This window comes from Panthera tigris, chromosome B3 (genome assembly GCF_018350195.1).
Source record: "Panthera tigris isolate Pti1 chromosome B3, P.tigris_Pti1_mat1.1, whole genome shotgun sequence".
NCBI lineage: Eukaryota > Metazoa > Chordata > Mammalia > Carnivora > Felidae > Panthera > Panthera tigris.
In genome coordinates, this window is record NC_056665.1 from 92,695,969 (window position 1) to 92,768,057 (window position 72,089).

The 72,089-nt window shown below is 37.2% G+C and overlaps 1 long non-coding RNA gene across 1 annotated transcript; it reads left to right on the plus strand.

Moving 5' to 3' along the window:
• Positions 1-639: 639 nt before the first annotated feature.
• LOC122239263 lies at positions 640-55,643 on the plus strand. Its single transcript, XR_006218212.1, has 4 exons — positions 640-791; positions 13,355-13,472; positions 53,407-53,536; positions 54,488-55,643. It is a non-coding gene; the product is annotated as an uncharacterized LOC122239263 (long non-coding RNA).
• Positions 55,644-72,089: the final 16,446 nt, after the last annotated feature.

The window sequence follows — 72,089 nt, forward strand, 5'->3', positions numbered from 1 at the left end:
TATATATGTACATATAATCCCTATACAGAGAGAAAATTAAGAAAATACATTACTGACATGTGTGATAGTTTCTTCATTCAGAAAATTCCTAAGAAGTTTAAATTTTCATCTTAATGGGAAAAAGAGGACTATAGTCACAATTAAATTCATGTGCCTAATTACATTAGATAAGAAGAGTTTAAAATGTGTTTACCTGATGCAAAAATTGTTACCATGAACATGGAAAGGATAACAGACACACTTAGAGGCCACCCAAGAGATGTGCCATCCTACTTTTAATTGATTAACTTATAGATTATTTCTAAATTATTAAGGAAAGAAACTAACATTTATTGAAGAGCCACCTAGCCAGTCATTGGATTATATGTACTTTACCTAATTTAATCATTTCAATTTACTCTATTATTAGCCTCACTTCATAAAAGAGAAAAAGAAGCTTATACAAAGGCCCTGTGGTGATTTTCAAATATATTCAAAAATTCTTTCCAAAATTGGAGTCTAATTCTCTTCCCCTTGAGTATGGGCTGGATTTAGTGACTTAGAATATGGCATAAGTATTGCTTTGTGATTTCTGATGAGATCATAAAAGACATTGAGACTTCCTCTTGGATGGTTCATTCTGAGGCACACTAGCGGCCATGTCATGAAGATTCCAAGCAGCCTGTACTAGTCAGGGCAGGTTTTCATAACAAAATACCACAGACCAGGTTGTTTAAACAACAGAAATTTATTTTCCAGAGTTCTGCAGGATGAGAACTACAAGGCCAAGGTGCCATCTGATCCAGTTCCTGGTGAGAACTCTCTTTCTGGCTTGTGGACAGCTGCCTTCTTACTGTGTCCTCACATACTGGAGGCAGAGAGCTCTGGTGTTTCTTCTTCTTATAAGGGCACCAGCTTTTATCAGATTAGAGCCCCATCCTTATGACCTTTTATTTAACGTTTATTACTTCAGCACAGGCTCTGTCTCCAAAAACAGTCACACTGGAGGTTAAAGCTTCAATGTATGAATTTTGGGAAGACACAAATATTTAGTCCATAGCACAACCCAGTGGAAAAATTCACATGGCTAGGAACTAAAGCCCCCAGCTAACAGCCATGTGAATTAGCCAGCTTGGAAACAGTTCTTCCAGGTATGGTCAAGCCTTCAGATAACTGTAGCCTGGGTCAATATCTTAAATGTACCTCAACAAAGACCCTAAGCTACAGCCACCCAGCTAAGCCTGCCCTAAATTCCTTACTCTCAGGAACTATATGAAAACACAAATATTTGTTGTTTAAGCCACTAAATGTTGGAGTAACTTGTAACAGAAATGGATAACTAATATATGTAGGTATCAGTCAGTAAGCAATAAAACAGGGATAAGAAACCAGGTTTTACTGATTGCTGAAGTATGAGCTCTTTCTACTACCCACACTACCTACATAGCCTCTCCAATATTTAAAAACTCATTCATTTATTGTGAGACTTTACATATATTACTTCAGTTCATCTTAATAACATTGAGAGGTTGGTTTTATAATAAAAAATATACAAAAGTATGTTTTTGTAATTAAAATTGTTTACATCAAATAAAAGATAAGGCTTTGACATTATAAAGCTCTACCTCTAAAGATCACTTCAATCTGGACAAATTCAGTGACATATCTGGTTCCTTGCTTCCACAGTTTTCCTCCCTAACCTGTATTACACACATCAGGGGGATTGAAATTTTAAAATGTAAATCAAACCATGTTCCTCTTTTACTTAAAATCCATTCCATGACTTTGTGACTTCTTATTGGTTACACTTAAAATAGCTACATACGAGGACTAATCCTAATCAGATGGTAAAGCAGTTGGTGGCAACCCATTGCAAATACAGTCAATACACTCTGTACAATTGCCTTCATTTCTTTTCACTTCCCCACACAGGTCTGTTTCTGTCCCATGAATCCATGAACCCATCCTCAATCTGGTCTCAGAGTCTTTTCAACTTACAAGCCAAGAAAGAATATGATCTTAAGGGAATTAAAGATGAGTTCATCAGTTTAAAAGGTTATGGGGTAGCTAACGAGTACAAGCACTAGGAAGTAAAGACAGGACACTGAAAACTTCAGAACATAGACAAGAATAGAAATAAAGTTTATTGAATGCTTTAATAAAACATTCCACACACTAGTTATAAAAATAGAAACATCTATTTCTATAAGGAACCTAAATAAGTTGGAATTTACTTGTACCCCTAATTTCTCTGGCCAAATTCCATTAACCACGATATCTAGGTCAATAGGTTAATTCACCTGTCTGTTCTGCCTTTGCTCTCTGTCACACAATGTCTCAAATTCTCTCTCCTACTGAGTGGGTACCAACCTTAAGTACACACAGTTGCATACTTAAAGGGACCATGCGCTCACATTGGACCAAGGTCCGTGTTCAGACTGCAATTGTAATAACCATTGGTTCTGCCTCTCCTGGCAACTACCTCTTATGTCTTACCAAGAATCCATGCTCTCTTTTGTCTCTTCTTTTTTTCTGCTTCTCTTTAGATTTTTTTTAAGCTTATTTCTCAATCTTACACGTTATGCATTCCTAATACTCCACTAAATCCTGGGGCTCTCTATTCTCTCTCTGATTCCTTTTTCCCTACTTTTGCTCAACATGGAAAAAACAATTTATTTCTCTCAGAAATCCTACTGTTTTTCTGACAGTAGCACCAAAAAGATAATTCCCCTAAGAAATCTTATGTATCTACGATTCTTGACACTAGAATTGTCTTTATTTTTAAGTGTCCTCACTCTTGCTAGGTATGTAGTAAAAAGGAAAATCATAACTACAGTGGACTTGTAACCTCCTAGTTAGGTTTTAGGTTTTATAACTCATAAGACAGAAAAGCAAATATGGTCAAAATTGTACTTCTAAGTCTCCTAGGAGACCCACAGTGGAGACTAATATACGATCACTCAATAAATTGATCACAGTTTTCCTTTCAGGGTGACTGCGTTACTCTTTTTGGTTTAACACCAGATGAAAGAATAGGTTTCTGTTTGGAGCCCAAATTGTACTAAAAAATAATTATCATTAAACATTGGAATCACGGTCTCACGCTAAGATTTCATGCTATGAGAGGCAGGAAAGAACTGAGGAACTCCTGAGGGAGAACAGCAGACTAACATCTCCCTTCTCACTCTTACTTGGGTCAGACACCCTAAGTAGAATGGTGAAATCATCCGTGTGATTTAAATTTCTCTCTCCTCTCACTGTCTCTCCCTGTTACCTCTTGCTAAATTTGCCTTAAATCCATGGGGGATGTGACTACAGAACATATGTATAAGGCCATTAGCTGTCCCAACTGAATGACAGCGACAAGACAATTTAACCAAAATAACTGTTGTATGAAACACATAACTAAAAATTTTAATGTGAAAATCTATGTATCCAGTTTCCCTTTGGATACTAAGAGAGAGTCTATCTGCATGATGTGGAATTTTGTCTTAGTTTCTATCCTTAAAATCAATTAATTATACTTGCCCATCCAATCAAGAAATGTGTAATACACATTTACACCATTTACTCATTATTTAGTAGATTTTCAGGTACAAGTTTTTCTTTACAACTCCAAGCCTAGGCCTAAAAAGTAAAAGTTAGGTAAACTTCCTACCTGGTAATTTTAGCCACCTTCACCTTCTCCTTGGAAGAAAAGCAATTAGGTGTTAATTGGATGGTTGTAAGGAGAGCCTGCAGAGTTCCAGACAAACTGGATATGTCGGGTTAGAAAGAGAATGATTGTTCTCATCGATTTAGATTGGACACCTGGTAGGCCCCTTAGAGGACCTCGTACCAATTCTCAAAAAAGAGCAATATGGACTCAAAATGACCAACCAGATATAAAGAATCATGATCATTTTATTATCTGCCAATAGTTTTGTAAAAACTACCAGCATAGAAAATTAAAGGTTTTATTGCTGGACAGATGGGCATGCATGCTGGGAAGCCATATAGCTGGCCCACACAAAACGGATGAACAATTCCTGATTTTCATAACACTGCACTTGAAGACACAGCAATTTTCAGCCTAAGCAATAAGGCCAATGGAATAGGAAAAATTTCTTTTTAATATTTTTCTGGATAGTTAAATGTGAGTATCTAGAGAATTTCTATTTATAGTTAGCTTGGCTGCACTTGGCATGCCTCCTACCAGGATTCATTATCCCACTCAGCTTCAGGTGCTTCAGGGAGGTGGGAGAGAAGGCCATGCCCACATTGCCTTGATCTCTGCTATCTGTTAATCCTGTCTAACTATGGCAGCAGCTGAGTTACATTATTGCTCCTCTGGGGCTATTTATATTTAACACAAGATGCAAGCAATGGTTCCCAAATCCTGGTCTAGGAAACATTAAAAATATAGTTTCTTTGGACCATAATATCTATGATTATGGTTTAACAGGTCTGGGGGCGGGGGGTAGAGAGTGGAGGAACTTGCCAGAAAACTATATTTTAGCTAGTATTTCCAATAAACATACTCCCATTTAGGGCCTTAAAGGTCAAAAAGCATCAGAACCCAGGGTAATAAATCTCTAATAGTACAACTTAACTCATGGGCAATGGGTATAAAAATTTTGGAACAGAAATCACGCATTAGTAGCTGCCTATCCACCTTGCTTGAACACTAACCAGGTTGAGCTGTTGTAAATTTCCATCTAGCCAACATCTGAATGCAGAAAGTTTGAACAAAATGACTTTTCCAACTTCACTTTAAGAATTATATGCAGTGATGAGCTAGTAAACGTTTAGTAACTGGATCCTGGGGGAAAAGTGTGTGTGTGTGTTTATTACACATTTTCCTAATATAAAAGATATGTAGCCTACATATAATAATAAAATACACAATATTCTTTGTTGTGAATTCCACATACCTCTAATTTCAGTGTGAGTTATTTTTAGAAAATCTATGAGTTTTTCTAATTTTATTGCCAATAATGGTGTTCCAAAATAAGGCTATGACTATGCACTTGATTACTATCCAATTCAGCCAAGATGTCACTCATATCATTAACAAATGAGTGTGGTTGTGACACAAAAGCTGGCTGATAATTTTGTGTACATTAAAACATTAATATTAAAGTGGAACACAAAAGGCCTATGCAAGAACGTTACTCTTCAATGATGCAAGTGATTGCCTGACTAAATTTGATAATAGTCTATGAATACTGGAAGCACATTTCTTCATGTTGTCTATGCTATTCACAATTTAACAACTACAGACATGAAAGACTTAAATTTAATCAGCATTCAACATTTTCTCTATCATTTTAAAAACTTAAACAATCAAGACACTAAATCAAGTCCTCAATTTGCACCATTTTCTGATTGCTATGATGTAAAGATTCCCACCTGGCTAATTTGAAGCTACTGACATGATATCGCAGAGGGCTAAGTTTGGAGAGATGTATGGCAGTGTCTCTTCCACCAGACAATTGATGTATATAACCTTAAGAGCAGAGATAATGGTTAAAAGTAATTTAAAAATTAGGAAGTTATGAATTTTGCATATTGAGTACTTTTGTTTTAATATAAATTATAAGTTTCTATAATTTGATTTTTAATAATGGTATATTTAACATCTGGTTCTCAAAGTGCCTGTAAATTTAACATTTGACTCTCACAAGCTAGTTAGAACCACTGTTCCATGGATGTCTACAATGTAGAGGTGAGAAGAGGTGAGGCAACATAGGTTAGACAGCTCATGTAGTGGAGGAGAGGAGGAGAAGACAGACTATGTGAAGAAAAATATAGAAAAAACTTTATCTGCAACCTTCACTCTCAGATATTCCCATTTCTTAATTATATAGGTGGCAACTCACCAGCAGACTTCAACAGAAGGATGAAATTCGATTAACTGAGAGTGGGCCATGGTCACTCAACAGGGCACCTTCTCTAAAAGCAGTGGGCCAGTGGTTTTCAACCCTGTTGACCATCAAATCAGCCACAATTTGTTTTATTTATAAACACACACACACACACACACACACACACACACACACACACACACACACATACACACACATATCAGGACCACCTAAACCAAAACTTCCTAAGATGATTCTACACTGGAAACTACTTTGAAGTTTTAACCTGGAGTGTTCAACATTTAATTGTGTCTATTGATTCACATTAAAGAGTCCATAAACTCATCTTGACACTAGGTAACTACCATATCAATTTCAACAAGTATACAAAAAAATCCATTCTTGTGTTTAAATAGGAAACTGTATGCTACATATTCTTTTTGGAATAAGCTATAATAAAGAAGAATCCCATTTACAAAATTTCTTACCATTTTTTTCTAGTATCCAGTCATAAATTCCTCAGGTGTGAAAAATTCATATTTACAATATTCTATTGCTTTGCTGTATTTTCAAAATTGAAAGACGAAGAAACAAACTTTGATCTGAGAATATAATGACAGGGATAGGAAGAATACTTTTTAGGACCTATTTTCAAAATTTTGTGTAGGGAATGATATTTCAGATTTGGAAAATCCCATTACTTTAAATGGGATTTACATGGTTACATTCCAAACTACTTTGAAATTTTAACCTAGAATGTCCAACTTTGATGGTGTCTATTTGACTTACACTCAGATAACTTACTTTTATAAGTCACTCTTTTCAACACTCAAGTTCTTTGAAGTTAAGAAGTAGCCAACTAACATTTTTAAGCTTTCAATCAATTTTACCGTAATTATCAAGCTAAGTAAAGATTATTTTAATAACAAAACACAAAACTATTTCTGAAAAACCTTTATGTAATCAAAATAGTTTAAATAGATTTAAAAGGATTCCAATCTGAACTTTAACTTAGAAATATTAGTAATCATCTGATGTTTCAATGCTTGGCATTATAGTGAAAGCATCATATCAGAACATTTCTATTTATTAGTTAAATTGCTAATCTTGAATGTTTTCACATTTTAACCATTTTTTTAGTTGTTAGTCTCTCATTAGGGAGAGCATTCTCCTGATAACATATAAGCAGTTTTGCTGGACACCCTCTCAGTCACCGTTGTCTCCATTTACGTACGACTTCCCCCTCCATTCCCACACCTCACAGTGATGGTGTGTCAATATCGGTGACAGTGCCTGGAAGAGCATGAATCATTTTGGATGACAATCACCTAAATAATGTTAGTAGCACAACCATAAGGCCATCAGTTGCCCAGTCTAGGGTTCAGTTATCTATTTTCCCCCAAGTTAACTAACACTCAGTTTTATAGACACAATGATTAATTGTACCCTAGGACCTAGGCAGATAACTGGGGCGCAAACCATAAAACGTTACTATCTGTCCACAGTGCTAACTTTCCATTTATCATTTCATTTTTGTTCACTTATTTCCATCTGTTTATTGCTTACAAACCCTTCTAGTTAATATATTAGTCAGATACCACCTAATGTTCTTTGGCACTTATTACTGTTCCCATTAAGCTAAAATTCTAAAATAGCTTTTTGAATACTGGATTTTTATCCTTGCCAATGTGAAATTGTAAAACCTTCTTTATCCATTCATTGCATCAAAAACTTGATTTCCCCAGATGCTAAATCATTAATCTTGTCTGGATGTATTTCAAGATCAAAGCTCCCATTTTAATAAATTTACATGACAACCAACAATAAATCCTCAGATGCCCACCTTTTTGGATCACAACCTGACTAAATTCTTCAGCTGAAGCTGATCCTACACTACTTCTGGATTTGGAAACAAAGAACATATTTAGGGGATTAGATTTAGACAGAGACAGCAAGAAATCTTCCTTTTACATATTTTTTCCTTTTTCTGAGCCCATGCAATAAATTTAGCTCTGCAGGTTAACGGAAAACATGGATGTTATTATACATGCTGCTTTGTTCCCTCTGGCTCTCTTCAAAATATCTAAGACTTGGGCCTCAAAGAATTTTCTGTAACAGAACTTTGCTGCCACCAACTGAACACATTCACCCAATGCAAGTGGACTTTTTTACAAATTTGTCTGGAAAGAAAGACGAAGGAAAGATCAAATATTCTCTTGGACCAGATCCCAAACCTTAACCAGGACTCCATTTCTAATCCATTTCTAATCAGTAATACCATCAGAGCAATGGCAGTCCTCTCATCCCTCCTAGACCAATTTATATTCATATAAAACTCCTCCCTTATATGTAAGCAAAGAGCACTTGTTTTATTCATATCAACAAGCATAAATCAAAGGCTTTGTGTCAGGAGTATCATGTCATGAAATAGTGACATTGAACTGGTCAGTGAGCTGGGCTAAACGGGTCACCAGGTCAGAAAAGCAAACTTCTAATCAATCGCATTCTCACTGGTGAATTCTTATCTTTTAAAAATGCAGCAAAGTCTCTACAGGTGATTCTAATTTCTTCTCTCTGGGCCAGATCCATAGCCCTCCCTTAAAGAAATGGATGTCATTTAGTCAACTGGTCCAAGATCTTAGCAACACACAGTATCACCAGGTAAGATACACATTCTAGGGGCGCACGGGTGGATCAGTCAGTTAAGCATTCGACTTGCCTCAGGTCATGATCTTACATTTGGTGAGTTCAAGCCATGCACTGGGCTCTGTGCTGACAGCTCAGAGCCTGATGTCTGCTTCAGAATCTGTGTCTCCCTCTCTCTGTCCCTGTCCCACTTTGTTCTGTCTCTCTTTCTCTCAAAAATAAACATTTTAAAAACTTTTTAAGTAAAAATAAAATAAAATACAAATTCTAAGACCCCTCCCCAGACCTACCAATCAGAACCTCCCAGAAGAGGGTTTGGGCAACAGAAGATCCCAATTCACAACCAGAGTTGAGGATCACCAGCTTAGTCCTATTCCCTCATTTTCTTGTTGGGGGAACAGTCTCAGAAAAGTAAAAGCAATCCACCAAACTATGCACAGGACCTCCAGGAAAACCCTGAGAAGGCCGGGAGCCCTGGGTTTAGAGAGTGTAGTAGCTGAGTTCACTAGTGAAGCTTAATCTATATGGAAACACTTCCAACATGTTGACCTTTGCCATATGCTTTGTTCTCTTGAACAGTTGAGCACAAACGAGATGAAAATGCTGTTTTGGAAAAGAAAATAGTCCTACAAAGATAATAAGGAGAATAGCTTTAGTTTATTTTCATTTCATACTTGCCCCATTTAGTCTGAAATTTTTGCCTTGAACCTATGGAAGCTGAAAATATGACACTAATATTTTCTCCTGATATAGACAGCCCACATATAAAATGTTTTATGGTAAATTAACATACATGTGAAGATTTTCACGTATTTGACCTTATATCTATAGTATACAAAAGGAAATAAAAGATGGTATAATGTTTATTCCTACAATTTTATAATTTATTTTTTACCTTCCTCTTGGGAGGATTCATTTCAAGTTTCTTTTAGTGTCTTATAAAAAAGATTTATCCACCATCACTAATGAAACAGAGTTAATGTTTTACTCCTCCTACTTCTTGGACTCCCAACTCTACCAGCCCTGTCCCCATCCATCCCTAGCCTTAGATCACCCAGACATAACTTTGCTTCAAGGCTCACCCTGGTTCATCTACCTTCTTGCTTAGCGGTAACCTTCCCTTGCTCTCCTAGTGAGCACCCAAGCATCCTTGGAATTAAATGGACACTGCTGCCCCCACCTGATTAAGATGGCATCATTCTTGACAGTAAGAAGCTGGTTTTACACAACACACTTTCTCTTTTTGGAAATGCAATTTGTGCTGATTTATGGGGACTAAGGAAGAAGCAAGCAAGAAAGAGGTTAGTGGTGGCTTGACACCACCATGAGTGACAGCTATATATCTATACAAGGCAAGACTCCTCACCAGAAATCTGATAGGATCAAGGAATGGGACATCTTTGGGTGAGGAGGCAGGTCAAACAGAAGGAATGAAATGGTCAAGCAGACAAGCTGCTTTCAGTTAACAAAGACTCAGTCATTAGAGCGGTATAAGTGTATAAGAAACTCTACCCTCATACTCCTGTGGAAAAGTGCAAAACTAAAAGCAAAAGCACTTTTTATTCCTGCTTTTTCTTTTTCATTTTATTTTGAGAGAGAGAGAGTGTGTGCACATGGGGTGGGAGGGGCAGAGAGAGAGAGGAAGAGAAAGAATCCCAAGCAAGCTCTGTGCTATCAGCATGGAGCCTGACGTGGGACTCAATCCCACAAACCGTGAAATCATGGCCTGAGCCAAAATTGAGAGTCCTATGCTTAACTGACTGAGCCACCAAGGCGCCCCTTTACTCCTGCTTCTTAACAGAATACAGAATGGATTCAGGAATTCTGAGGACGGTGGAGTGCACTAATATGATTCTGCCCCTGTAAGGACTTCAGAATATCATTGGAAGACAGAGAAATCCAACAGATTTGGTGCCAGAAGACAGATCAAAAGAAAAGCCAAACCAAAAAGAGAGAGGAAAAAATAAGTCATCCAGTCACTGGAAGGACTAGCTTAGAAGTACACAGATTCCCATTATTAACTTAGAAGCCATTCTACAGTAGATGAAGGTGCTGAAATTACAGATAAAACTATTGAGTACCAACTAGGTTTCAGGCACTAGTGATAGAAATGAGTGAGTTCCACCTCCAAGATGTTTCAGTTCTCCTCCCATTTCTGAACATATTATATGTCTTGGAAATATAACATTATGTCTTCCCCTCAGTCCTGATATGCCCTTATTATCAAAACTAAAAGTTTCCATAAGAAGTTACTAGTTGGGGGAAGGGAGGGGAGAGGTAATATCTTGGCTAATTATTATCATAAAGAATAATGTTAAATCTAAATCCATTATATTTATCAGATATTGTCCTCTAATTAAATAAACAACACGAAAATAATCCCATTCAATAATCCCACTCCTGTAAGAGTATATTTTACAGCCAACTCATTCGGGTAGAGCCAATTATATAGATTTTTATAAAAACTCAGTATTCTGCAGAGATCATACTGCAGTTCTATTATAGCAAGGTAAAACTTGGCCTTGACTATTTTCAGACTGAAGTAATATCTTTGATACTTTAAGATATAAAAATTCAAAGTTAGCAACCAAAAACATGTTCTAAGCTCTTGAAGTTGTAAAACTCCTTTTTTTACAGAAAAAAAAATGTGGTTCTTCCCACTAGTGTCTTTGAGCTGACACTGCCAGGGTTAGAATTGTATTTGACCAAAAAAAGCACAGAGAAACATATTTAGTTGTGTTCATCTGGACAGTAAATGACCGTATACAACATCTGCACTGACTCCTAAGTCTCTCGAGTCCCATGGAGATGTACTTGGCCAACAGCAGGCTGCTTCAAGTGTGCTTTCACAGGTCTGTGGGGCCTCCCATTGTTAATTCACCTATCCCAGCTATTATAGTCAGCTGCTGTTTGGTATCATATGGGAAAGTCTGCCAGCCACAGACTGCTATAGCATTTTACCTGGACGCTTTGCTGCTAGAAAAATTCTCATGCACATTTGATCTTGAGAGAAAGTTTATTGGAAGTTTATTAGAAGTGCATCTCCAAGAGTTCCATTATATATCCCTATGACCAACCTTTATGGTCCCTATGACCCACCCTTATAGTATAGTGGGAAAGCCCACAGAAGAAGAAAATTTTCAAATTTTCAAAATAAAATTGTTAGTATTGTTATATAAAATATTTTAATTAATCAATTCATCATCAAGGTTTCAAGAATTTGTGAAAACTTCTAACATGATTTGATTATAATCTAATACTGCCACGCACATTGGTGGTAAAGGAATACAGTTCCACACAGATAACTCAATACATCTCCATTTCAGTGATTATCAATAGTTCACTGTGACATAAAGTCTATATTAAGTCACTTGAGGCATATACCAAGTACCTAAGAAATATGGCTACAGAGGATGAAGTGTCTCTCAATGATATTCATTCATACTCTCATTGATGTATTTCTATCATTGTAAAGTGTATCATGTAGTCCCAACAATCCCATCTGTATGCTTATACCCCAATGTAAAACCAGTAACCTCAAACATTTACCTGAATCATTCAGATCCTTATAGATATATAATCACCCTGCTCATAATTGCTGAGTAACGAGTTAGCCTTTTGTTTAAAAAGAGTGGCACTCATCTATCTCACTTGAGATGTTTGAGCACTCCAAGAAATCCTTGGTACCCAAAACTGTCTCCCTAATTTAAAAAACTTCAATCTCTGAAATTTCACATCTAGGAACTTATACTGGATTCCATTTCTAAATGGAAAATATCTCCCAAACTTTACATATTTTACTATCCTACACTAAAAATCATTTACTAGAACTGAATTCTTCAGTTGGGAATTGAAGCACCATGACCTGAAAGGAGAGAGACAGTTATAAAAGAAGGAATGACAAGGGCGCCAGGGTGGCTCAGTCAGTTAAGCACCTGACTCTTGATTTCAGCTCAGGTCATGATATCGCGATTTGTGGGATCAAGCCCCAGGTTCTGCCCCTACATTGTGGAGCCTGCTTAGGATACTCTCACTCCCTCTCTCTCTCTCCCCCTCCCCTCCTAATGCTCTCGCTTTCTCTAAATAAATAAACTTAAGAAGGAAGAGGAAGAGGAGGAGGAGGAGGAGTAATGACCAAAGAAATGGCGATTCAGAGCCAGAGCGCTGAGAACTTCCCTACTTTCCCAGTTAGTTAGTAGCCAAGCAGCCCACTGAGACATCCTGGCACACCAATATATTCCTTCTATCACAATGGTATCAGAAAAAGAAAAATGGCACAGGAGACAAGATGGAATCATGGGAATATCTGGCCATGGCAGATATTTTTCACAAGAATTTTCCATTATGGAAAACAGAAAACCATAGTAGAAAGAGGACCAAGTCATATCACATCTCTGAGCTACATTTTCTTATATATATAATGTTGGAAATATATCAACAACAGCCCACCTTGATCCTAGTGACCATCAAATAAGAAACTGTATGTGAAAGCATTTTGAAAATCATTAAGTATCATTTATCAAAGGTAAAATATATCACACACAACAGACTCTTTACCAACAATAAAGACATGTTCCTGAATTCCTGTTTGGTTGCCAAAATATAAGCCCCTGATGAGTTGGTTGTTTTGTTTTGTTTTGTTTTTCTGATGTGTCTTTATGACCCAAGATTGCCTTGAATAAATCCATAGAGCTTAGTCTGCCATTTTCATTGCTTTCTCTTCTTCCCTTTGTGGGTGGTGTAAAAACTTGGAAGTAAGAATGGTAGCTGTTTCTGATTTCCTAGCTTCTCTGCACTGCCACTGTCGAGATTCATTTTGGGTTTTTTGCTTGTTTTTTTCTTTTTTGTCTCTTCTATTGGTCCATCTTTAACTGAATCTGCAGAAGCTCTAAGCATCAAAGATCTGTGTGAAGAAAATGAATCCAGAGAGGAAGAAATCATAGAAAAAGAATGGTTGAGATGGAAGCTGATAGAAGTTGCATTTGGGAAACAACCTTCAAGGTCAGAGCAACTGTTAACCATTCATTTAACACAGTTACATACTATGTTGAATAGACTAGTAAATACAGATAACAAACAGCACTATTAATATGCAAAGACACTGAGGAACTTATCCTGGAAAGTGGCTGATAAAATGAAGCAAAATGAGAAGACAGAATTTTAAAGTGTAAGGTAGACCAAAAAGCTTTTGAATCCATACCACTTCCTCTAGGAACGTGAGTGGCCAAAAAAGTCACTAAATTTATTCTGTGGTCCAAGTTCTACAAGTGAGCAATGATCATGGTTTTTAAATTTTCAAAAGGAGAACAAGTGGAAATCAAAGTAACTATTCTAATCTATCTAATAATGGACATACCTCCTGATAATCACCACTGCATTAGTCAATCATAATAGTGAAACTGAAATATGTCTCCAAGTTTATATAATACAGCATAAATTTTAAAGCAACTTAAAATAAGGCAATGAGAAAAAGAAAGACAAAGCAAAATACACCAGGAAAAAGAATAATTTATTTGGTCAAAACCTAATCAAATAATACTTGCTGAACATTTACTATATGTGAAAGCTACATTTTATTTTATTTTTTTTAATTTTTTTTTAATGTTTATTTATTTCTGAGGCAGAGAGAGACAGAGCATGAGTGGGGGAGGGTCAGAGAGAGAGGGAGACACAGAATCAGAAGCAGGCTCCAGGCTCTGAGCTGGCAGCACAGAGCCTGACGCCGGGCTCGAACTCACGGACCGTGAGATCATGACCTGAGCCGAAGTCGGACACTCAACCGACTGAGCCACCCAGGCGCCCCTGAAAGCTACATTTTAACTTGAGTATCATTTTGCTAATTCCTCTTACTAACACTATAAAATAAAGGATATTAGCCCTATCTTGAAGATAAAGAAATTGAGACTCAGAGACATTTTTCTATGGTTACATAGCTACAAAGTTAGGTAATAAGCATTCGGACTGACTCCAAATCCTAAGTTCTTTCAGTATAATAACTTACTCTTAATGTAACAGGTTTCTTAAAGGAACAGTAGATTCAACAATTATGAAATGGGTCCCCAGTCTGACTTTGGCTCAGGTCATGATCTCATGGTTCATGACTTTGAGCCCCATGTTGGGCTCTGCTCAGAGCCTGGAACCTGCTTTGCATTCTGTGTCTCCCTCTCCCTCTCTCTCTCTCTGCTCCTCCTCCGCTTGTGCATACTATCTCTCCCTCTCTTTCTCTCTCCCTCTCTCTCAAAAATAAATAAAACATTTTTAAAAAACAAAATGGGTGTCCAAAGCCACAGATGCTAGGCTGTATTTACAACAAATGCTGAGTGATCTTCCTAACAACTTTAGAGAGCATGAATAATATGGTTATTTTAGGGATAAAGAAAAGACTAAAGTGGGGGTAAGTTGGTACCTTTACTGAACACTTTCCGTGAAGCAAGGAAAGAGAATCACCATGAACCATTGATGTCCAGACACATGGGAAAATAAAACAGATTATAAACAATTACTAGGTAACATAAGGGTTGAAATGCCCTAAGCCAACATGAAGAAGTACCAACATACAATTGAAAAAAGAGAAATATATTTTCACTACAGAAGCCAGTGGTCCCTATTTAAAACATTTTTCATTTTCTAAGATTTCAATCATACTCTTTTCTTACTTAAAAACAATTTGGACATTTTTAAGGACAACAATGCAGTGCTCAAAAGCAACTGAAAGGCTAGAGCAGAAAAGAGTTCTTATTCTCTTCTTCTGTTATAATTCTCCACAGTGTCTTAGTTTGGTATCATTTCTTCCCACCTCACCTCAGTACATCACTCTGGCAAATGATAAGGAAGTCAGATAAATGAATATATAAAAAAATTTTTAAACCTTAAAGATTTTCCATTACAAGAAAAGAGCTAAATTTAAAAATTTAGAGTTAAAATTAATCAAAGGGAAATTCATAAACATACTTAATGTATGACAGGAAAATGCTTCAGCGTTTTTAATAGCAAAGTAACAATCACTTTCCTCAGAGATTAATCATGTTAAGTACACATAGAAATGAACTAGAAAATGAGATGCAATGAAAAAGACAACCCCAAAGCCAAAAAAAAATCTATTTTGAACACTCACATAATTTGTATATAAGATATAATTTGTAAAAGTTTACATGATCTACACAATTATCTTTCAATAAGTCTGAATTGTAACTGATACATATAAAAAAAAAATGAAACTGGAAATCAGCCCAATTGTCTGTCCTGCTTTGAGAACAAAAGAACTGATACTATGTGGATGTTGAACATGAAGTATATGGTACAAGATCAATGAACCTCAAAAACACTGTGCTAAAGGAAAAAAAAAAGCCAGATTCAAAAGACCATACATTTGACAATTTAATTTCTATGAAACGTCCACGATAAGTAAATCTATAAAGAAAGAAGGTAGATTAGTGGTTGCCCTGGGCTGGGAGAGCGACTGCAAATGGACAAGAGGTTTCTTCTGGGGATAATGGAAATATTCTAAAATTGGATTATGATAGTTGCACAACTCTGTAAATTTACTAAAAATCATGGAATTATACACGTCAACAGAGTGAATGTTATGGTACGTAAATTATACCTCAATAAAACTGTTACAAAAATTGTTTTTAATTACAGTCCTACCAAATGCCAGTTTAAAATCTGAAAGGGTTCCTTTCCCCTTTGTTAATGTGAAACATTAATAGTTCTCCAACAAAAATCCTCTCCTGTCATTTCTCATGAGCCGAAGGGTCCAACAGAATGGTATTTATATTTCGTTTTTCTCTGAAGCCCTCCCTATACAAATTAAGATAAATCTCAATGGAAACCATGAGCCTCTGAAACCACCAGGTCCACTTTTCTATATCACTAATAAAAGCCTACAAAGGGTCAAATTTAGGGATGGATAAACTGGACTAGGAGAATACTTATTTCTATGCATGTCTGACCACATTCAGAATACATTATTTGAATAAAATATAATTGCTCTCTCTTAAAGTACTTTATATTTTGGACTATAAGTACTCTTAAGAATAAGATTTTTGAGACTATTATTCATAAAGTTACTTTCTTAAGTTTTCAAAATTAGTGGTAATGTTTTCTGGACCTGAAAAGGGCTTTTTAAGGTCTCACTTTTGTATTATAGGCCACGTCAGGTTGGGTTAGTCGTGCTCATTAATGAGAAATCTCCTGGATTTAATGGAGCAGTTACAAAGCCAATTTGAGTAGAAATAAGTTTGATAGTAACAGAAAGGGCTCATCTTCCGTTTGCTGTTTTAGGAGATATACAGATACTACTCCTAACAGCCAAACTAGTTTATGCAAAGACATTGTGCTTTTTTACAACAAACAATCTCAACAGAAGTAAATATCTTCAAATCTTGAGGGAAGAATAAATTTCTTTGAATACAAATATAGCTGCTCTGTAACTGTAACATAAGCATATACTACTAAATAAAAGATGTAACAGCAGTCATTAAATTTACCATTTAGTTCATAAGTAGAGTAACAAAAAATAACATACAATAAAGGAATAAACCAGAGATAAAGGTGAGGCAAACATCACCAAGAGGTAATGGTCTGTGGGGCTGAGAAGAGGCTTTGAATGTTAGCAGGGATTTGCTTTGAGGTGAAGCTGTTGAATATCATTTGACCTTTACCATATTCTTTACTGAAAAATATTTGCTTTCTTTTTAAATACAAACCTTCTTCCTAAACCACCATTCCACTTGAAGTAATTGCTTTCCAAGCCTATGGACAACGGACTCCCTAAGATTTCTTTCCATTGACATCCTGGATTAGGTTCACTGTTTCTTTAGATTTCATAGTTCTATCTTTCTCGAACTGTGTTTTTCTTTAGATAAAACTCATGCTCACATAATTTTTTAAATAACAGGTATTTAAGAGGTAAACTTGCAAAGCTCATTCTAACCCAAGAAATATCTCTAGATGCCTCATACTTAATAGTCTGGCATTAAAGCTTCAGTCATTTCCTCTCAGGACCATCCAGCACCGCTTTGCTGTCATCTAGCATCCAGGTTGCTGGATAAGCATCTGACACCACTCTCATTGTCCCTCCTTTGTAGGTAACCTGTTTTCTCTCACAATCGTATTGTTTTCTTTGGTGTCTTACAAGTGAACCAAACTGTGACTCATCAGATTTCAGTAAACCCTGCTTTCTAGTCTGAAGGCTTACATCATCTTTCATAGCCTCAAGACTTTTATTTTTATTTAATTTCTTCTGTTCTCTTTCTCTGAAAACCCCACTAGATAGATATGATGAACCTTTCATGCTGATTTTTTACGCCTCATAATTTTTCAACTCCTATGTTACTTCTTTTTGACTTTTAGCTCATATTTTCAGATGTTCCCTTGATGTTTTTCCTCCAGCCCTTCTATTAAACAATTGTTTTTATTTCAGCAAGCATATTTAAAATTTTCAATTCCTCTTTGTTTTCTAATTGCCCTCTTTTAAAGCAGTATTTTCAGTATTTAAGAATATCATATCAGGGTGCCTGGGTGGCTCAGTCTGTTAAGCATCCTACTTCAGCTCAGGTCATGACCTCACTGTTCATGGGTTCAAGCCCCACATCAGGCTCTGTACTGACAGCTCAGATTCTGTGTCTCCCTGTCTCTCTGTCCCTCCCCCACTCGTGCTCGCTTGCTCTCGCACTCTCTCTCTCAAAAATAAACATTAAAAAAATTTTAATAAAAAAAGAATATATCAATCCAAATCCCTCTGAGAAATGAGTTACAACTTTTTAAATTATCCTATTTCCTAGATTATCCTGATAGTTACATTTGTTGGATCCTCTTTCTGTCATTGGCTTGAACAGGTTGGAAAGATTTTTGATTGCCTGTTAATATTTATGAGTAATGACTAAGTTAATTATCAGTTACATCTCTGCCATGATATAGTCCAATGTTTTCCCACAAGTCTTTCTGCTGCATGAAAAAGCTGACTCTAAATTCTGTGATTGTAGCCAGGGTATTGCCACTGGGATATTCAGATGAATAAATGGGGATCCAGCAAACCAAATGGATATGTTCTCCATGCTAACATAAGGAGGGCTCCATCCTGTAGTACAAATACTCAAACCAGGAAACTTCTGCCTCCGTAGACGGCTCAATTGCTGTAGTGGAGAGAAGCTCTGAGTTGTGGCTACCACTCAGGTAGGTGGGGGTGCACAATTACGTGCTCCAGCAGGAGGTACTCTGTGGCAGGAGGGAAGGAGAGTGGGCAGTAAATAAAGGATCTGTCCCACCTTTCAGCATAGAGTCCTTTAATTCACTGCTTGTGAAGTGCCCCCAGCATGATCTTGCTCTTGCACTTATTGACTTGGAGCCTGTCCAGGACTCCTGAGAAAGGCTACTCTATTGGCTATAGCCTTTTGAGGACATAGAAAAGTAGTTCTCAGCAGCTACTTTCCCCTTTATGCTTTATGCACCATTTCTAGTTCCAATTTACCAGAAATCTAAGTCTGTAGTCCACTGGTTCCAGCCCCACTCCATTCTCATAACTACACCTCATTGTTTGCATTTACTTTTTTAAATCTATCTATACATTTATGAATTTGTAAATTTATAAATATATATATAAATTTATAAATATATATATATTCAGTATCATTTGGGTAATTAAGGAAGGGAAAGAAAGAAAGAAAGAAAGAAAGAAAGAAAGAAAGAAAGAAAGAAAGAAAGAAAAAATTTTTCTTCAGTATCCACCATATTGAATTATATATTCAAATGTATTGACTTAATAAGATTTGGGGAGCTTTTTATTTCTCTTTCTTTCTTTAATATAAGAACTGAGGATGTGAACACCTACCTCAGAAAAGATTTTTCCTTAAGTTTATTTATGTATTTTGAGAGAGAGAGAATGCCAGCAGGGGAGGATCAGAGAGAGAATTCCAAGCACTGACAGTGAGAAGTCCCATGCAGAGCTCGAACCCACAAACTGCGAGCTCATAACCTAAGCTGAAACCAAGACTCAGACGCTCAGTTGACTGAGCCACCCAGCCGCCCATACCCCAGGAAAGATTTTAAAGAGGGCATAATGTTAAGTAGAATTTGTATCAGTTTTTTATTTATTTATATTCTTGTTATTCTGCTATGTCCCAAAGATGTTATAGTATATTTAATACAAAATAGAATGAAATTTAAAAGAGGAAAAGGTAGGAAAATTGGGATGAAGTGAAGATCACTGCTGAGCAGATAGAATAAGACTGGATGAAGCTAGAAATAACTTTAGAACACCAAATGCATTCTTTAAGATAGAAACCAAATTTAACAAAAAGTTTTCTAGCAACCAACGCAAATAAAAACTGTCTGTTACATATATCACTGCTTTCACAAGATAGAAATAAAGCAGCTAAGAAAATATATTTATGATAGATTTTTATCACAAGCAATGTAGTGAATAGCCTCAACAATAAATATAACAATAATTTTCATAGAGGAAAGGCTCAGAGGGATAGAATAACCACGAAAAGGAGCAGTTAACCACGTGCTTGGGAAAGTAATAAAGGTTGCCTTATTAGAAATGAGATGGTGATTCTAAAGAAACTGATATCCTCTTCCACTTATCACCTTATGTTTTCTCTATAAAGAATTATATAATATTGGAATCCATGTATCATTGAGGACCTCTAGTCCTACTCTCTATTATTTCATGTTTGAATAAGCAATTAATCAACTTCTAATGGACACTTGCAGTATTGAGAAATTTATTATTTTCCAAGGTAATCCATCCCACTTTTTGATAATTCTACTCATTAAATACTAATTCCATATACTGAATCAATGTAGGCTCCCACCTGTTGGTCCTATACCTGGTTTCTGGAGTCATAAATAAGCCTCACTGCTTGTCATGTGATACATAGCACACTGAATTCTTATAGGAAGCTAGCAGGATACACTGCCTCTCTGTGCTATATAGTTTCAGATCTCCTGTAAAGACACTCTGAGGGCATTTATTATGTGCACATGCTCATTGTCTCTGAGTCAGCTAATACAATAAAAGAAAATTGGGTTCAACAGAAAAGGAAAACATGGCATTGGTAAATAAGAGAGAGCCAATGCACGTTTTATAAATATCAGATTCCTGAAAGCCTAAATTCTTGGGTCTTCATTGATAAGAGGATTTTTTAGTGAATAAAACTTATTATTATAAGTAACAGTTGTTTTGAATTATTTTAAAAGTAAATTATTGTATAATCATATGGTACTTCTGTTTTTAATGTTTTGAGGAATCCCCATGCTATTTTCCACAGTGGCTGCACCAATTTACCTTCCAACCCACAGTGGACAAGTTTTCCTTTTCCTCCACATCCTCACCAACACCTGTTATTTCTTGTCTTTTTTATTTTAGCCGTTCTGACAGGTGGAAGGTGGTATCTCTTGTGATTTTATTTGCATTTCCCCGATGATTAGTGATGTGTATTTTTTCATTTATCATATATTTCTGGGCTCTATTCTGTTCTACTAATCTATGTTTATTTTTGTGCCAGTTCCATAGTGTTTTGATTACTACAACTTTGTAGTATATTTTGAAATCTGCAATTGTTATACTTTCAGCTTTGTTTTCATTTCTCAAAATAGCTTTGGCTATTCAGGATCTTTTTTTGGTTCCAAGAAAATGAAGACACTAATTCAAAAAGATATGTACACCCCTATGTTTATTGCAGCATTATTTACAATAGCCAAGATATACATGCAACCTAAGTGTCCACTGACTGACAAATGGATAAGGAAGATGTGGTATTATATATAATGAAATACTACACAGCCATAAAAAAGGATGAAATTGTGCCATTTGCAACAACAGAGACAGACCTAGAGGGTATTATTTGAAATACATCAGACTGAGAAAGACATATCATATGATTTCATTCATATGAGGAATCTAGAAAAACAAATGAATAAACGAAAAGAATAATCAGACCTATAAATACAGAGAACAAACTCCTGGTTGCCAGAGGATAGGAGGGTACAGGGATGGGCAAAATGGGTGAGGCGAATGGGAGATACAGACTTCCAGTAATAGAGTGAATAGGTCATGGGAATAAAAGACATAGCATAAGGAATATAGTCAATGATATAAAAAAGTTGTATGGGGACAGATGGTAGCTACACTTGTGGTGAGTATAGCATAATATATAAACTTATAAAATCTCTCTGTTGTGCACCTGAAACTAATGTAACATTGCCTGTCAACTATACTCAAAAAATTTTTTTAATAAAGATGTTAGAACTCCCCAAAAAAGTGAATTATTAAAGAATCCATTTTCTTCTTTATTTTCTGAAAAGTTAGTAGGAGTAATTTAGTGCTAAATATTTTTAAAAGAAAAGGGAAAAGCATTTATTTAAAGCCTTTTCTAAATTAGGATCAAGTTTGGAGTAGAATAGCTAAACTATTGTTGAACTCTATTTTTTTTTTGAAACATCAGACTTTATTGTACAAACATAAATTATGACATACACAGCTGTATCCTGAGAATGAAAACTACTAATTTGGACATTGATAAAAGCACATGATATTAGGATAAAAACTGTGACATTTTGTAGATTAAATATATGCATTCCCTTTTTATAATATTAGGGAGCTAATAGTAACAACTAGCTAAAACTAATGTTTTTTTTATTTTATTTTTTAAATTTACATCCAAATTAGTTAGTATATAGTGGAACAATGATTTCAGGAGTAGATTCCTGAATGCCCCTTACCCATTTAGCCCATCTCCCCTCCCACAACCCTTCCAGTAACCCTCAGTTTGTTCTCCATATTTAAGAGTCTCTTATGTTTTGTCCCCCTCCCTGTTTTTATATTATTTTTGCTTCCCTTCCCTTATGTTCATCTGTTTTGTAGCTTAAAGTCCTCATATGAGGAAAGTCATATGATTTTTGTCTTTCTCTGACTAATTTCACTTAGTTCCTTCCACGTAGTTGCAAATGGCAATATTTCATTCTTTTTGATTGCTGAGTAATACTCCATTGTATATATATACCACATCTTCTTTTTCCATTCATCTGTCGATGGACATTTGGGCTCTTTCCATACTTTGGCTATTGTTGATAGTGCTGCTATAAAAACTGGGGTGCATGTGCCCCTTCGAAACAGCATACCTGTATCACTTGGATAAATACCTCGTAGTGCAATTGCTGGGTCATAGGGTAGTTCTATTTTTAATTTTTTGAGGAACCTCCATACTGTTTTCCAGAGTGGCTGCACCAGTTTGCATTCCCACCAACAATGCAAAAGAGATCCTCTTTCTCCGCATCCTCGCCAACATCTGTTGTTGCCCGAGTTGTTAATGTTAGCCATCCTGACAGGTGTGAGGTGGCATCTCCTTGTGGTTTTGATTTGTATTTCCCTGATGATGAGTGATGTTGAGCATTTTTTCATGTGTCAGTTGGCCATCTGGATGTCTTCTTTGAAGAAGTGTCTATTCATGTCTTTTGCCCATTTCTTCACTGGATTATTTGTTTTTGAGTGTTGAGTTTGATAAGTTCTCTATAGATTTTGGATACTAATCCTTTGTCTGATATGTCATTTGCAAATACCTTCTCCCATTCTGTTGGTTGCCTTTTAGTTTTGTTGATTGTTTCCTTCGCTGTGCAGAAGCTTTCTATTTTGATGAGGTCCCACTAGTTCATTTTTGCTTTTGTTTCCCTTGCCTCCAGAGACATGTTGAGTAAGAAGCTGCTGCAGCCAAGGTCAAAGAGGTTTTTGCCTGCTTTCTCCTCGAGGATTTTGATGGCTTTCTGTCTTACATTGAAGTCTTTCATCCATTTTGAGTTTATTTTTGTGAAGGGTGTAAGAAAGTGGTCCAGGTTAGTTTTTCTACATGTCGCTGTCCAGTTCTCCCAGCACCACTTGCTGAAGAGACTGTCTTTATTCCATTGGATATTCTTTCCTGCTTTGTCAAAGATTAGTTGGCCATACATTTGTGGGTGCATTTCTGGGTTCTCTATTCTGTTCCACCGATCTGAGTGTCTGTTCTTGTGCCATGAACTCTACTTTTTAAGATATATCTGTTCCTATATAGAAAGTATATTCTTTGAATCCAAAATGAAATTCTCTTATTTGAAGAAAAATATGTTAATGGAACCACTATTTTAGATTTTACTTACAAAAAAAGCATGGCTTTTAGATACATATACCTCCCCTACCACAAATCCAAGATATCAAATTTATTTCCACTTTTTTAGTCACATTTCATAATAATACACTGTATTTAAAAAAAAGAGTAAATAGTATGTACCATCAAAATATTCCAAGATGTACACAGGTGGCATCATTCACCCTACAATCTCTGGGATGTGGTGCTGGGCAAAGCAGGGCAGCCAACTGTATGATGGCTATAGGTCTCTACCATTCACACTCTGAGCACACAATCTAAGGACCACGGGATAAAGACCATCCTTTAGTCCTCACACCCTCCTCCCTTCTCCTTGTCCCTTGATGAATCACTGAGGCTTATAATATCCTTATCTAATTCTCTCTGGAATATGACATAAGGGTATTATTTTAAAAATCCAAAAGAGGAATCAATGTTAACGCTATCATGGAGAAAATTGGAAACTATTTAAAGTGTCAAGGAGCAGAGCTGAATTTAAGTGTCTATGATCCTTGACATTTACAAAAGCAGTCAGAGATCCATGGCTTTCTTTTTTAATATAAAACTATTTTCTTTAATAGTAACATTCACTTAGACACTGACAATCAGGAGCATTTAGTGAAAAATAAATTATCCCATCCTTTTATAATGAACAGATATTTGTGTCCATCCAGTTTGGAGTCACCCAGTTTCACAGTTTCCCAAAACTATATACTTACAGTGTTACTCCCATACTTCCCACAAAAAGCATGCCTTGGTGCATCTAATGAAGAGATGGGAAGAGATTAAACAAGCTAAGGATAGGCATTCTGGAATGAAACTTATGTGTCTCTAACACATTTTAGAAAAAAAAAAAAAAGTAGGGTGAGTTTTGATTCATATTCATTTTATTTAAAGTAATAATTTTCCTTTTGACAATTCCCAGTGGTATTTACCCTATTGAAATCTAACTTGTCCCCTCACCAATGACTTAGGAGATGCAAATGCTTAAATTGGTCAACATTCTACAATATTATGCTTTGAAAAGCAAAATTTTGACATCAGGGAAGATTTCACATTATTGACTCTTTAACAGGACTGTCAATTCTTCTTCTTCCTTTCTCATATTTCGCTCTAGCTGCTCACTCACAGTTCCCAAATCAATAAAATTATAATGGAATTGATTTTCAATTGTAATTCTGAAGTAGTTCTGTAAGAAATCCTCCTATAACTTAAAAATAAAATTAACTGCTCTTACGGGTATAACTGATGAAAACAGACTATTTCACAAATGGTACTTGTACATAAAAGACATAATAGTTCATAAAGCCTGGTAAAAGAGTAATTTTTAATCTCATAGTATTGAACTTTTCAGGGAAACCCCATTCATCTGTTTTCATCACCCTGTTTTCTTTCTTGTTTTCTTTATTATGTACCATCTGTCTAATTATTCAATTCCACTTTTTCCCCAAAAGCCCTGATGACATTAGTTGTTATTACTACCTGTTGGTTGTGTTTAATAAAGATTATAGACAAAAGGTATAATAAAGGAGAAAATAAATTTGCATTATCTCATTTGATCCCAACAACAGAACTCTGAGGAAGGGAGGGAGGGCGGGGGGGGGGGGAAGGAACAGAGAGCATTAAAATTATGGCCCTTTCACATGAAAAAGAAAGCTCAGAGATCAAAAAACTTGCCCAGAATTAGAAACTGCTGTCAGAAACTGAACTAGATTCCCTATCTAGTTTAGTTCTCTTTCCACATCACTATGAGTCTCCTCTATAAATGTTCAAGATAGATAATGTCCATTACTAAATTTCTTATCCTCAGTCTTTCATAAAGAAAAGGGAAACTCTGATTTGAATCAAAGTACACAGAATCTGAAGTATTTCAGGTAATTTGAGGACACATACTTTCTGTAAGTTTCCAAAATCAGACGTGTAAGGGCAATTTCTATAGGCGAGAGAAATCAATTAATCTACTTTCACTGGTATTACTTAAATTTGTGCCAAATGGTTTTCTTTCTGCTCAGATATTATTTAAAGTACTAGAGCTTGTGATATTTCAGTAGTTATATTTCTGTTCTTCTTCCAAAACTGGTCATTTCTAACACACCACCATGCAGTATTATGTATCTTTATAATCTACCTCAAGATGGTGAGCATGTACCATGAACCAAACATGGGTATAAAGTTGTCTTCCGTGTTCTACCCACAGCAGCACACATTTGTAAAGCATGCTTCACCTATGCAACATCATTCAATAATGCCAAGAGGAAACATGTTTATGTATACATGTATGTCTTCATTCTGGTTCATTTCAAGCATTGGAAGTTTTGGCATTTCCTGTGCTTTAACAAAAAGTGATCTGCATGAGTAACCTTACACTATGAAATGCTTGAAAATTTTAACTGCAGCACCCACATGGTACCAGAGCTGGCACTACCAATAAGCAGAATCACAAGCCCACAACATCAAATCTTTCTTCTTTTTATTATAATTCACAGCTTGATCATCCAGAGAAATGAGACTCGCACATTATTATTCAGCACAATCTCATCAACTTTATCCTTTAGCAATGACCTTATGATAAGAAATTAAGCCCTTTGAAATAGCATTTGTAATTAATCCGTTTCCATAAGATTAACATGTCAAATATCACAAGAATACATGTAACAGTCTTCTGAAGCCTAAAAATCCCTCGGTCACATTTCACTTCAAACCATAAAAAGTCTTATCACAATGTATCAGCAGAATATAAACTGCTAGGTGCCCCCTGTGTTTTATGTTCATTCATTTATTCATTCTTCAACAAATATTTATTAAAATGTCAATGTCCCAGGCACCACACTTAGTGTCTAAAGAAACAGAAAGAAGGCCAAGTCCTCATTCTGAAAAATACTTGCAATCTAGGGATAAGACAGGCTTTTTAAAAATAAAAAAAAAAAGTAGTAAATTATTCCAATGAGCTATAAGATATATAAATAGAGTCATAAGTCTTGGAAGCATAGAGTCAGGAACATCTCCACACAGAGAAGAAGGACTCCAAGTAGAAGAAATAATATGCTACACACAGAGGCAAGGAAAACTATGGCATGGTCTGAGAATAACATGAATTCAAATGAAACACATGACAAACTACCCAACATCCCATCCCTCTTTCTTCTAAAGCAATGGCAAAGGTTAAAGTTGTACATCCAGAAGAGTGACAGAAAACAAAGTTAGAAAAGCAGATCTGGCACAGATTTTGTGTGGCCTTCTACCCTGTGCTGAGTAGAGAGAAGATTTAGGCTTTATCCAGGTGATAGGAAGCCACTTGAAGTTTCTAGCAGGGAAACCACATGATGAGATGTACTTTAGAAAGATGATATTGTGACTGGTGTACAGAATGGATTGTGTCAGAAGAAACTAGAGATAGAGAAACTGATTAAGAGATTATTGAATTAGCCTCAGCAAAGGTTTGAATAAAAACAGCAGCTGTCACTAAGACAACGGGGAGGAGAGGAGCAGGGACAAATTAAAAATACAGTTAAGATATAGTCTTCAAAGGAAAGTAACAGTGAGTTAGCAACTGAGTGGGTACAGATAATGAGGGAGAGAATGACCCCAAGTTTTCTGACTTAAGTGGCCAAGTGACTTAACTACCTCTGATATGAGCATGCCATAACCAAGACTAGAAAAGAAGTGCATTTTGAGGAGAAAAGGAATGTCATGACTTTCGTTGAGAAAATAACAGGGTATTCATGAGAGAATTGTAAGTTCAGGAGAGAGAGGTGAAGGGCCAGGAGAATAAAGGGAGTATGGTTTAGGAATGAAAATTGTGGCGCCCTTGGCAAATAAAAAGCACTTGCAATCATGTTGCTGAATAAAATTGTCTAGGGGGATCATGTAAAGTATAAATAAAATATTAAATAATCTTCTTTAGTTCTTTTTAACATACAATCCCTACAATGTGAAAAGTGCAAACAGGAAAGTATCCAATAGATAATATCATTACCTTTCTAAACCAAGGGAAAAATTAAGTAGAAATATATACAATGTTGCCAACATTAGCCAGCTTACTATTTAATTCATGTATCGCTGCAGCAGGGAGCTAGGAATAGGTGACCAAAAGTAGAATGTTAATAATGATCTAATGATCTAAATAAGTCATCAGAAGTCCCAGGACAGGGTTGAAAAGAAGATAATGTAGGTAAATATAGAAAGATATAGTATTAATAATTATTATTTTAAGAAGTTATATAGTTGTAAAATAATGATAATAATGGGTTACATTTATCTAATGATACTAGAAGTAATGTTGGGCATTCGGCTCAATACTTTATATGCATTAGTTTACTTAACCCTCATAACAAAACTATGAGTTAGATTTACAATCCCCTTATTATACACTCAATAACTAAAGTTTATAGAGATTAATCACCTTGCTCAAAGTTACAAAAAATATAAATGAAAAACCTGAGATCTGAATCTAGGACTTTCTAATTCCAAAGCACTTTTCTTAACCCTCATACTATGCTTCCTAATGGTGTCCATATCAAATACCTCCTCCTTATTAGGTTCACTTCTCCTCCCTGAGCAAAACCTAAGCCTGCTATTACCACTTCTATTCAACATTGCACTGTGCTTCAAGCCAGGACAATTAGGTAAGTAAAAGAAATAAAAGCCATCCAGATTGTGAAGCCACTCTGGAAAACAGTATGCAAGTTCCTTAAAAGGTTACAACTACCCCACCACCCAGCAATTGCACTACTAGGAATTTATACAAAGGATACGAAAACACTGATTTTAAGGAATACTTGCACCCCAGTGTTTATAGCAGCATTATCAACAACAGCCAAATTGTGGAAAGAGCCCAAATGCCCATATGATGAATGGATAAAGAAGATATGGTATATATATACACAATAGAATATTAGTCATCAAAAACAATGAAATCTTGCTATTTGCAGTGATGTGGATGGAGCTAGAATGTATTATGCTGAGCAAAATAAGTCAGTCAGAGAAAGACAAATATCATATGATTTTACTCATACGTGAAACTTAAGAAACGAACCGATGAACATAGCAGGGGGGAAAAAAGACAGGCAAACCAGGAAAGAGACTCTTAACTACAGAGAATAAACTGAGGATTAAATGGGAGGTGGGGGTTAAATGGGTGACAGGTATTAAGGGGATCACTTGTTGTGATGAGCACTGGGTGTTGTATGGAAGTGATGACTCACTAAATTCTACACCTGAAACTAATACTACACTGTATGTTAACTAACTGCAATTTAAATAAAAACTTGAGGAAGAAAAAAAAAAAGCCATCCAGATTGGAAAGGAAGAAGTAAAACTCTCTTTCGAAGACAACATGATCTTATACAGAGAAAATCCTAACAAATCCACTAAAAGAAAAAAATACTAAAACTAATAAATGAGTTCAGCAGGGTCACAGGATACAAAAGAAACATACAAAATTCAACTCTATTTTTATACATTGGCAAGGAATAGTCTGAAAATGAAATTAAGGAGGGAAAAGTCATTCTTAATAGCATCAAAAGGAAGAAAATGCTTAGTAGTAAATTTAACCAAAGAAGTGCAAGACCTGTACAGTGGAAACAGACTGAAACACAGCCCATGTTCATGGCTCGGGAGAAGCATATTGTTAAAATAGCAATACTCCCCAAACTGATCTACAGAGTCCATGCAATTGCTATCAAAGTCCATACTGGCTAATATGCAGAAATTGGCAAACTAATCCAACAACTCAAGTGGAAATACAGAAGACCCAAAGAAAACAATCTTTAAAGAAGAACAAAGTTGGAGCACTGATACTCCCTGATTTCAAAACTTTATACAAAGCTAGCATAGCCAAGAAGGTGTGCCACTGGCATAAAGACAGACTCATAAGTCAATGTGGTAAAACTGAGAACCCAGAAATAAACTATTTTTATCATCCACTGATTTTTAACTAAGGCGCCAAGAAAATTCAATGAGAAAAAGACAGTCTTTACAATACATAATGCTGAAACAATTGGATATGCATATGTAGATGAATGAATGAACCCCTAAGTCAAAATGGATTGCAGACCTAAATATCAGAGCTAAAACTATAAAGCTCTTAGAAGGAAACATTGGCATAAAGCTTTGTGACCTTGGATTAGGCAATAGTTTCTTAGATATGACAAGTGAAAAAGAAAAATAGATAAACTACACCAAAATTTAAAACTTTTTTTACTTCAAAAGATACCATCAACAAAGCTAAAAGACAATCCACAGAATGGGATAAAGTGTTTGCAAGTTATAAATTCAGTAAGAGTCTTATTATAGAAAATATGAAGAACTCTTCTAGGTCAATAAGAAAAAGACAACCCTAAGAAGGGCCAAGGATTTGAATAACATTTCTCCAAAGAAAATATACAAATGACCAATAAATACACACACAAAGATGCTCAATGTCATTAGTCATTAAGAAAACGCATATCCAATTCACAATGACGTACCACTTTACATATACTAGGATGGCTATAATCAAAAAGACAGACTGTAACAGTGTTGGTGGGGACGTGGAGAAACTAGAATGCCCATACACTGCCAGTGGGAATAATTTTAAATGGTGCAGCGACTTTGGAAAACAGTTTGATGGTTCCTCAAAATGTTAAATATAGAATTACTTGATGACCCAATAATTCCATGTCTTGGTATCTACCAAGAAGAAATGAAAACACATGTCCACACAAAGTCTTGCACACAGATGTTCACAGCAGCATTAGTCACAAAGGCCAAAAAGTGGAACAATAAAAATGTCCATTAACTGATGAAAGGATGAAGAAAATGTGGTATATATGTATCATAGAATATCATTTGATCACAAAAAAAGAATGAAATACTGATTCACACTACAACATGAGTGAATATTAAAAATATAATTCTCAGTGAAAGAAGCAAAACACAAAAGGCCACATATTATATGAATGACTCTATTTATATTAAATGCCCAGAATAGGCAATCTTATAGAAACAGAAAGTAGATTAGTGGTTGCCAGGGACTGGGGGAGGGGAGAACGGGAAGTGACTGATAATGGATAAGAGAGAGTTTCTTTTGTTTAATTGTGGTAAAAAACACATACATAATCTATCTTTAAGAGCCAATGGCATTAAGTATACTCACATTGTTGCGCAACCACAACCATCATCCATCTCCAGAACACTTTCCATCTTATAAAATTGAAACTCTGCTACCCATTAAAAACTAACTCATTTCCCCTCTCCCCCCCAGCTCCTGGCAACCAACATCCTACTTTCTGCCTTTATGAATTCCACTGTTCTAGGTACCTCATAGAGTGGAATCATCCAGCATGTCTTTTTGTGACTGGCTCATTTCCCTTAGCATAATGTCCTCAAGGTTCATCCATCTTGTAGCAGGTGTCAAAATTTATTTCCTTTTTAAGGCTGAAAAGTATTCCATTGTATGTACATACCATATTGTATTTACATATTCATGAATTCATGGACACTTGGGTTGCTCCTACCTTTTGGCTATTGTGAATAATGTTGCTGTGAACCTGAATGCATAAATATCTCTTCTAGACCCTGATTTCAATTCTTTTGGGTATATAAACAGTAGAATTGCTGGATCATATCAGATGTGGTTTTTTCTTAAGGTGATGAAAATGTTCTGGAGTTAGATAGTGGTAATGGCTACAAACTCTGTGAATATACCAAACCCACTAAACTGTATACTTTTTTAAAAAAAGAGATTATGGTTATCTTTTGAAAAAAAGAAATACAGATACTGAGGCATTTACTATTTAATTATAATTCAAGTGAGTCAATTTATTCACTAAATTCAACAAACAAAACGCTTTAGCTTTATAAATAGTAGGCTAAAGAGAAAAGAAGGAAATGGGGAAGGACAGAGAGAGAAAATATAAGAAAAAAATTTTCAAGAGGAAAAAGAAAAATAAAAATGGGCATGGGCCCACACATAAATTTGGGTTAAGATGTAAATATCCCAAATCTGGGATGCCTAGGTGGCTCAGTTGGTTAAGTGCCTGACTCTTGATTTCAGCTCAGGTCATGATCTCACAGTTCATGGAAGCGAGCCCCAAGTCAGAATCTGTGCTGACAATGCAGAGCCTGTTTGGGAATCTCTCTCCCTCCCTCTCTCTAACCCTCCCCTGCTTGCGCATGCATGTTCTTTCACTCTCTTCCTCTCCTGCTCTCAAAATAAACAAATAAACTTAAAAAAAATTCCAAATCCTCTCAATCCTGCCATTCTTATCTCCCCACTACACCACCACCACAATAACTACCTCAGCGCTCTTTCTCATCTCAGATTCCCCTGAATCCAAGGTAAGATGCTTATGTTATAATCTCTAATTCACTTAACTTGTAGGGATCAAAGTAAATTATCATCTATTAAGCAGAACAGTTCACTAGAAAGAAACTTGATTTAGGAGTCAGAAAACTTGGTTCAATTCATCTATTTTTCAATCTCATATGCTGTCAGGTTGAAGTTCTGATAATAGTGCCTGGGGTTGAAAACTCTGAATTTCTTATAATATTAGTAGTAATTGATTTAAAGATCTAATAAAAGGCATTGAGAATTCAAACTAGCACCTCTGGTTCATGTCAAGATGTGCCAACTACAAAATGCTATGAAATCAATACAACCTTGAAAGTGAAACTGCAGTTGGCTAAAAAAAAAAAAACTTTCAGAGATTTCCATGGCAGCTGTGCTAGGTGATAAAGATGCAGAGGTCACAAATTTAGTGACCTATTGGGCACAAAATAAAAGATGTGAACTATTTCTCCTTAATATACAATAAACTTTAACTTTTTAACTCATTTCCTAAGAAATATAATGGACACTTTATCTGTGCTATTATTTCCATTCAACGAATATAGGACTTTTCCAGTTTCACGATTTACATTCTAAGCATAATGTTAAAGGTCATGTGAAGGATGTGTCAACTAAAAAAAATTTTAACATTTCCCTAGCTGTGTTCTACTAATTTAAGATCTCTAAGCTATTACTATTGATTCTATACAATCTATTTTTTTATATATAGACACCAAAAAAAGGTGTTGCAGTCAGCCTCTAGATGGAAAGTGACCAACTGCCTCAAAGGTAGCCAAGTGAGTGAATGAGACCAGAACTCAGACAAACTTATTAGGTTTTAAAGGCTTAGAAGTCATTGGTGATATTAGTCTAATATGATAAATATAACATAACATAACATAACATAACATAACATAACATAACATAACATAACATAACATATTGAGAGCTGGGCCCAGCAGCTAGATAGGAGCAGAATTAGGAGCTCTGGTATCTCTTCCACTTCTTATAAGGACACCGGTTCTACTGGGTTCAGGCTCTACCCTTATGACCTCATTTAACCTTAATTATTTCCTTAAAGACTCTGCCTCCAAATATAGTCAAATTGGGGGTTAGAGCTTCAACATACAAATTTTACAAGGACACAGTTCAGTTCATAATATTGGCTTAATGGGAATTTCTGGTTCTTTGACTCCTTTACTTTCTCTCAGTCCATCAACAACCCCCACCACCACCACCTTTTTTTGCTTCCTCAGCCAGCTTGGAGTCCAAGTTCTTCATGTTAGTAGCAGTCCCATGAATCTATAAATTCCATCATCTGTCTCTCCATAATAACCATCTGAAAAAATTCCAACATTAGGTGGACACTATTCTCCATTTCTTCATACCTGTACTACAGCAGCCAAGAGGTTCTGGAAAAAGTCACACAATGTCTGAATGCTACATCTCAATTTTTTGTTTGTTTTTGTTTTTTACTTTCTATAATTTATTTATTTTTTATAATTTACATCCAAGTTAGTTGGCACATGGTTCAACAATGATTTCAGGAGTAGATTCCTTAAGCTCCTTACCCATTTAGCCCATCCCTGATCTCACAACTCCTTCAGCAACCCTCTGTTCGTTCTCTATATTTAAGTCTCTTATGTTTTGTCCCCCTCCCTGTTTTTACATTATTTTTGCTTCCCTTCCCTTATGTTCATCTGTTTTGTATCTTAAATTTCTCATGAGTGAAGTCATATGTATATCTCAATGTTTCATTCCTCTTTTCAAGGTAGCACCTTATATTTTTCTTCCACACATAGCTAAACCTCTTTAAAGAACTCTATACTCACTGTTTCTATTTCCTCAGTCCACATATTAGCTTTGTAGGGCTGCTATAACAAAATACCACATACTTGGTAGTTTAAAACAACAGAAATTCATTCTCTCAAGGTTCTAGAAGATAGGTATCCAAAATGAAGTTGTCAACATAACCGAGCTCCTTCTGCATGCTCTAAGGTAGAATTCTTCCTTGTCTCTTTCTGATGGTTGCCAGGAATCCTCGGTATTTTTTGCCTTGTAGGTGCACCACTCCAATCTCTGTCTCTGTCTTCACATGGTACTTTCCTCTCTAATGTCTCTCTGTATCCAAATTTTCCTCTGCATAAGGACAAGTGCCATGGATTAGGGTTTACCTAATCTAGTATGATCTCATCTTAACTTCACTGCATCTACAAAGATTATTTCCAAACAAGGTCATAGTCACAAGTTCCAGGTGGACATGAATTGGAGGGGGAGGAGGCAGACATTACTCAATCCAGTATATTTTCCAAACTCCTAAACCCACCCCTATCTAGATGCTAGGCTCAACTCTCAAAAAAATTTACACACACACATACACACACACACACACACACACACACACACACACTCACCAATGACCTCCAAGCCTCTAAAACCCAATAGGTTTGTCTCGGTTCCTGTTTCATCCGCTCTATTGGCCACATTTGAAAGAGCTGGTCATTCTCCTCTTCTGAAAACACTCTCTGGACATCATTTCCAGGTTGTCCTCCTTCCTCTGTGTCTCCTTTTTCTCAGCTTCCTTGACAAACATGTCTTTCTCTTTTGAGCCATTACATGGTGGAGTTTCTCAAGTCTCAGTTTTGTAAGCAAACCCTACAGTGGCCAAGCAGGGAACATAAATGAGGAAAATGAATCAAATGAAAATATGTCAAATTAGAGAGCTCATGATCCATCAGGAGGGTGACTACAACCCAGCTCCAGCTAGTTACTGCCATGCTAGAATAAGAGCCCAGTGTTGTTGATGGTTCAAATTTTCAGAGAAGTTGGAAATCTAAACATTTATGTGAAATACTCTGATTTTTTATATGCTCTCTCAATTTTTATTTTTAACACCATGTTAAATTGACAAACTGTGTTTGCGATTCAGTTTTGGCCTATGAACCATCATCTACAATGTCTTCCCTAAATTCTTTCCATGTCCACAATTTCAATTGCAAACTCAGTACCAATGTTTGGTAAATTTGTATCCCTATCCCAGATTTCTCCTCTAACCCATACATCCAACCTTCTACCCCACATTTCCCTTTGCAGACCTCAGTGCACCTAGAACTCAACATGTCTACAGATCTCATGATTTCATTCTTCAAACCTACTCTTCTTCTAGTGTTCCTAATCTTATTTAGCAGCACCTCATCCATCTGCATGTGAAAATGAGAAATCTAAAAGTCTCTTCCAGTAACTCCCTGTTTCTCAATCTTCATATTCAAGCCTGTGGTCTTATCTCTTAGCATCTTGGTTTTACCTTATTGGTCTTTTCTCCTAAGCATCTCTCAGATCTGCCCTCTGCTAGCTACTATTCTAGCCCCAGCTATCATCATCTGTCACTATCGCAATGCAATAGACTATTAGCCGATTTCTCCATATGCACTCAGTTTGAATTTAATTCAGTCATTTTCAACTGCATACAGTGTGGTCTTTCCAAAAGACAGAATTGATCATTCACCCATGATTCCCCTCTCCCTCCAATCACTTCCGTATCTTTCCATGTTTCCAAAATCTGTAACATAGCCTACAAGTCCTCATGTGTTTAAGCCCCTACATTCTCTCCACCCATATCTCCTCAGGGTCCCACTTTCTCCATATATATATTTTTTTATTTTTTTAAATTTACATCCAAATTAGTTAACGTATAGTGCAATAATGATTTCAGGAGATTCCTTAGTGCCCCTTACCCGTTTAGCACATCCCCCCTCCCACAACCCCTCCAGTAACCTTCAGTTTTTTCCCCATATTTATGAGTCTCTTCTGTTTTGTCCCCCTCCCTGTTTTTGTATTATTTTTGTTTCCCTTCCCTTACGTTCATCTGTTTTGTCTCTTAGAGTCCCCATATGAGGGAAGTCATATGATTTTTGTCTTTCTCTGACTAACTAATTTCACTTAGCATAATACCCTCCAGTTCCATCCACATAGTTGCAAATGGCATTCATTCTTTTTGATTGCTGAGTAATACTCCATTGTGTGTGTGTGTGTGTGTGTGTGTGTGTGTGTGTGTGTGTGTATATATATATATATATATATATATATACATACCACATCTTCTTTATCCATTCATCCATCGAGGGACATTTGGGCTCTTTCCATACTTTAGCTATTGTTGATAGTGCTGCTATAAACATGGGGGTGCTTGTGTCCCTTCAAAACAGCACACCTGTATCCCATGGATAAATGCCTAGTAGTGCAATTGCTGGGTCGTAGGGTAGTTCTATTTTTAGTTTTTTGAGGAACCTCCATACTGTTTTCCAGAGTGGCTGCACCAGCTTGCATTCCCATCTCCATATATTTTCAGTCACACTCACAATGACCTTATTTCAGGCCTTTAAATAAACCATATTAGCTTTCACCATGAGACCTTTGAACATGATGAAAGTCCTTCCTTTCATCCACAAGTTTCTCGCCCTACTCTTTTCCCTAATGAACCCTACCCTTTTTTTTAATCTGAGCTCAAGCACCATTTATTCAGTAAGCCTTTAAAACCCAGTTCAAGTCTTTGCTGTTGCTCTCATAAAAATGTGTGCCTTGGCTTATAAGTCCTATATCAGTTTGTACATAAATATTTTTCAGGGTGATTATGTGATTAATGTCTGTCTCCTCTACTATGTGATAGTTCCATTTATTCAACACCATGAAGTCCTTGACAATAGAGACTATGTATATTTTTTATCATCTTTGATATCTATTGCCTAGTGTAGTATATGGCACATAATAGGTACTCGATAAGTATTTGATGAATAAAAAAGCCTATATTCTTTCTAAATAAAACTGCCTTGGGGCACCTGGGTGGCTCAGTTGGTTAAGCGTCTGACTTCGGTTCATGTCATGGTCTCACGATTAGTGAGTTGCAGGCCTGCATAGGGCTCTGTACTGACAGCTTAGAGCCTGAAGCCTGCTTTAGATTCTGTGTCTCCCCGTCTCTCTGCCCCTCCCCTGCTCATATTCTGTCTCTCTCTCTCAAAAATAAATGAACATTAAAACAATTTTAAATAAAACTGCCTTGTCCATAGCTACTGAGAAAGAGGCAAACAACCATGTTTTATACCATAATCCCAGCATGGCTGACTAGACCAAAAGGAGTACATCTTTATTAACTACCTTTTGGTGTGCAGTGAACTACTCTAAAACTTAGTGACTTAAAACAATAGACATTTATTTAGCTCATGATTAAATAATACAGCAAGTTATGCTGGAATAGACTGCTTGATCTGGCTGATCTGGACCAGGTTTGGTTGATCCTGGTTAGGTTCACTCATGCATTTGCAGTAAGCTTCCAGCTGACTGGGGGCTCATTGCTTTTCAGCCAGTCTCTCAACCTCCAGCAGCCTAGCCAAGACATATTCATATGTCAGATTTTCAAGACAAATAGGAAAAGGATTTAAGGCCTCCCAAAGCCAAGCATACAACTGTACATACTTTTGCTTCATTCTACTGACCAAGCAAGTCACAAAGCCAGCCCAGATTCAAGGATAGAAAAATAAACTCCATCTCTTGCTGGGAAGGCTTAAAAAATGCACATTTCAAGTGTGTGGTTGCAGGGAACTGTGACTCTTTCTGCAATTACTATAACATCTATTAAATAGCCAGTGACTTACAGCATGATCATATGGAATACAAAGGTGAGCTAGAACAGTAAGATCCTTACTCTCAAGAACCAGAATGCAGAGACAAAAGAAGACTGAGCAATATAGGGTGAGAGCTTAGACTGAAAGGGTAACTACAATGGTCCCCATCCCAGCCAAAATTATACAAGAACTAAAGCTCTGAGTAAAGAGGCAGTCGGTAAAGAAAGAATAGCTCAGGCACCAGAATGACACAAAGACGCCATAGGAGAGACCCTGAGAAAGATGGAGAAAGAAGCTAAAAACTAGAGCTGTTTTAGTTCCACTCAACCTTTCACTGTCAGTTCTAATCCAAACATAGCCCTACAACAGGCTGCTTTTTATTTGGGCTAAGTTCCTTGCAACCAAAAGTCTAACCAAATCAGTTCATGAGAAATATATGTACAATCTTTTTCTTTTTCTTTCTTTCTAAATAGAACTATGCTACCACTCACTTACTTTTCTAAAACAAACAAACAAACAAAAAACAAAAAAAGGAAAAAAAATGCTTCTTTGAATGCAAGAATGAATTTTGTGACTGGGAGAAGCAAGAATTTAATAGCACAGGCTTTAAAATAGCACAATATATCAAACGGATACAAGTAAGAAAATAAGGTTAATTTTCAGGGAGTTTAATAAGGTTAATTTCCATGAATTTTCTTATATTCATGTTCAACTTTCACTCTGTTGAACAGGTGTGCAGGAGGTAACTCTTTCTGGCCCATCTTGTTGTTCTCCAATGTTCTCCATTTGAGAACCACTGATACAATGAAACACGGGCTTCATTACAAGATATAAACATTGCAATATGCATGAAGAAAATCATATCACAAGCTAAATATTACCCATTTGGATTTGCAGCCAAGTTACAGTCCACTAAATCCTAAGTACTTTTTTCCCCCAGCCAAAGCTATATTGCATTTCAACTCTCTTGTTAGAAACTGATGCTAGGAATTGACAAGATAATAGGATGGAGAAAGTTTTCAGATCTCATTTACAGCAGATGGGAGAAGGGTCAGTTTCCTGGGTAATGAAGCATTGTCTGGTTGCCCCTAAATCATTCCAAACTCTGCCTGGTCCCAAGAGGCATAGAACACATCTGCATTATTGCTATCCTTCAGAGCATTATTATAACACCTTAAAAAAGAAAAGTTATAATAAATGATCTGAGAATTAGGAGACACTAATGCCAAACTTCAAATTTTGTTTTAAAAAATAATCTACAATCCTTCTCATAAGAGAGCGAGATACTTGCAGTTCATAAAAAACAGCTTTAATTTATATCTAGCACTAGATCTTTTTATCTAATTTGTTCTTTCTCAAACTAATATGTCTTGAAGGCTCCCCTTGACAACTTGTTGCTAACAAAACACAGAGGAAAATAAAAGGGCACTGTTTCCACCCCTCATTCCAATTCTACCTTAATGGCTCCATTCTTCAGTCTACAGATATTTTCCTTCCGCCCTTATCTTACAGAAGAGAGCCCGATCCTGTGAGTTATATTTGGCTTCCCTGGGAACACTGGGAACATGACGGTAAGGGTTAGTAAAGGAGAATGTAGTCCCTAATACTTATCTTTTACTTTCAGCATCAGATATCTGTCTTTAGCCCTCATGCTTGGTTCAGTTAAATCCCTACAGTCTCCTGCCACACTGAAGGACAGAGGCTTTTACAGAGCTTCCAGGATTTCTGGAATGACAGTTCATATACTATGATGAGCACCTAGATAAGTGACTCACTTGTCAGGCCCACCAGCATCCATCACTATAAGGAGGAACAGTATCTATCTGCAAGCATCATTGTATTCCAGATGGAATGTCATAGTAAAAACCATGTGAATTAGTCGAGAAATTTCCACTCTCCAAAAATTCACACAAGACCCAAACCCTTCTACTAAGCCATCCAAGACTTTATATCTTATAGCAGCAAATATTAGGAGCCTGAATACTGTATAACTACCATTGTGAGCCATATTTTACATGTTATTAAATCTCTGCTTTGCATCAGCTTGATTTATTCAAGTCCTGGCCTGTGAGCCTAGGCTAATTTATAGTGATTAATTCATCATTCATGTCCTCATTGATTCTGAAAAGTTATCCCCACCTCCCTGATAGTTTACTCCATACCAGCTCACATGGTCTTTTCTCCTTGCACGAACATTCTTTTGGGTTCTTTACAGATTTGTGTGTATGACCAGAAGGAAGAAAAATGACCAAAGTAACATCTGCTCAGCCCTGAAATAGTGGGGGAAAAGAGATACATATACCCACACATATATGTGAGGGCTCATAAACTTAAGGTAGCATACAACAGAGAATATTCACTTTCTCTTTTTTAAAAGAAAGACTTTAGTAAACCTGACTCAAATTTTAACTCTTCAGTTCCATTCCTACTGTACAGTATAGCAGACACTACTATATCTGAAACTGTTATAAACTTGGTAACATTTCCATGTTCACTGTTTCCCATTTTTCTAATATCCTGTTTATTACCACATATTTATCAGCAGAAAAATTCTTAAAATAAAAATCCTTGCTGCCAGTGTTCTGACACAGTAAGCAAGTATGCAGCTGGGGATGAGCCCCATCTCCCTACCACAGTGTCCAAAGTGCTGGGTTGAGTAGGATATCTCCTGAGAAGAGAAAGAACAGAGGCACCACCTGGGTCAGGAGGAGCCCTGGGACTGAAGCAGGAAGGTCTGTGCAGTGTTGTCCAGCAGCGGGCCTCAGTCTTTATTCACAACATTCTTTCCCTAATTATCTCAGAACCAGAAGCACGGACCAGCAGATATCCTGAGAGAAAGCTGTAATGCATGTATTCTTAAGATGGAGAGGAGCAACTTAGTGTTGCTAGCACACTGGCAGGCTGAGTGCTGTTTGGGCTTTGTGGGGGTGGGGCTGGGGGGCTGGTTGGGGAGGGTAGCTTATTTTGTTTATATGTTTGGGTTTGGTTTGGATTAGATTTGGTTTGATCTGGTTTGAGTGGCACTTTTAATTCTGTTCCTTCACTTCTAATAATGTGCAAGCCACTCCACCAATTGTTTGCAACTTTCCTGCTATCTTCTCGATTGTTTTTCTTTCCTCTTACCTGTGATTTCTGCCACTTCTCAAAATCCATTATGATTATGAATATACTTTACATTTACATGGCATTTAGTATATAAAGTACTCACTCATGTCATGTTCATTTAAACCTTCTAATAACCCTGTGCAACGTATATGACACCACCATTTTACAAATTTTTTAAAATGGAGTTAAAACCAAATGCTTTTTTTTTTTTTTCAGATTATTTAACATTCCTGGGTGCTTACAATGTACACGGCTTTGTGCTAGGTGCTGTATCTGCACTCTGTTCTCACAACAGGCCAGAATGGTAGGGATTATTAATTCTCCTTATGTTACAGATAAGAAAATACATGCTCTAGCAAGATTAAGTAACTTGCCTACAGTCACACAGCTAGTAACTGGCATGGCCAAAATTTTCCTGAGGTTACATAACCACCAACGCCAGAGCCAGCACTAGAGCCTGGGTTTTCTAATTCTGAAAAGGGGCAGATCTACAGTTCTTTTGTTACAGCTCTTTTGTTTGCAAGCCCGGTATCCTGGCAAAACAGATGTGCTTGTTTCTTTTGTTAAAATATTCTAAATAAAAAGTGTTGGAAGGCATCATAATAAAAGGAAGTGTTTTCTCCCGAGATTAAGCTTCACACACCGGAAGACAGAGCAGAAAGAGTTAAAAGACCCCACTGAAGCGGACTCATCCCATAATTTATCTAGTGCTATAAAAATGAAAGACTTCTCAGTTTCCTGGCAGCTTTGCTGTCTTAAAGGTGAAATGCCCACAGGGTCCATAAATAGGTTTGGGGGGGGCGGTTTTTGTTGTTGTTTTTTTTTTGGAGTGCTCAATGTTCCAAAGTGTTTTTATCTTTAAAATATTAAGTAAACACTGCAAAGTACTTAAATAGGCTCTTGGGGTATCTCTGGTTTGGTTCTGGCCCTTCAGCAAAGCTAGTGAAGTATAGATCTGGAGAACTAATCAAAAGAAAACTAAATTCACAGCTTTCTTTAAATATTTCATAGAATAACGTTTTAGTGTTTCACCTGCCTGCTGTCTCTGCTGGGTTACGAGCAGCTGTCCTGAGCACATGGATTGTGCTGCTCGCATGAACACCTGGACCACAAAAGGAAGACCCAGCAGCTGGGGACTGGCCAAAGAGAAGAAGGCATCAGCACCTTCCTGCTGCAGCCTCCTTTACTTTTTTGACTTCCGCTCAGTAGGGAAGCACATTAGGAGCTGCCTTGAGATGAACAATAATTTGCCAGGTTTTCATCATCCCTGTGGCAGCAGTGTCCACAAGGAGCACTTAACATTGCACAGAGAAAATGGTTCCCAGCCATCAACTTCCTCCCTGGAAGCAGCCAACCATTTCACAAATGGGGACCTGGAGAGTAGCAGGGACATCTCAGCTCAGACGCATCCCTGCTGCTGGGGAGAACAAAAACCACTGCTAACTATTCAGTGTGCCAACAGTGTATGTCAGTACCATCATCATCTATATACGAAGGCTTTTTAATAGCGATTCTAAATGAAACTCCGACATATTCTCCGCCTATCTGAACTCCCAAAGTTCCAAGAGCAAAATCAGAGGATTTATTTTTAAGTCATGTCCTATACTCAATAAAGGAAAAAGCAACTGAAAAGCTTTTTCCAGCCTAGCAGGCAGACTAGCAGACACACACACACACACACACACACACACACTGCTATATTATTTTCTTCAGATTCCAGCAATATCCACCATCAATTTAAGTCTCTAAAATAGGTTTTATGGTAAAGAATAAATATGGCAATAGAGAATCTAAACTCCGATTTCTCTTCCTGCTTCTCCAAAGATCTGAACTAGTGTGGCATAGATAAAAGAGAAAAAAAATGCAGAGGCCTCATACCACTGCATTTTCCCCGCCTCTCTAGAATCCACAGGTGCTCTGAAGGGTTCCCAGTTAGCTTGGAAATAGCTGAAACTTGGATCCATCTGGCATGTGGAGTTGATTCACAGCTCTTGGTATCTCTTTACATCCAATGATTTACATAAGGAATGAGGAGCCTCAAAGGCAAAGAACCCAAACATGGTCCATGAGTACAGTTCAGACATAGATGGTATTTCTGGCAAACAAAGGTGAGGAGAAAGATAAGGTAAATTGCCTGCAAGCACTTTCAGAGTCTTAAAGACAGAAATCATTCCAAGTAAAGAAGATATCCAGCATGATGAATAAGATTCAACAACAGAGCCTAAAGTTTAGCAGAAAGTGGCCACTCTGGCTACCTCAAAATAGTTATTTGAACCTGCCAAGGGAAAGAAAAGCAGCCTGAAGGTGCAGCATAGAATCAGCCATCCACAGCAGAGTGGACGGTGGTACCCAGTGGAGTGGGGACAGCAGGGGCTGACCCATGAGCATTTGTGAAACACCACCTAGAGATCCACTGACACCAGAGTCTGAAAAAACTCAAGCGAGTGGGGTTGTCACCCTGCCTTGAGGCCAGAGTTGGGAGTTATCTAGCCAGTGAAAATCAGGAACTGCATTTAATGGGATGCTACAAGCTACTGATATACAATCACTCAATCCTCAAAGACTTCTTTCTAAAAGGTTATAGCTACCCACTCTGGAAGTACAACAGCTACTTGAATTCCCAGCATGGATTTCATATGGGAGCCTCCCTGTATTTTTAGCTGTTCTGAGCCATTCTTATTGAATCCCCAGCCACCCTTTCAGACAGGCAGTGTCTGAAGTTTTAGTACATATAATAGTATCTAAGGCCCAAGTTAGTATCTTCCCAGGCACCTACTAACACAAATTCCTCTGCTTAGGGTAGAGATTTCTAATGTACAAGGTGATTGAGCCTTTTGGACGCTGTATTTGCAAATCTTGTTCTGTTATCTTCAACACTTCCCTTCAACGCTTCCCTAAATTTTCAAAAAGCAATTCAAATGACAAAAAACACAGGGCTTTTCTTTGAATGAAAAATATATTTGAGCTTACTTCATTTCTTGACCAAGTCTTTTGAGACATGACATCAGAGAATTAATGTTCCCTGCAGCCCAGATACTTTGCTGCTATGCCTTCCAACTGGAAGATATTAAAAGTAATTGAGGGGCCCCTCAGTGACTCAGTCAGTTAAGCATCTGACTCTTGATTTCAGCTCAGGCCATGATCTCACAGTTCATGAGATCAAGCCCCACATTGGGCTCTGTTCTGACAGCAAGGAGCCTGCTTGAGATATTCAATCTCTCTCTCTCTCTCTCTCTCTCTCTCTCTCTCTCTCTCTCTCTCTCCCCCTCCCTCTCTCTGTCTCAAAATAAATAAGTAAGCTTTAAAAAGTAAAAAATAAAAGTAATTGGAGAAGGTTTCAAACTTACGTGAAGTAATAATCACCCCATTTTTCTGTCACCCTTTACAACAAAACCCTTTGAAAGATCTGCCTCCACTTTTTTTCTCATTCTTTCCTGCATTCACTCCAATCTGTCCTGTCCCACAAAGTCTAAGTTGAAAATTCCTACATCAATTCTTAGTCCTCATTTTGCTCAATCCATGGGCAACGATGGACACCTCTGTTCACTCGTTTTCTTGACTCCTAAATTTATTTCTGTGGAGTGGGGCTCTCCCCTGCAGTCCAGATTCATGTATCCAACTGCCTATCTCATCTCTCCACTTGATAGCTAAGGCATTTCAAACCTAACATGTATAAAACCAATGTCTTTATTTCTTCTCTATCCACCTTATTCCTCCTCCCTCATTTTCCCCCAATCTCAATAAATGTCAACTCTATTCCTTCATGGGCCAAAAACCTTGGAGTCATCTTTGACTCCCCTCTTTTTCTCATACCCCACTGTGGAATTCTTCAGCAAATTCTAAAAGGTTGACCTTTACAACATACCCAGAACGTGACCACTTCTCACCACCTCCATCACTGTCACACTAGTCTAAGCTCCCATCATCTCTCATCTGGGTAATTGCAATAGTCTCCCACCCGATCTTCCTGTTTCCACCTGTTGTCTATGTTGCAGGCACAATATGTATGTTAAAATGTAATCAGATCATGTCACTTCTCTACTCACAATCCTTGTACAGCTTGCTATCTGCCATGGAGTAAAACCCACAGTTCTTATTTTCATGTGTACAAGGCCTGATCTAATTTGGAGTTCACATTTCTTTGATGTCATCTCCTCTCTCCCTTTTCTTCCACTGCAGCCTTGATAACTTGCTGTTCCTTTAACAGCCCAAACATGTTCCCATCTCAGAGTCCACTACCTGGAGTTATCTTATCCCACATCATGGCTCACTCTTTCCCTTTCTTTAGATCTCTTCTCAAATATCCCCTCATCAGAGGGGATGCCTTCCCTGACTCTGACTATGTAAAAAGAGCATCCCCACTCCCACTTGTCACTCTCCTTTCCTTGCCTACCTTTGCCGTAATGATCACCGGGCATAATTATTCACTCTCCCCATTTGAATGCAAGCACCATTAGAGTAGGGATATTATCAACTTTGATTACTGATGCACCTCCATAACCCAGAACATAATCTCACTCACATATCATGTTTCAGCCCCTCCACGACTTATATTTGTATACATTTTAACATCTCTAAATTGGGGGTGCATCTTATAACATGCAACTTTATTTCTTTCTTAGTAGTCCGTATAACAGGAGTCTGTATTGTAATTGACATCTTAGAGTCAATGAAATATGGTAGTGACATTCAAAACCTATTTTGAATGAACAGATAAATCTCATTTATTATATTTTTAGAAGATATATGGGACTCAGGCTCTTGGGCAAAAGGCTACTGAATTATAATGTAATATATAACTTAATCTACTGGTTTGGAACGCTTATCTGATTTATGCTAAAATAGGGTTACAGAAAAAAAATAGATTAAAAGTATCAAGGAAAGGGAATTGTCAAATTGAAACAGCCTAGAGTAAGGAAGAGACAATAGTGGCAAGAGAATCACCAGAACTTATTAAAAAATTTGAGGTAATTAATCAAACAGACATACATAACTCACTAGCCCCTGAGGGAAATACTGTAGTAACATATAAAACAAAAATTATTCGTAACGGTAACCTGAGACCTACTCCTCACAAAATGAATAAAATATTTAGTATGCTCAGTTCTAAAAGCAGCAAAATAGCACATTGGTATTAGGTTTCCTTCAAAAAATGGTTAAAATAAATATAATTAATTTGGCTTTTAAAAGTGACAAAATTTAACAATCTGGAACATTTACTTCAGTGGCACACTTATGACTCTCTAAATGATGTCATCATTATCGGGGTAATTCTCAGAGAACTTCTAATGGTATTCACTGTGCATTTCAACTAAATTTCATTAAAACCCAAGATGATTTCATCCTAGAAGAAAATCTGAGGAATTGCAGAGTTATAAGACCTTTTTACATGAATTATAATCTTTCTTCTTATTTTGATAGATGCTCTAAGTTAAAATGTGTTGGAATAGTACTGATCATTTTCTAGTGCTTACATATTATATGCTTCTACTAGTGAATAAAATTTACCTTTATCCACCCTGTATGCTTCCTGCAAATTAAGGAGGAAAAGGGGTTTTATAATATTCTAATTGTGATTCTTTCTGCTATGCTGTTTATATATCTTGTTAAGTTCTGCTTATCATCATAAATTTAGAAAATCTTTTATCAACATAAAAAAATAAAGTGAAAGTAAAGTCAGTAGGTAAATGATGTGTGGGTGGGAGAGAAAGGTGGGTTGTAGTTTGGGGCAGAAGTAAGAATTTCAGCTCCATTTAAATGTAGCTTATTAATGCAGGCTTGTATTGTTCATATGAAGTCAGTATTCCCAGTAAACCTAATTTCCCACATCATAGTTATTAAAATGTTTATTCCTTGGTATCTGCTCTCAAAATATACATAATAAAAAAATTCATTCATCAAAATGCTGAGCGGTTGTCTGTTATTTCTTATCTTTGCTTGTACATATTTTGAGCAATAAAATATCTTCTTTGGTGATAAAAGAAATATTGAGATGTTGACTTTGTGCAAGTTTTTTAAATGTTGACTTTGTGCAACTTTAGTTCCTCACTTGTTGCATAGGGATAGTGTTTTCTAAAAGACTAGTTATAAGGACTAAATAATGCCATAATGCCAGTAAAGAAATTTGAGTGGTGTCTGTTACATAGAAAAAAATTTGATCATTATTATTAGATTTATTGTTGTTGTTGTTGTTAGGAAATTAGACATTTGGGCTAGAGCATCAATCTAGGAATAATAAAGACAAAGGATTTAACAGAATGCCCCCTTGGGCTGCTTTCATGAGGACTCTGAGTGTGAACAGGGGGTGAAGGCTGACCCCTCACTTAAGCAGTGGACGGAACAAGAGAAAAGACTGTGAACAATTGTCTGCATTAATTCTTCACCCTTTCTTGCATGCCTGCCTCTGCCCTGCACCATTCTCCCACTCTGGGCCAGGGGCTCCATCCCACTTCTAGTTTTTGGACGTGACCATGTCACTTGCTTTAGCCATTGGGATTTTAGCCTGCTGGGATATAAAACATAGAACAGAGCCTCAATTGTTCCAGCTAAGGCCTTTCTAGACTGGACAACAAGCCATCTAATACCTGAGTATGTAAGAGATTTCAATCCTGATCAATATATAAATTATCCCAGCCAAGACCAAAAAACCATCCAGTTCATCTGAAAGCTTGGAAGTTAAATATGTATTGTGTTAGTCACAGAGTTTTGGGTGCAGGGTTACTGCGGCAATGAATAACTAATACAGAAGCTGATGTTAGCCAGAGTGGAAACAGTGAAAAGAATGATGACCCAGGTCCTTTTTGATGGAAAAGATGATATGCAGTAAAATGTTACAAGTATCAAGGGCCTGGGTGCTTCCCTTCCAGTGCAGTAAGGGACAAAGTACTGTGTCCCACTGCAAGATCAATCTTGCAAAATCCAAGAGGAAAATTGAGTGGTAGCAGCTTGAAAGCAGAAAGGAAAACAGGCACAAGTCCTGGGTGTGCAGCAGCGGGAAAAAGACAATGGGGAAAATAAAGCCCTGAAAAGGACCTTTGGGATCAACACAAGAAAGCCACAAGTGATTCCCCAATATTTATTCTCACAGATTTTGCATGGATCATTCTTTTTTCTTTTTTCTTTTCTTTTTTTGTTTTTGTTTTTGTATGGATCATTCTAATTTTTCAGTAGGGCAAATACCATTATTTTTAAAGTGTTCTTTCTCTCATATCACTTTCCTATCCGTTTTCATCACCAAAATCTTAAAGACTCCCTTTCTTCTCACCATATTAATACAAAATAACCCCTTTTCTGGCCTGATCTGGTTCACTCTCTAATCATGAAATCTATTACCAGATGATTTTTTTCTAAGTTTTTATTTATTTATTTTGAGAAAGAGAGAGCCTGCATGAGTGCATAAGTGGGGGAGGGGCAGAGACAGAGTCAGAACGAGAACTCCAAGCAGGCTCCACGCTGGCTGCTGGCTCCATGCCATCAATGCGCAGCCCCATGTGGGGCTTGATGCCGGCTCAAACTCACCAACCATGAGATCATGACCTGAGCCAAAATCAAGACTTGGTTACCTGTTTAACCTACTAAGCCACCCAGGTACCCCAACACCAGATGATTTTTAAACCAAGTTCAATCATGTTTCTTTGCTATCTAAAAATCTTTAATGACTCAGGGTGCTTGGGTGGCTCAGGAGGTTGTGCTTCCAACTCTTGATTTTGGCTCAGGTCGTGATCTCAGGGTCATGGGATCAAGGACCAGGTCAAGCTCCACACTGAGCATGTAGCCTGCTAAAGATTCTCTTTCTCTCTCCCTCTGACCCTCTATCCCACTTGCACTCTCTCTCTCTCTAAAATAAAAATAAATATTTAAAAAATAAGAATATTTAATGATAATTGCCTGTTTAATTACTTATACTTGGATCACTCTTTTACTTAAGATTCTCCACAAAATACACACAATCTCTGTTCCAGGATGGATAGATGGATGGGTGAGTGAACAGATGGGCAGATAGGCAGATTCATAGGTAGGTTGGTAGGTAGGTAGGTAGATAGACAGACAGACAGACAGACAGATAGACAGGCAGGCAGGCTCAAACTAAACTATTAGCTACAAGAACACATTGATTTTACCTCAGGGTTAGAAATATAACTTAGTAGAAGTGGCTTCTTGCACATATTTCTGAATTCCATATTTGCAGCTTCACGGAGCACTAAGACTGTAATTCAGTAATCTTAACCTTGACTTCACATTGAAATCACCTGGAAAGCTTTAATAAATACTGGTGCTTGGATTCTGGATTAATCGCTATGGATATTTAGGACTTTTTAAGGTTCCCTTGGTGATTTTAACATAAGAACCACTACTATAACTGAACTATGCAAGAGTGTTTTTTTTTTCCTTTCTGATCTCAACAAAGATGGCTTGCCTTAGCACACATCTAGCATTTTATTGTATAATGCAATGAGAAGTACAGAACCTTAACTTATAAGTACATTTCAGTGTGTTGGTATCTATAAAACAGAAATATGGACTGTGCACTTTCTTCTCTCCACTTCTCCACACCCCACCCCCCGCCCCCAAAGTGGAATTCTTTGGTAATAATGGCAAGAGAAAGAATGAGAATTTTGCTGCTACTGGATGCAAATTGATGGAGCCCATGTGGGCTCCAATGAGAGGAGACTTAAAAGAAGCCAACTGATTGGATGATGAGCACCAAACTGCCCCGACCACATAAAAGTGGCTGACTTAGCACATCCAAAGCATCCTGACCTTCACAGACCATGTTTTAGCTACCCTTATTATTGCTTCATGTCAATATCACAGATTTAGAGGTCAACATGGCAGCCTAATTTCACCTGTAGGCACATCTGGAAACAGGGTATCTTAGTGGTTTGAATGAGAATACATGATTTCTGATTAGAGAAAGAACAGCTCTCCATAGGGCAAGCCAAACTATTCTTTCTTCAGACCTATTCTCAGGCCCTAAAGGGACAAATTCAAAAGACTGGATGACTGTGATTAGAATATGTAGTTCCAGGTGTTTTTCTTTTTTTTTTTTTTTTTTTTTTTTAATAACTCAACTCATCCTTCTGCTGAGCCCCCAGATAAAATTAATACAAAAGCTTTTTGGAAAAGAAGTGGATCACATGACCATAATTAGTAAGAAGGATGTGTGTGGTTGCTTAATCCCCTATCTCCATCCCCTTTACATGATCATATGAAGCTCAAGTTGCTGCTGTCCTGGCCAACCCTTTCCCGGATCTGCTAATAGCATCTGCTTTGTTGGGACTCATTCCTTCAACTTTCTCCTATACTGTAATGACTTACTTGTCCCCCAGGACCCTCCCATCAGCATTTAGAGAAGCCTCTTTTTTCTCCTTCATAATTAAACTGCCATAAATCTAGTGTCTGGGAGCCAAATTCTCAGGTCCAAGGTCCCTGATGGGGGGTAGTGGCTGTGGCCACCTCATAGGGTTCCCAGGAGTCCTCAAGGAATTAGGACTGCTAGTGCCTGACCCAGTGTCCCAGAGTTCATGAGGCAGGTACACAAATTCACCTGTTCCTGATCTCACTGTATAAGCTTCAGTGCCAAGATTACACAAACGACTAGTCAGTTAGTTACAGGTGAATATTATCTTACACAGTCACATTCAAAACTATTTTGACACTAGGATACATTTAGTCTTTTATGTTCTAAATATTTTACTCAAGTCTTCTTTCACCTTAAGTTTTTAAAACACATATGTGGGTTTTGTTTTTTTTTTTTTTTTTTTTTTTAGAGTGCAATACACTCCCTTCTAGAACATTCCAGTCATTGTGCTATGTAGGGTAACACTAATCATCTGGAAAAGATTTTTAAAAGGCTTTCAACAAGACAGCTCTTTATTACTAGAATACAATTTTGAGTTCAACCTACTCTAAAGAAAAAAGATCACTGCAGTTTGCAACTAGAAAGCACCAATGAAACACAAAATGCTAACAATAACCCCTAGTGCCCCTAGATATACACAGAAGTTCTCCTTCATCACAGTGATGTGAGCCTTCCTAACAGACTTCTAAGTCATTCCTGATGAATGAAAACATCTCCCTGAAGGAGTCAATGTATTCACCAGACAGCTCTAGTTATCACCTGTGTTGTTATACTTTGAAAATAATATGATCATCTCAACTACTCAGTGAAAATACTGTGAAAATAGTTTTGCTAAGTGTTGCTGAGTTGCAACAAGCATTAACTTCCATTAGTATGTGTAACTATTTAAAAGTATCACTGTTAATACCATAGCATCCTATAACACTTTTACTGAATCTTCTGAATGTTATAGCCCCTGGATTTGCTGTTGTGAATAATCCACCTCACTTTGCCAGATACAGAAACAGTTCTAGGGCACCTTTTCTCAAAGCAGCAATTCTAGAAAGGCCCATCATTTCCTCCCTACTGTCTTTATAAGAGCATAATTTACCAACAGCCTGGAAAAGGCAGCTCTATACACTTCATGCTCCACGTTTCTGGGTAAAAGAATTCAAACCAGGATGGGAATTCTGACCCAAGTTGGACCAATGAGATTGTCTCCCCCAAAATTTAAAATTGGGACCCAGAGAATGAGTCAGTCAATTATGGTTAGCAAGCAAAGCAACCTTGTGAGAAAGTAGTGAGTCAACAAAAAAAATCCAGTCTGCAAAAAGGGAAAGCAGACTGTCTTGGTTATCTGTTGCCACATAACAAATTACCCCAAAACTCAGGCCTTAAAACAACAAACATTTATCATATCAGTTTCTGAGGGCCAGCATTCTGGGAGTCATTTATCTAGGTGGTTCTAATCCAGGGTCTTTCATAACATTGTAGTCAAGTTGTCGGCTAGGTCTGCAGGGATCTCAAAACCAGACTGGCCTAAAGGATCTGCTTCTATGCTTCTTAACATGGTTGTTGGCAGGCTTCAGCTCCTCCTAGGATGAGACCCTTAAGGGGCTTGGTTCCTTGCAACACCACATGGACCTTGCCATAGGTCTGCTCACTACATGGCAGCTCACTTCCCCTGGCACCAGTGATGTGCACAAGTGTGTGAAAGAGAGAACACATCTAAGATGGAAGCCACAGTCATCCTGAAACCTAATCTTAGCAGTGACAGTCTATCTCTTTGGCTATGTTACAATTCTTGGAAGTGAGTTACTAGGTCCAGCCCAGACTAGATGAGAAGAGGTTACACAAGAGCATGAATACTATGAGGGAGAATCACTGAGAGCCATATTAGAAGCAGCCTTCCACTGTCTACACCTATGGCTCCCAATAATTCACATCTCTGTCACATGCAAAAGTCTTCATCTCCTTCCTCCCAAACTACTGAGAGTTTTATACTGCTATAGTATCGGTTCGAAATTCCAGAATCCTGTCATCAAAATTAGGTCCAGGAATTGATGGGACTTCTCAGGCGAAGTTCCCTAAGTATAGCTCTTCAAATTCAATACCTCATGATCAACAAACCTTTGAAATTAAAGTTATCTGTCCCCTCTACACACACACACACACACACACACACACACACACAATATACAATGGAAGCTGAGTATTGGAAAACTGCTATACACATTCCTGTCCAAAAGGGAACTTATGGGATACACAAAGGAGTCAATGGTCCACGACAGTTCTGAAATCCAGCTGGGCAAATGTTGGATATTCCTTGATTAGATTTCAAGGCCTGGAAATAATTTTCCCTGGCTCTCACCTCTACCTTCTCAGTTCTTTATTCTGCCCTCTGAGTCTTCCTTTTGTTGTGAAAAATAGCATGTGTTTACAGCTAAACAACTATCACAGTCTCTTTCCTTCCAGTATAATTCTGGGATTCAAAAGCCTCTCCTCTGTTTAAAATTATCTCTGACCCCCCAAGTCCAAGCTGGAAATATACCTGCATATGTAGCTCTTTTGAAAACTTTATGGGTCCACTCTGAATCATCTTGGGGTTCACTCCATTAGACATACTCACAAATCTTGAAATACGCTTTTCTCTCCCTTGAGCCTTGGCTGAAACAACAGAGACACAATGCTCTTAAACTGCCTAGAAGCACTACAGTTTCATTGAGAGGATCTGTGAGAAGCACCATTAATCTCTTTAAAGGGCGCTTTGTGTTACTGACTAGTACCCCAGGGCATGACCTTTGATCTTTCTGAGATCTTAACAGTTTTGCCAGTCAGATCCTTTGCTTCATCTTTAAATCTCTGTCCTCCAGGCAGTACCCTGGATTTGAATATTGATCAAAACCCATCTCTTAATTTTGGCACCAGTAGCCATCTGGAAAAACAAAATTTTTTAAACTATCAGGTCTTGGCTCCTTTTAACTTAACATCCTTTTCTCAATTTAATTCTCTCCCATTTTACTATATAAGCTACAAGAATAAAGCAGACAGCATTTTCCACATGTTGCTTAAAAATCTCCTGAGCTAGGTCACACAGTTCTTAAAGCACATTTTCTACTTTTCACATACTACAAGCAACAATGTTGCTAAGTTTTTGGCCCCTAACAAGAATTCCCCTTTCCTTCTGTTTACTGCCAGCATTCACCTTCAGCCTTATAAGAGAACAAAACTTTTCTATTAACAGCTTCTTCGAGACACTCTAGAATTTCACTAGATTTGCTCAAATTCCAGTTCCACAGGCACTCCTACATTTTAGGTTTTCACCATGGCAGCACCCCACTTCTAGGCACCAAATCTGTATTTATTATCTGCCGCTAGGTAACAAATTATACCAAAAATTAGCAGCTTAAAACAACAAATGTTTATGTTTATTCGCTTACAGTTCCTGGAAGTCAGGAATCAGAAGCAGTTTGGCTGGGAAATTTCGGCTCAGAATATCTCATGATGTTACAGTCAAGCAGTCAGCTGAGGCTGCAAACATCTCAAGGTTCAACAACTCAACTGGGGATGAGGTATCCACTTACAAGCTCATGTGTTTATTAGCAGGCTTTCGGTACTGATAGGCTTTCAGACTGAGGTCTTCAGTTTCTCATAGGTGGTTGCACTGAGGAACTCACGTCTTCACCAGTTCAACTGGGCCTTTCCATATGGCTACTCAAAACGTGGCTCTTTGTTCTCGCCAACACAAGTGTTCTGAGAAACAGGAAGAGTGCACATACCCAACATTGAAGTCACCACCTTCTTAAATCTAACCTCAAAAATGACATCCCATTTACTTCCACCTTTAGAAGTGGGTCAGTAAGTCCAGGCAACACTCAAGAAAGGAAGATTACAGAAGGGTCAGATATGTACAGATTACAAATACCAGGAAGGGACGGTCATTGCAGACCATTTTAGAGGTTGCCTACCACATACTCCCAAGATGAGAGACTACGATGTGGCAAGAGAAAAGGAAAAATCATCTGGTGGTGTTATGCCCTGAATTCGTGATCCCCAAATACCGCCAGGGAGCTGAGTCCAATGTAAAAGCAAAAGAGCCTTTATTCGAGCTAGCTCGAGCTCAATCCCCTACCTGCACCAACTCAGCGGTGAGATACGAGGGAGAGAGAGTGAGTTTCAAAAGGACAAAGGTTTTATTGGGGCCTAGGGGCAGTTGGTGAGGTAATGGCTGTGGCCTCAGCCGATTGGCTGGGGAAGGGTCGGAGTCCTGTTAGGCAGGTGAGCGGGAGGTTACTCAAGGGGAGGAGGCGTGGTCAAGGTGAAGGACACAGAACAAGATGGAGTTGGCCGGCGTAGGCCCGCCCTTTCAGTGGATTTCCAGTATAAGAGATGCCTATTTCCAATAGGTGCATTATATGCGATTTCTCCGAACACCTAAGATAAATATACCTACTCTTAAGCAACGTTGAGTTTCTGATCCTTACAACCAAATTTTTCCTAAACTGTATCCTATTTTCTTGCAGACTCTGTACTCCACCATTATGAAACTGAAAGCAAAAGTAATATACACCTCTATAATCTAAACAAGACTCAGAATGTCTGAACTGACCTGCAGATTCTGTAGATCAGGCATGTTCGTGTTCTGCTGACCCTGTCAAAAAAAAAAAAAAAAAAAAAAAAAAAGCTCTCTGCCAGCACATTAAAGACAGCACACTTACATTAGAGGCTGCACTTTTAATTTCTGTGACATGTAATGAGGCAGTCTAACTATTCAGAATATTTTATTAGGTCATAATGTGTTAAATGTGGTTTAATCAAGAGCTGCCATTAGATAGCTTCTCAATGAACTTCAGATGTAAGATGATCATATAACAAGTCATCTATGGAATGCCTCTGAAACAGTGTTAAGAAAGATGGGCCAGTTCTGCAATATAAGCAATATTACCCTCATAACTAGTAATAATAATGATGAAGATAGCTAATATTTATTGAACACACACATAAGATTCTCTTACAGCTCAAGATAGCTATACTGGAAATGCCCATCATTTTATACTCTTACACACGCCCACTCTTTTTTAGAAAACTTACATTGAGAAAATACAACTTGCATTGTATTGATTATTACAAGCTAATCTCTGAAATATTACATTTAATCTTCATAACCCTATATGAGAGCTACCAGTATTATCCCAATTTCAAAGTGGGGGAAACTGAAGTTTAGCAACCTTGAGCAACTAGTCCAAGGTCAAATAGCTTACATCTGGACAGAACTAATCCTGGGTGGTCCCCTCTCACACTCTATCAGGGATAGTCTGTGGGGTCAATCATTATGGCAAAAAGAATGGTGTGTGACTTCTGACACTAGGTCATAAAAACCATTTCAGCTTCTAGCTTGCTGTATTGGATTCCTCATTCTGGGAGAAATCAGATGCTGTACTTTAAGAACACGTAAGAAGTCATAAGAAAGTCATGTGGCAAAGAGCTGAGTCCTCCTAAACACCATCACCTTGCCAGGAATGTTAGTGAGCTTCATTGGAAGTGAGTCCTCCAGCTCCAGTCAATCCCTCAGGGGACAGTAGTCCCAACTAGGATCTTGATTGTAACTTAATGAGAGACGTCAAGGCAAATTCCTGACCCACGAAAACTTCAGGGTAATAAATGTTGCTGTTTTTCAAACCACTAAGTGTTGAGGTTTTCTGTTACACAACAACAGGTAACTAATATAGCAATGAAGCTGAGTGCTGCCTCAAGTTCTCTCATGGATTGTAGTCAGGAATTTGCTAAAACTGAGGTATAATCTAAAGATTGATTGAGAAAAGATCTGCGGCTGTAGGCAGGATTCAGGTTTTTTGCTGATTATTGGTCAGAGATCCCACTTAGTTTCTTCCCACATGGGCCTCTCCATAGAGCAGTTCACAAAGTGGCAGCTAGCTGTGTTCCCCTACAGCAAGTAAGAAAGAATAAAAGAGAATACCCAAGATGGAAGCCACAGCCTTTTTTTAATCTACTCTCAGAAGTGACAGCACATGAAATCTGCTACATTCTATTTCTTAAAGGTGAATAAATAAATCCAGCCCATACTTAAGGAGAGGAAATTAGGCAAGAGTGTGAATACCAGGAAGTGAGAATTATTGGGGGCCATTCTGCACACTGGGATATGACTCCAGTGGCCCGGCTCAAGGCTCTTCATTATTATACTCCTTGCTTCCCTTGACATAGTCATGGATTCCGTTTATAAAAATAGAATCCAAAAACAGAATGTAGGTCCCTCAAAAAGCTAAAAATAGAACCACCCTATAATCCAGTAATTACACACTACCTGGTATTTACCCCCAAAACATAAAAACCCTAATTCAAAGGGATACATGCACCCTGATGTTTATAGCAGCATTATTCACAATAGCTAAATTATTGAAGCAGCCCAAATGTCTATCAATAGATAAATGGATAAAAAAAGATGTGGTATACATATATATATGTATATACATACACACAATGGAATATTATTCAGCCATAAAAAAGAATGAAATCTTGCCATTTGCAATGACATGAATGGGACTAGAGAGTATAATGCTAAGAAAAATAAGTCAGAGAAAAACAAATACCATATGACTTCACTTATATGTAGAATTTAAAACACAAAAGAAATGAGCAAAGGGGAAAGAGAGAGAGATTGAACCCAAGATACATACATTTAACTATAGAGAACAAACTGATGGTTACAGAAGGGAGGTGGGTGGCGGGGTGGGTGAAATAGATGATGGGGATTAAGGAGTGCATTTGTTTCAATGACCACTGGGTGATATATGGAATGTTGAATCACTATCCAGTACACCCGAAACTAATACTACACTGTATGTCAACTATTAAAATAAGAAAAGAAAGAAAATAAATACATTTGTAAGAAATTTTTAAAAAAATTAATAGAATCTGGAGTGCTTGGCTCAGTCAGTTAAGCGTTCGACTCTAGATTTCAGCTCAGGTCATGATCTCACAGTTCATGAGTTCAAGCCCCATATCAGGTCTAACAGTGTGGAATCTGCTTGGAATTCTCTCTTTCTCCCTCTTTCTCTGCCCCTCTCCCTCCTCTCTTTCAACATAAATAAATAAACTTAAAAAAAGAAATAGAATCCAAGCATCACCCTTCCCCTATTCTCTCCAGGATATTTGGTAAAAGGATGGCTAGGCTGATGACTACTCCTGAGTCATGCCCATGTTAAAGCTGCTTCTATCTCCCAATCATATTTCTACCTTAGGTCATTGTTTGACGAGTTATACTCAGAGTCAATCCCTTCACTCTTCAAAGTGTCATTAATTCAAGACTTTATTCAAAGGCAACTTTACTGATGGTTCCAGGGTAACTGAAATTATTTACTACCTCTCAGCAAATACCTTTAAAATTGACCATTAGCCAATCCTGCCTTTAAAATTATTCTATCCCCCTAGGCATTGGTAACTTCTCACAGGTCACCTTGCCCAGAGATTCCACCTACTTTATTCTTCCCTCTCTGGGCCACCATACAGAGTTGTACAAGTTGTTAACTGCACAAGGGTGTTTGGCTATTTGGCTAAAGGGGTGAGTAGGGAACCAAAATTCAGCTCATTTTTTGCTCCACACATCTGACTTGGGGTGGGGTTGTTGCATCTGCCTGAAGTTGTACAAAGTGCCATATGGGCTAGCTGAAGTTTTGTGCTTTTCATTCTGCTTTTCAGACCCCCTTCTCTCATATCTAAACTACTCCTAGAAATTCCTATGATGAGGGGGAAAAATGATGAAAAGCCTATTAATTATTTATAATTTTCAAATTCTAAGGAAAGTGGATCCTAGACGTTAAAGAAACTTTTTAGCTGTTGAACACATCATTTTTAATATAAAAGTCTTTCACCTACTTGAAGACAGAGTTCAGTGAAATGAATAAAGATGCAAAATTAGAAAAACTTAGGCAAAGCTAAACTGCTTTGCTTAAGAAAAGGGATATGGAGAATATTGAGAGTTGGGAAGAGTCTGGAACCAGGAGCTAGATGCTGCGTGGAGGCTAGGAGAGCAACTCTGCAGATAAAAGATCTATCTGATGGACTTTTTTGGATGAAAAAAAAGTTGTTTTTTTTCCCCTGAGATGTAAAACACTCTTCTACTCTGTCCTAAAATTTATATTTCTCACTACTACCTAGGTATATATTTGCTTGAGTAAGAGATAGGAATAGATGTGCCACTATAGCTATTTTGGGGTTAAACTCCAAATTGCTTACTTTATTATACAGGACATTTTCGGTCTCCTCCTCTCCCTTCTTCAAATCCTTGTCCATATATTTCCATTTACAAATAGCTCCATGATAAGTATTTCTGCAAAACTCAAGGCAATACATACTACTCCTAGAAGAATGGAGTCATCAAATAAACTTAAAACTCCCCCCCACCAAATTAATAATAGAAACTCCCCACCAAAGTAACTTTGGTTGAGTCTCTGGAATTTTCACATACAACATATCATCAAACAACCCTAGGAAGTTGCTATTTTCTCCCATTTTACAGATGAGGAATTATAACTTAGGAAGGTTAAGTAACATCCACATGGTAATAAAGTAAGAAGTAGGAAAAATAGAAATCATATCCAGATGATACTGGAGCTCTGTTTGTTTGTTTTTTCTCTACAGCATATTATCTCCATACAAATAGTTTGGTCTTAGCAATGAACTATACATATACACATATATACATGCATATATGCACACATATATAGGGTTTTTTAAATTTAGTTTTTGAGAGAGAGAGCAAAGTACAAATGGGGGAGGGGCAGAGAGAGGGGGACAGGATCTGAAGCAGGCTCTGCACTGACAGGCTGACAAGCTCCACTGACAGCAAGACTGATGTGGGGCTGGAACTCACGAACCACAAGATCATGACATGAGCCAAAGTCAGAAGCTCAACTGACTGAGCCTCCCAGGCACCCCTACATATATATTTTTTTAATGTTTTAATTCCTGAGACCAACATATAATAAGCTTACTTTTGATCAATGCTCCTGTGTTATGAGCTTCAAAACAGATTGAAAGCTTAGCAGCATATTGTCCTTAGGAAAAAGATTCATAGGCATCCAAATTTTGTATAGCCTCAAAGAAACTCAAAAAGATGAAACATTTAACACACTTAATCCTTGTGTTCCTGACATGCTTTGCACACAACATGATAATTTACATGAAACAGAATGTTTAATTTGGAAGTTTCAGCTGAGACACTGAGATAGGATATGTACCAGAAACCAAAATACTTTTGCAGAAAAAAAACATATGCAGATTTTCAAGACATTATCCAAAAACCAAGTCAAAGTCTGGTTGGTACCCATAAGGAGATATATATTAAAGACTTTAAAAAGTAGAGTTGGGGAGAGGAATTTGTGAGAAAGATGAGGGTGCTGTATTATGAGCCCTAACCTATCAGACAACTAAGAAGAAAGGATAGACAAGTTTCTGCTCCTTCACCTCAAGCCTAGAGAGAAGGATGCTTCAACGGAACCACCTAGAGAGATGGAAACGTGTCTTCTAATATTACAAAGAAACAAAGCCCGGCTGTCTCCTAGGGAAACTGAGGAGCTGTTTTGGTGGCAAAACAAAGGTGGGTTTTTGCTGCACGTGCCAATTTGCTGCATGTGCGTGCAGTCAAACCCTACACGAGTATTCATGTGGATTAGATAGATGTAGACCTCACAGGAGCCAGCAACCACCCACAAGGGTCCATGGGACTCTCATAGCAAGAGCCTATGTGTGAAGGACAATTGTATTCAGTATCAGCTTTGTGATGTGTAAGCTGTGCAGGTACATAGGACACTGCACTCAGAGAGGCCCCATGCTTGATTTAATGCTCTGTGTTCTCAAATTCTTAATAACTGTATTTTTGAACAAGTGTTTTATAAGTCCAGCAGGGGGGTAATGTGAGTCTATCATTCCTTGCTGCTCCATTTCCATACAGCATTTATGATCCCCCAGGAGCACAGGATTTTAGTGGACCCACAATGCACAGGAATTCAGTGAGACTCAAAGTGACTACAAGGTAAATGTGTTACATTGGTAATTGAGTAAGCAGAGGTGACTGACAGGCCCAGAAGCCACACCTTACCTATGATTTAGAACTTGCTTCAAACACAAAAAGCAAACAATAGCATTCTAAGAAATACAAATGACCAAGGAAACCGATCATATTCTTTCTTATTTATTTTACTTCTCTGAATTAACTAACCACTTACACCAAAATGATGACATAGAAGGAAAGAAAAAGGGCAACTAATGAGTTCCTTTTCCTTTCATCTCTCCCTTACTTATCAGCCAGTGCAAGGTAGAAAGTGTTAGTAGAATGAACATACATCAAGAAGTATAATAAAAACAGTTGAGTTCATTTTGTGCAAGATTTCCACTGTTTTGTACATGTATGTTCCAGCTACAAAATATAAGCTATATAATTTCAGGGATTTTGCATATGAGTTAAATATTCTTACATTTGGTTTGAAAACTGGTATTGCAAAATATAAATATGAACAATAAAATCATGCTAATTTTCTTCTTGCAATGACATTAACTATCAAATATGTCATTTGATGACATGACAAGAGAGATTATGCAAGAAAGGAAAAAGCTTTATGATTTTAGGACTTTTGAAGACATTTTCCCCTGCTTTTTAAACAAGAGACCCTGCATTTTCTTTTGCATTGGGCCCTGAAAATTGTAGCTGGTTCTGACTGCACCAATCACTTAAAACTACCCTTTTCCTTCAACTAACTCCCTCTCTCATGGGGCCTAACAATGGAGGATCAAAACACAGTTAGCAAGCTGAAGGTAAGAAAGGAGGAGAAATATTAATGGGGTGGAAGGAAAAGATCTTTCCCATTCCAGTACAATTGGTCCCTGCTGGGGAAGAGGAGAAAAGTTTATGATTAATGTTTTGATCATTGTTGGGAAGTAGACATTCTAGTGTTTGGCACTGACCTAAAATGACTGGTGTTGACTTAAAATGACTTTAGTATTCAGTCTGTTACCTAAACGTGAGCCAAAAGTAATAGAACAAACCCTCCATCCAAAGGGAACAAGAGATTATTCCACTAAATAAATTTTAAAGGAGCAGTAGGGGGCAAAAGTAGAGTTGAATTTTTATCATATCTCATGAGTCATGCTTGCTCAATACCCCAGTTACAAATGAAACAGAAAGTTTGAAGAGGCCTGATCAGAGTTTTATCTCCAAAAAAAGAAAGCTTTTCTTGGTTTAGAATACTTCAGCCACAGAAATTACATTGAAAATGATTAGACTCCATAGCTGACTTTACTTCACAAATTACCCATATGTTCCAGCTCATGTTACAATTTCTTTGGGGAGCATTAAAATGATTTTTCAATTTTCTCACTCAATTTCTTCTCTCTCTGCCGAAAATAAGATATGACATTGTATGATAAGAGCAAGTCACTTTAAATTAGAACAACTTGACTTTTGTCTTGCAATCAATCAAATGAAGATCAAATGTGGGTTTTTTTTCCCCAAAGAAAAAACAAACTGTGGAAAATTCATAAAGAAGCACTTCTCATATTTTTAGAAATATAAAGGTTTGTTTTGAAATTCCTCTATTTTTAATCTTCTGTCACACTGATAAGCTGTGAATTTTAATTTATCACTTTACCACATCTTCAAAACAAGAAAAAAAGCCAAGAAATTTATTTCAGAAAGATAAACACAATAAGGTTTCTTTTGCAATACATATCTTTAAAATGTAGGAATGTAATTATTTCAAATATTCCACCAAAATTAGCCCCTGCTGATCAATAGATTCTGTTTCTATGATTTTTTTCAGCTGAAGAGAATTTTTTGCAGAACTTCCATGTATCAGAGCACAAACTGCTTTTAAATTATTTTGAGATAACTAATCAATAAAAAAAATTATATTAAGCAGAAATTCCAGAAATAAATGTATATGCTACAAAGTTAAATGTTAGATTTAGAGCAAATAATGAATACAATACATTATGGACTCAGGTTGTGCTAAAGGATTTGCTGATGAAGTAAAGATTCATGAATAAACAAAGGTGAACTTTATGAGATATGTCTGTCACACTCTCTGTCTCTGAAATTACACAGAAGCAATGAAATAGCTAGAAATTCTGAGCCCATGAAGAGTTCTATATAGTTTCTTGGGTTTTTTTTCCCCCTAATTCTTCATCATTCTTATATTGCAGAAACTTTCTGGGTGGCATTTCACTAACCACTTAATGAGTGCCTCTTATGGGCCAGGTATTGTGCAAGGCGCTAAGAAACCCAAAAACTAGTGACTTCCAACTAGTATAGAGTTGTCAAATAGAATACAGAACTCCCAGTTAAATTTGAATTTCAGGTAAATGAATAATTTTTTTAGTGAAAGTATGTCCCAATTATTTAATGGGACATATTTTTCTTTTCCAAAACTGGCCACTCTAGATCAGTGGAACTGAGGGTTTTGATCCTGCACTGCAGAATCAGTACTCAGGCATCTGTACACTACCAGCTGAACTTTGAAACCATTCACACCTCCACTGGAGCCTTCCTTTCAGCCTTTACTATGCTGGCCTATTTTGCCTAAAGCTGACCTCTTCTTCTACTTTGTAATTGTATCTTTCTTTGATGAAATTTATCTTCAAACAACTTCCATAAGTAATGATGTGTAAGAGGTTCTTACATTCTGAGCTCTTACATGTTTGATAGTATCTTTATTCTGCCATCACATTTGACTGATACTTAGTCTGAGTACAGAATTCTAGATTAGGGATTATTTTTCTTCAGAACTTTGAAGATATTGTTCCACTATCTTCTAGTATCCAGTATTGCTGATGATAAGTCCAAGGCCAGTCTGATTTTCATTCTTTTTGTGGGTGACCTGTTTTGTTTTTGGTTATGAAAGCATTTATGATCTCTTCACTCTTGATTATATTAGTTTGCTAGGACTGCGAAATGCCACAGAGTGGGTGGTTTAAACAACAGAAATTTATTTTCTCGCAATACTGGATGCTAGAAGTCCAAGATCAAGGAGTCATCAGGTTTGTTTCTTTTTAAGCCTCTCTTCTTGGCTTGCAGATGGTCACCCTCTCACATGAACATCACACTGTGTCCTAATCACCTCTTCTTATAAGGACACCAGTCCCAAGAAGGAGGTAAGATTGTGTGCTTAAATCCTATGTTACCTCATGCCACTAATGACAAATTAGACTCCAACTATATACTATATTTTCAGATTCCCAGGTTCTGAGCTCTGATGGTTGCCAAGACATGTAGCCCCATGTCCATGGAACAGTTACCCAAACTTACCTAGTGAAATCTTGTTAACTGAAGGGAAATCAGGGCAGGAAATAAGCAAAGGGATGAGCAAGAATGGAATGATGTTTGATGAATAGGGAAGGAAAGAGAAATGAACAATTATGGCCAAAATTATTGACAAATCAATTGCAGATAAATTATTTTATGGATAGGCTCAAAATATGCAGATCTTTAAGTATACTGACTGTTTGCAAATGCTTACTGCCCTCATCTTAGAAATTAGATACTAATATACTGTTTTTCTTGTTTCCATGGGTTTGGTTCTCAAAGTATGGTCCTGGGATGTATCACCATTACCTAGAAACTTATTAAAAATGCAAACTTCTAGAGGTTCTAAATATATAAAGCAAATATTAACAGATCTGAAGGGAGAAATAGGAAACAATTCAATAATAGTAGGGAACTTTAACACCCCACTTTCAACAATGGATAGATTATCCAGACAGAAAGTAAAGAAATATTGGACTTGAACTAAACATTAGACCAAATAGACTTAACAGATATATAAAGAACATTCCATAAAACAGCAGAAGAATACACATTCTTCTCAAGTACACATATAACTTTCTCCAGGATAGATCATATGTTAAGCCACAAAACAGGTCTTAGCAAATTTAAGACTGAAATCAAATCAAGTATTTTTTCTAATCACAATAGTACAAAACACAGAATCAATAACAGGGAGAAAACTGGAAAATTAACAAATATGTAGAAATTAAAGAACACACTCCTGGACAATTAATGGGTCAGAAAAGATATCAAAAGTGAAATAAAAACATATCTTGAAACAAATGAAAATGGGAACACAGCATACCAAAATACATGGGTTACAGCAAAAGCAGTTATAAGAGGGCAACGTAACAATAAATGCCTATATTAAGAAAAAAAGAAAGATCACAAATAAAAAACATAACTTAAGGAAACAGAAAAAGAAGAATAAACCAAGCCCAAAGCTACCAGAAGGAAAAAATAATAAAGATCAGATCAGAAATAAATGAAATAGAGACTAGAAAGACAATAGAAAAAATAAACAAAACTAAGCTGTTTTTTTTTTTATTTTTTTAATGTTCACTTATTTGTGAGAGAGAGACAGAGTGCAAGTGAGAGAGGTGCAGAGAGGGAGAGGCAGAAACCAAAACAGGCTCCAGGCTCTGAGCTGTCAGCACAGAACATGATGCAGGGCTCAAACCCATGGCCCACAAGATCATGACCTGAGCTGAAGTCAGATACTTAACCGACTGAGCCATCCAGGTGCCCCCCAAACTAAGCTGTTCTTTTTAAAGATAAAATACACAAACTTTTAGCAAGACTTAGAAAAAGACAAAATTCAAAAGACAAGGCAACAAAATCAAATAAATAAGTTGAACTACATCAAACTAAAAAGTTTCTTCTGCACAGCAAAGAAAACCATCAACAAAATGAAAAGGCAACCTACAGAATAGGAAAACGTATTTGCAAACCATATATCTAATAGGTCAGTGTTCAAAAATATAAAGAATTCTTACAACTCAATAGCAAAAAAAATCAATATCCCAATTTTAAAATAAGCAAAGGACCTGAATAGATATTTCCCCAAAAAAAGAAATACAAATGCTGGTAACAGCAAGTATTGCACATACATGTTTTCAGGTAAATCATCTATATTTAAAAAAAAAAAAGACATATAGCTGGCCAACAGATATATTAAAAGATGCTCAACATCACTAATCACTAGGGAAATGCAAATCAAAACCACAATGAGCTATCACCTCATATCTGTTACAATGGCTATTATCAAAAAGTAAAATGATAACGAGTGGTGGCAAGAATGTGGAGGAAAGGGAACCCATGTATACTCAGAATGTAAGTTGGTGTAGCCATATGGAAAACAGTTTTTGAGGTTCCTCAAAAAACTAGAATAGAACCATCATATGATCTAGCAATCCCACTTCTGGGTATATATCCAAAGGAGACAAAACCACTATCTCAAAAAAAATATCTGAACTCCCACATTGATTGCAGCATTATTCACTATTACCACAAAAGGGAAACAATCTAAGTGTCCATCAATGGATGAATGGATAAAGAAAACATGATATATATACGACAGAATATTTTTCAGCCAATAATCAAAAAAAGAAATCTTGCCATTTGTGACAACATGGAGAAAATAGGAGGGCATTACGCTAAGTGAAATAAGCCAGATAGAGAAAGGCAAATATTGTATGGTACCAATCATTGATGTAATCTTTAAAAAAAAATTAGCTGAACTCCTAGAAACAAAGAATAGAATAGTGGCTACATGGATACTAGAGGCTGGGGAAAATGAGGATAAGCTGGTCAAAAAGTACAAACTTTCAGTTAAAAGACAAAAAAATTCTCAGTATCTAATGTACAGCATGATAACATTAGTTAATAATACTGTATTGAATTTTGCTTGAAATTTGCTCTCACAACAACAAAAAAAGTTACTATGGGAGGTGATGGATGTGTTAATTAACTTGACTGTGAGAATCTTTTCACAGTATATATACATATCAAACCATCATATTGCACACTTTAAATATATGACAATTTTGTCAATCTCATATCTCAATAAAAAAGGGTGGAGAATGCAAAATCTCCAGACCAACTCCAGGCTGTTAAAACAGAAACTCTGCATTTTGAGCTTCGGTAAGTCCACCAAGAGATTCTGAATTAAACTAAAATTTAAGAACCATTGGGTTAGCATAAGAGAACACAAGTCTCATAAGCACATGCACAGTACTGCATAGCCTTATAGTTCTTGGGGGAGAGAAAGGGCAGGGAGAAAGAGATGCCCCAGACGACATGATGATGTGTCAGAGTAGAGACCTGTGGTGTCCTATATGAAAACAATTAACTTGGAGACCTGAAATTTACACAGCCATCACCCTCTGAAAAACAAAAACATATTAAAAATAATAGGAAAAAAGTATTTTATGCTCATCCCATGGTATCTTTTAGGTGTTTGTCACAAGCTTCTTTTTCTATTCTCCTCCCCTTTGGTTCAGGGAGAGGCAATAAGGTTAAGCTTGCATGTTCTGGAACCAGACACTTCAGACTTCAAAGCCCAGCTCCCTCATTTTGTTAGGTATGCACCTTGGGCATGTTGGCCCCTTTCCACTTGCTTGTCTGCAAAAGCGGGCCTATAATAACTGGACCTCTTTCACAGGGTTGCTGTAGCTTAAGTTCATATATAAATGACAGTTACAGAGCACCTGGGTAGCTCAGTTGGTTAAGAATCAGACTTCGGCTCTGGTCATGATCTCACAGTTCATGGGTTTGAGCCCCATGTCGGGCTCTGTGCTGACAGCTCAGAGCCTGGAACCTGCTCCAAATTCTGTGTCTCCCTCTCTCTCTGCCCCTCCCCCACTTGCACTCTGTCTCTCAAAAATAAATAAACATTTAAAAACATTAAAATAATAAATTAAAATTACATTTTATAAATACCTAGTCCCCAATACACAGTAAGTCCTATGTTAGTATTACATATTTGATATCATTCACCTTTTTTACTTCTATTATGCTTTAAGCTATTTGCATCTTAACTCTTTACGTTATAATAAAAGAATTTTGTTTAAAATCTATATATTAAATATAGAACATTGGCTTAGTGATTTTAGTTTCAGGTAAAAGAGCAACGTGACAATATCTTGCTGAAGCACCAGTAAATCCTTACTGATCTTTCTTTTAATTTATGTTAGTTGCCACTGGATTAAGTATCTGAAGGTAATTTATAACAGTGAGCATTTTAGGGATTATGTATAGATTTGGTATTATAAGAGTTAACTAAAGCTCTTATCAAAGGAAGAAACTAGCTGAATAGGACCTGGCTGAACAAAAAAAAAAAAGAGTAATGTGGCTGCTAGAGTATGTTTTGCATGTAGAAATATGAGTCATAGCTGTGAAAATACACAAAAAAGAAAGTGTTGATTGTTATGAATGTTTTTACAGGGCCTGCTGGGCCTAAGAACATTTTTCTTCCTCTTCATTTGACTTCCTTCTTAGATGATTTCCTAGGAGTTCTGATAGTAGATTCATTCCACTTTGGCAAAATGTAGCAACTTCTTCCAAATCAGTTTTCTCAGCCAGAGGGGGCATCCGATACCCAGAGGAACTAATTCAAAATACACAGCCATGCCACAGCCCACCCTGAAATGTTTATCAAACTTCCTCAGAAGGAGTCCCAGGTATGTATACTTAGAATAAGTCTCCTCAAGGAATAAGGGTATCTTGTTCCCCATCTCACATTAAGCTTCCCACATACCCAACGAACACATAACTGCAAACCACTGTTCTAGATGGCAGCTGGTTCCCCAGCAGAAGCATACAAAGCATGCACTGGGCATGAAACAACAGTGTGGTTATTAACAACTCAGGCTCTGGAGTCAAGTTGGGTTTGAACTCAGCCTCTTCTATGTGTGCCCTTAGCCAATTCACTCCCTAATGCTACTATTAATAGTATTAGCTACAGGTAACATTGGGTATTTTCTATGTTCTAGGCTCTGTGGTTAACACTAAACATGGATTAACTCACAAACCAATGAAGTTGGTGCTATTATTATCTTGATTTTACCAATGAGGAAAGTGAAGCTTAGAGAGAGGGTAAGTAACCATTAATTTATTTAAAATCACAGAGCCAAACAGTAATGGAGCTGGCCTAATACCCAGGGTCTCTAACTTTAGGAACCATGCACTTGGCTGCTTTGTTGTACTGGCATTCAAAAATACAGAGAGAGTAAAAGAAAAAAACTCATGAAAAATGAATAGAAAGAAGTCAAAATGAAAATCTGTGAATTGGCTTAGCCTGGCACTGTGCTAGACACAGAAAAGCAATAATGGTGGATAATGTCCAAAAGAAGATAATGGGGTGGTTGCCCATAAAAGCATTTTATAAATACAAAGGGATTTCCATTTCCTCACTCACACTACACAACAAACCCATTAAATGAAGACTGGCAGATGTCATTTCCACACCTAACCTTTTTAATACACTTTCCCTGAAAACAAGAGAATGGAAGTTCCAGTGTGACAGCTAGGTAGCAGGTCTAGAAAACATCAACTACAAAACTGGAACAGGAAGATACAGAGCTCTAGGAGGGAAGTTTCCAGAGGGAATGAAAAAAGGGGAACCTAAACAAAACAGATGATATTTTAGAGAAGCTGAGGGGAAAACTGGGGCAAAAATATATGAAGAGAAGCTACTTTTGCAGATATGCACAAAAAAAATAGAAAGTTTTGATTTATATTGAACAATATTTACCCAATGATAATTTTGTGAATACTATTTATGGCTTTTAGCTTTTTGAATTTACCTACAGCCCAATCACCAAAACAGAGTTTAACTGCTATTGTGTTAGACTAGGTTCCACTGTGAGAATAACACAAAATAACAGTGTCTCACCCAGGACAGAAGCTTATTGTCTTTCCTTGTGAAGAGTCTATAAATAAGCAGCCTGGGGGAGGTATGGTGCTACCCATCAGGAGAGATCCAGGCTCCTTCCACCAAAACAGGGCTTCCATCTGAGGACCCACCATATCTGCTCAAGCACTAGACAGAACTTCTACATTGCAGATAGCAGGAAGGGAGAAGATACAGAGAAAACTGTGGACTTTCCCTCTAGGGACACTTCTGGAAGTCCTACCCAATACTTCTGCTTACATCCTGTTGGCCAACCACGTGACCACACCAAATCTGAATGACCCTGAGAAAGGTAGTTTCCATTCTGGGCAGCCATTTGTCCAGATTTGTCCAGTAATAGAGATTCTATTACTAAAGCAGAGGGAGGGATGGATATTGGGTGACAGTATCCCCTTTGCCACAGTTATCATTTTTAACAATGTAAAATAACAGATAATAGAACTTAGAAGATAAATGTATGGAAGGGAGATGAAGGGGGAAATATAGGCAGCTACAAAATAAGGAGTTAAGAAATAGCATTTATGTTTACAAAATATTAAAAGTGTAAGGAATTACAAATACTGTAGTTACACAGCTATTGAGCAGAGACAAAGAATGAAGGTAGGTAATTAATATAAGAAAGTTAAATCATGAATCTCTTATGTTCAGGGTGCCTGAGTGGCTCAGTCAGTTAAGCATCCAACTTTGGCTCAGGTCATGATATCATGGTTTGTGAGTTCAAGCCCCACGTCAGGCTCTGTGCTGACACCTTGGAGCCTGGAGCCTGTTTCAGATTCTCTGTCTCCCCTCTCTCTGTGCCCCTCTCCTGCTTGTGCTCTGTCTCTCTCTGTCTCTCAAAAATAAACAAACATTAATTTTTTTTTTTAAATCTCTTATGTTCTCTCTGGGAAACATCTAGAGAAGGAAGCAAAGAAATGGGAAAGTGGGCTATAAGATAAAGAGATGCAGTGAGAGCCAACCTACTGAGAGAAAGGAGTCTGTGTATTTAATACATAAAGAATCAAATTTAAATAGAGAAGTTTTGCTTCAAAAGTACAGTAAATAGGGACGGCTGGGTGGCTGAGTCAGTTAAGCATCTGACTTTGGCTCAAGTCATGATCTTGGGGTTTGTGAGTTCGAGCCTCACATTGGGCTCTCTGCTTAGAGCGTGGAGCCTGCTTTGGATTCTGTGTCTCCCTCTCTCTCTGTCCCTCCCCCACTCACACTCAGTCTCTCTCTCTGCCCCTCCCCCGCTCTCTGTCTCTCAAAAAAAATAAACATTAAAAAAAGTACAGTAAATATCACTAGCTTCTGAATCAAAAGCTTGTAGATTTATTCCATTTATGAACCCCCTCTTCCCACAAAAAAAGAAAAAAATTAAGCTGGCCACTATTCATATGCATAGAAGTGATAATGATATATTTTTATTAATAAAAAGTGAAAATTGACATTAAATTATACACAGAAAAGATAAGGTACCTTTTACCTCTAAATTCCTTAAAAATGCCACGTCTTTTTTGGAATATCTTCAAACATCTCTATCATGCCTTCATTTTCCAGTCAAAATTTTTCTGGCACTCACCATTTTGAAAAAAAGTGTAAACCATTTCCTTTTCTTTAAAAATCTGCTTTATTGTTAATATAGAGAATATCAGAAAAGTATTCTCTAAGTTCTTTTAACATAGTCTTATGTTTATATACATTTTAAGATACCCAAGGAAGTGACGTCACAGTGTTTTCTTGTATTTGATTTAGTATGTTTGGGAATTTCAGCCACATTATGGAATAAATAGGCTTTAGAATGTAACTACCATTTACCATATAGTTTTTCAATAGGAAAATACACTGAGTGCTAAACAAGTGATCTGTGAATAATTTGGAAACACAAACCTATACTGCAAAGACTACTTTGACTACTTAATTCTCTGGCCCATGAAATTCCAGGTTTAAGAACAACTGAAAAGTTGATGTCATGGTGATGAAGGTGCAAACTGATAAATAAGATGACAGTTAAGACCAGATGTGACTTTTTTGTTGTATCACTTTGTGCTGTCTCAGAAAAACAGCATGCATTTCTGGAACAATGCCATGTTGAAATCCTGCAGTTTTGTGTAATATCAGCAGAACAGAGCCTAATGTCAGCAATGTTTCCCAGGGCTGGCCATATCTCATGAAGGGAGGCTGTCAGCTCGCCAAAGAGAATATTCGTTGCCAGGCAATGCAGTGTAAGTACTGAATCCTATCACTCAACAGTATGGAACAAGATTCGGTCTTATACATCTACAACTATGGAAGGTGGCATTATCAATCTTGTTGGCCATTCAACAAAGTTTATCTATTAATTATGAATGATTGGCCTTTTGTTAAATGATTTAGCAAGTAGCTTTTGTCCATCCAACAGAACTCAAAACTTCAAGCATGACAACCGAGACGTGTGAAAATGGAAAAATACTCTGTAAAACTTAGTTTCACCTTAGAAGATAGTTTTGTCAATTAAAATTAGCTTTGTGTTGCAGATGCCTAAAACTGAGAAATTTTAGAAAGCCCAGGGTACAGCAACAGAGCTTTGAGGGGACTCTTTACTAAGGCTTACTCTCCTTGATTCACAAAACAGGTCAAACTTTTCTAAGTACAGACATTCAAATTTGTTTACTCAGGAAAAGGATTTATGCCAAACAGAAAAGGACTAAGGAGAATTTCCACAAACAGGGACTCTTGGAAAGAAAACCTTTGTTATTCTTGGTTTCTTTTCATCATATGTTACTTTGTTCTGCTATAATTGACAGGAAGAATTTGCTCTTTAGAACAAGGCTTCTTCAGAATTGCTGACTTCAGAATATTTCATGCCATCCTGTGATTGTTAGAGCAACCATTTTAAGAAAGTGAATTTTTTTCTGTACAATTCTCTGAACTTTGGTTGTTTCTTTTTGGCATATTTATCCACAATTTAGCTGAAATGGTTCTGACTATATAGTGTAACATTGCTCTCAGAGCAAACATGATCCTTAAAGAGACTATACATATTAATGCATCCTACTCATGACTTTTTTCTTTTAAGTAAACTCTACCCCCAAAAGGGGGCTTAAACTCAAGACCCCAGGATCAAGAGTGGCATGCTCAATGGGCAGAGCCAGCCAGGTGCCTCGCATCGCTTTTTTCCTGTTTTAATTCTACTTTGCAACCTAGAATCTTATGTTAGTTCTCTGTAAGCACAATGTTGTGCTTCAACAGTCCTTTCTACCAGAGAGACAAGACTGTCATGTTTTAAAAGGGAACTTCAGTCCTCCTTTCTTTCAAGGCAACATGTTTTAGATATTTGGGTTAGGGTTAGTTACTGATCTGTCTAGTTTTTTTTTTGTTTTTTTTTTAATTTTTTTGAGGGTTGGGACACAAGTGA